Raw genomic sequence first — 60,948 nt, forward strand, 5'->3', positions numbered from 1 at the left:
ATATAGTATTACATACAAATCAAGAAATAATTTAAACCCAAAATCAACAAATAATTTAACAAATCCATCACCTGTGGTGGAATGGTGAAATTACTTTATTCTCTACTACAGTATATTTTATTTTCAATATTTCAATAAACAAATCAACAAATAATTTAAATCCAAAATTTAAGGGTTTACATATACACAAAATTATTAACACAGTACTCCGTATAGCTTGAATATTAAATATAAAATATAAAATATACAAAGGAGTAATGGAGTATAAAATATTAAATAAATTAATATATAAATTTAATTACTTAACTAAAAAGTTACAGTAATTTTTAAGATACATATTTTATAAAATCCCATAAATTAGAAATCATAAAAACTCATGTTTAAAAAATACAATAATAAAAAAGACTAATAACAACAAAATAAAGAAATCAAAGAAAGAACCAATATTGAATAACAGTATTATAGTCCATGTTTAAGCGTGTACTACTATATAATATATAGATGTTGCCTATTTATTGAATAACAGTATCATACTATATGTCTGGGCATTGAAAAATATAATCTTAAATAGTTAAATCTAAATCTAAATACAATAAAGCCCAAACAAAAGGCAAACTGATACTCCCTTTGTTCGCCATTAAAAGTCTCATTTCTTGGCGGCACGGATTTTAAGAAATGTTAAGAAAAGTGAGTGGAAAAAAGGTTAGTGGAATAGGGGTCTCATTTGTATATATTAGTTTTAAATGAAATGGAGTGAAATAATTAAGTTAGGTAAAGGTGAGACCCTATTACCATTTGTGGTAAAAGTAAACCGGGACTCTTATTCACGGACGGACTAAAATGGAAAAACGGGACTCCTATTCGCGGACGGAGGGAGTAATATTTAATATTTTAATTAAACCCTATACAAAATTAGGCCTCCACTTCTCTCTCTCCCAAATCCCCAGAAATCACTTCACCCGCCACAACCACCGCCCTGCCTCTCCGGCGCTCCTTCCACCGCCCTGCTTCGCCGCTCCCTGCTTCACTACAGCTGGCCCGGCTATTTAATACCACTTTCTTCACATCCTCTCGATTCAATTTTCTTATTGTAATATGTTAGTTGTTGTAAATGCTACAGCATAGCAGTATTTATAATTGTTAAACTTCTATAGTAAGCTATTGTCTTTCTATTGGATTGGACAGCCATTTCGCATAATAATGTTTTGATTCTCAGCATAATTTTTTGAGAAGATAAACAGAGTCCTCTATACTACTATCTCTGATGCTTTTCCATTACTTTTTAGCAACATGCCTCGGATATAGAAAACTTTTTTGTAAGAGCATTTCATGTGTTCCACTTCAGTAAAATCATTTGTTTTATTAATAATTTTTAATTTCTAATTCAATATTTTTCGCCCAATAGATATGTTTTCCACCTAAATGCATCATAGTGGCAGTTTAGTGAATATCCACACAAATGCTACTTTAGATAGTTATAGATTCATTTTGCTAAAACTTGTTTGTATTTTGGCTGTATTAGTAGTTGCTTTATTTACACTAAGTGTGTTTTGTTTAGAGTGCCTTCTTTGCATGCAAAGTTACATCAATTAAGCATGAGAAAGAGATATTATCTCCGTTTAAAAAAATAGATAAATTTTATCATATTAGGTCATCTATAAAAAATAGACATGTTTCTAAATAAAAAAAGTATTAGACATTTAAATATTCTCACAATCCATTAACTCTATTTCTCTCTTATTTTTTTCCATATTTATCTTAATTTATCAACTACACATTAAACTCATGTCATACCAAATTATGTCTATTTAACTAGTCTAACTTGGTCAGATCAGTAGCTCACTGTAGGCAATTTACATTTGACCGCTAATATAAATTTTTTCAGCCCAACAGTTTGAATGCATCAGAGCCTAGCCATACTAGCCAGCCCATCGACCACATCAACTACAGCCCATTTACCTCTAACACCACATCAGCAAGTCACAAATTGATATACAAATAATACTACTCCCTCCGTCCGTGAATAAATATCCCATATTTCATCGGCTCAGATTTTAAGAAATTGTTTGACTTTGTAAAGAAAAAGTGGATAGGAAAAGTTAGTGGAACGAGGATCCTACTTTATGTACTCCCTCCATTCAAAGTTACTTGAGTCGTATTCTTTTTTGGGTTGTCCCAAGTTACTCGAGTCATTTTTCTTTTTGGCTAAAAACAAAACATCTAATTACACATACTTTATTCTCTCTTCTACTTTATGTTACTTTATTTAACTCATTAAACACAACTTTCTTAAAATCTCGTGCCGAAAAGAAACGCCTCAAGTAACATGTGACGAATGGAGTATTTAATAAAATGTGAGTGGAATTAGAGGTCCATCTACAAAATATAGTAAAAGTGAAATGAGACATTTATAGGCGGACGGACAAAAAAGAAAAAAAACAGAACATTTAATGGCGGACGAAGGAATATCAAATAATGTAGATTTATACAGTAGGAGGAGTGCTATATTGCTAACTCAATACTTAATTGCTAACTACATTTAAATAATAACCTTTAGATATTCAAATCAAATGTCTAGATCATCAGCTCCAAAATGTCAATACGATCAATAAAAAAGGTCAATATAAAAAAAATATCCCATAACTTTAAAACGCATATAACTTTCTTGATTTAAATTATCTTTTTGCACAACATATATCACATTTTATAAAGATTCTAACGAGATCTCACTTGCATATGTTCGGATGTCAGAATTTGAAAAAATATTTAAAAAATTTCAATTTTTTTCGTATAGCAACAAATGTCAACATAGTATATAAAATATGTAAATATAATACATGTAGAATGACATTCTTAAAGCAATGTGTTAGCATAAGCAGTGTGTTGACATTCTCAAAGCATTGTGTTGATGTTTTTAAAACATTATATTGACATTTTCATCCAAAATCCTAATTTGGTAGTTTTTTTTATCTTTTTCGATTTAATTAATAAAAATAAAATTACACGTAGCAAATTTTAGACCACTAGATTTCTAAAATCCTATGGTCTTAAATTAGTTGTAGTTAGCAACTAGAGAGTGAGTTAGCAATTGATCACTCCTCCATACAGTAGTATTCACTTTTATATAGTAATAAATCATTTATAATTTTAATAAAAAAAATTGTAATATAATAATATTAATATTAGAAACAACTCAAAATTATATTAAATTAAATTGATTTTATGATGATTTGAAAAACATGAAGATATTCGATGTCACCATATACATTGGTCTTTGAATAATAGTGATTACATAAATATATAATGATAGGATCATGTGGAATCTCTCTGTCCCGTTCAATTGATGTATTTATTCAATTCTAATGCACTTCACATTATTATTACTTTTATAATTTTTAAATCCATCATACCATTTATCGATGCGCATAATGATCGGATTGTCCTCAAATATTGTGTTAATAGAAAAAGTTTCCCATTTCTTGTTCACTTAAACTAAATGTACTTCGTAGATCGGAATCAATAGTAATCTAACAAATCTACATGAAACAAAAATTAATTTAACTTGTTATGATCCGTAAAATCAGGGATTAGCACGTTCACTAGAAGATAAAATGGAGAAAAAAAATCAACTATATTCAAGTCAATGGACGCTTTTATTACATTAATCTCATTAATACGGTGTGATCATGATTAGGTATCTTAAATTTGAATATATATCGAATATATTGGTTGTTGTTCACCTTCATATTCAATGCATCAGCTTAACACACTTGACTCGTTTGACGAGAAAAGTTAGATATGAGATGATAATATAAAACAAGATAAGAAATACGATCTTCGTGTAAAGATGTTTAGAGATAAATTTTTTATTGTTGTTTGATAGAAAGGAAATTGTTTACATTTATATAACAGTAGCTTAACTTGGCTAATTGATGAGTTATATAAACAGGGTTAAAGTTATAATTTTTGCAAGATTGTGGCGGGCGGATTTTGAGTTAAGCTCAGATATGATATCCAACATTTAAAAATGTCCACATATAATTCTCTGTCTTGGTATTACTAAATACTAACTGATTAATTACTTGAGACAAAAACTAACATGTCGGGTCACGAGTCTTTTGTGTCATTTTACTTGTTGTATGTTGTGTATATATTGTAACACATACGATATACTCCCTCCGTCCCAATAAATATGAAACGTTTGCTTTTAGGTACAAGATTAAATGCAGTGTTGTTTTGTGAGTTAAAGAAGAGATGGTAAAGTAAGAGAGAGAGAAAAGTAAGATAAAGTTATTTCTATTTTAAGAAATATTTCATTTTTAATGGGACAACCCACAAAGAAAAATGTTTCACTTCTGGTGGGACAGAGGGAGTACAAATTTCCTCATAAATAATTTATCTGTTACTAGGATTACATGTTATATCTACTAAAATTGTTTTACCCAGTGTGACACCTTGTCACAATAGGCAGCACAGCTTTAAGAGTACAATGTAGCAAGAAAAAGCTAAAATACAAATTGAGCGATACTGCAAAGTAAACTTGTGAAAGCTATACTTGAATCCGAAATGTTTCTTCTAAATTAGTATTGTTTTACTTCAAAGTCCTAAACACATGTCACCCTCTTTTAAGGGCCAATGTTGAGTCTGTAACATTCCACCCTCCTTTCAGGGCAATGTCCTCATTGGTCATGGCAGATTATTTGCCTTGTAACCACTCTGTGGTTGCCACTACGAGTCGGCCCCAAACGTACTCGTTGGTTACGGCGAGTTCTTTTCCCGGCAACCACTCCGAGCCATTTTGGGTTTCAATGAAAGAACCAATGGTACAGTGTAATCACGAGAATTTACCCTAAAAGACTAGCCTGTTAGGAGAGAAAGCCAATTCAGTATATATGCCTCACACTTGTTAATTGTTCTCTTAACCAATGTGAGACATTGAGTCCGTGACACTAATTTTGTGCTTACTCATCAAAAAGCCGACCTTTCGTATTCTTTTTCCAAATTGTTCATATTCGTTTTCCATAAAAGTCCTAAAAGATGTTGTCCTTTTTTTTGTTATGAAAAACAACCGATCAAATCGCTTAGCGAATTAGTAGCTCACTTGCATCCAACGGCGGATTTAGGAGAGGGGGAGAGGGGTCGATCGCCTCCTCCATAGTAGGAGTATTTGTTTTCAATATGTATGCTATATAAAATTCAGCCCAATGATTTAGTTATTAGGCTTTCAACTAAGAAGTCTATGACTCACATCAATATGAAATCATTTTTGTACAGTTGAAAGGGTTGTGAGATTTAATATTATTGACGTGATGAAGATGACAAAGAGTTTAGAGTTTGAGAATTATAAGGTTAGTTAAGTTTATTTTGATTAAATTTTAGTTAAGATTCATTAATCTGCTCTTAATTGTTAGTTCCTGACAATGAATTTATTATTAACGAATTAGAAGGGGAACAAGTAAAACATTAATCTTTCAAATAGCGGATCATCAAAATGTATAATACTCCATGTATACGTAAAATCCCTATATAGCTAAAAAAATATTTAGGACTATGTAGGATTACATTTGAGATTACATATTTACGTGTTGTTGGCGTTGTACAACTGTAAACAAAATTATCTGCCGAATATATTGGTTATTCACATGTCACATTTATTGCATCAGGGTGACAAATCACATATTCCATCCGTCCCATTAGAAATGAAACGTTTTCCTTTTTGGTCTGTCCCATTAAAAATGAAACGTTTCTAAAAATGGAAACAATACTTTCTCTACTTTTTCTTGTCTCTTACTTTACTCTCTCTTCATTAACTCACAAAACAACGCTACATAAAATCTCGTGCCGAAAAATAAATGTTGCATATTTAATGGGACGGAGGGAGTATTATATTTACGTGTAACTAATTAATGCAAAATATATTTTACGGTAATTAATTATCATTGACTAATTTCATGTCACATTCATTGCATCATATATGTTGACAAACATACATGTGATGGGGCCTTAAAAGCATCTCCAATGGTAGGCTAGCGACCGGCTAGTCGATTGACGTGGCTAGCCGGTCGGCTAGCCGAACCATTGGAGTAGGCTAGCCGAATTTCGGCGAAAAAACCGGCCAAGGCTAGCCGATTGCGTGTGGCTGGCCGTTGCGCTGGCCACCATTGTGGCGACCCGATCGGCCAGCGACGATTTTTAATTTTTTTTAAAAATTTTTTTAATTCTTTTTTTAAGAAAAAAATTTAATTTTTTTTTTAATTTTTGAAAAACTATATAAACGCGATTTTCTCTATCTCTAAATTTCTGTACAAGAGCAACATCTAGCGATGGACAACAACAACTAGCCCAATACAAAATTAAGACCTAAAACAGAAACATGTCATACCGTCGGGCCGGGGGCCTATCCGCGCCTCCGGACCCCCAGCGAGACCCCCGTTCGGCTAGCGGCAAACTATAACAGATTCAAGGCATACTAACATTTTTTAATGTATTTTTTTAATAAATTAGTTAATGTACTTTTTTTATTTAAATAAAATTAATGAATTTTCCCGTATATGTCTCGTAAATTTAATTCGGTAATTTAATCGTGATTTTAATTTCGTATATGTAGTATATTTTGAATTATTTTTATTGCGGCTGGCCTAAATCTGATATGGCAGGTGAATTTTTAGTGCTGCTGACGTGGCAGGGAGAGAGAGTGGCTGGCCTATTTAGCATTGGAGATGCTCTAAAGGCTACAATTAGGGATGTCAGTGTAGACCGCAATCCGTGGGCTGGCCCGAATAGCCCGCCAAATTTATAGGGTTAGGGTTGAACTTTTATAAACCGAAAGATATCACAACCCGACTAGCCCGTATCCGATTAACCCGCAACCCGTTAGTGCCAGACCCGAAAACCCGATGGGCTGGCCCACAAACCCGATAAAATTTTTATTTTTCCAATTTTTACTCCTAATTCGACACTTCATTGATTGATTTTATAAATGTAGATAACTAAAAAAATTAACTTTCAATTTTATATTAAATATATAAATTATATATTGAATTTTTATTAATATAATAATTGATAAATAAACTAAAAACTTTAAATTCACTAAAAAATTGTTTAAATTTCTAAAATATTCATTAAAATTTAACGAAATATCTCAAATATTGGTATTTGATCATGTTTATGATTGAGTTTAAGCATATATCTCAAATTTATCATTATTAAATATTTTACATTTTATGAATATAACTAATTTTCAGCATTATTTATGGGATTGATCGCATGTTAATCTTATCGGTAGCAACCCGATTAACCCGTTGGGCTAGTCCGAAACCCGAGCTCGAGCTTTTAGGGTTATGGTTGAACTTTTATAACCCGAAAGAAATCACAACCCGACTAGCCCGCACCCGAATAGGGTTGGCCCGAAACCCGGTGGACCAACCCGATTGACATCCCTAGCTACAATCATCTAGAGATAAAATAAATATATACTTTTAAAAAAGAGTCTTGAATGTGATGAGGTGCATATGTAAATGTAAGTATACAATAATTACAATGTAATAATGCTCACAATATAATTACGTACCGAATAAAATAGTTATAAGTGAATTAAGGTTGAGCTTGATGGTAATATTAAGTAATCACTATAGAAGCACCATGATATTTTCATAAAAAATATTTCAATATTTCATTTAGAATTAGTTCCCTCGAATAAATCACTGTGTGACTGGGTACGCATCGGTGTACTATTACATAGATCGATTACATGCGACAGTTTGTGGAGTTCAGGATTTAAAGAGCTAGTGTATATGACTATGTAGTAAAGAAGTATTTATTAGTAATCTGACAAAGTGTAAACTAGGTACAGTTATTAGTAAACAAATCGGGATGATCCTAAAATTAGTGACTAGCACGTTCACAAACGATAAAATGGAATAACAAAACAATTACTATGAAGTCAACGGAGAAACAAAACAATTACGACTGACTAATTCATTACCACATTGTTTATGAATGTGAAATTAATTAAAACTTTTGTAGCCTAGATATAAGTTCTTCAAACATTACATCTTACAAATTTTACGTAACTATTTAATGTCAGCTAATGTAGTTTACAATAATTAATTATTGTTGTCTAATTTAATGTCAAATTGTTGCAATCAAAAAACCCCCAACACTTGATATCATATTGCCTTCCAAACTGTTTGCAACTGATCTTGTTTACCTACTTATAAAAACCTTGTTAAATAAGTTTGATCAAAGTGATGGCTTCTGCTGTTCTCAATTCACTAGCTGAAACAACAGTTCAGATCCTAGATGATGATGAATACCCCCTCTCCGTCAATGGAAAACAGCAGATTCGCAGGCTTCAAGAAAAAATACCTTCCATGGGAAAATTTCTACGCATGTATCAGGGAGATGGCAGCGGGTTGGAAAGAAGAATTAGGGATGCAGCTAATGAAGCAGAAGATGTTATCGAGCATCTGATGCACGAGCATATCCGATCAACTGCTGCTGGACTAGCCACCGATATTCAATATGATTTAGGTGAGATGAATATGGTGATGGATGAATTTGACTCCATTGCTGAAGAGGTGGATGAGCTCATCCAACAAAACAGAGTGAAGCCGCCAACGCCCACAGTTGTAGATAGGATGCTTACACCTGCTGTCGATGGCTTCCCTGTTGGTCTTGAGGAGCAGGTGGACAAATTAAGAGTTTTTCTCTTGGAATACCAAGAATATATTCAAGTCATGGCAATCACGGGGATGGGTGGTATTGGAAAGACAACTCTTGCGAGAGCTGTTTTTGAAGATGAGCAAGTTGTCAACCACTTTCCAGTTCGGGCCTGGATCCATGTGTCTCAGAATTATGAAATCCAGAATGTCTATGAAAAGCTCTTATTTTCCTTGGAGAAACAAGTCGAAAAAGGACTTGTGAATGATTGTGACACAACAGAACATAAAATAAACCAAATCTTGATTAAGAACATGCACCTGATCGTGGTGGATGATCTATGGAGTTATCAAGCTTGGCAAGCCATAAGGAAGGTATTTCCCGTGACAGAAAACGACTTAGGGGATCGGATTCTGATAACCACAAGGGATGAATATGCGGTTCCTTCTCCATCTGATTCGGTGAAGATGGATGTCATGGATGAGAATTTAAGCTGGTGTCTGCTGAAGCAAAAGGTGTTTGGTAGCAGGGAATGTCCATCTGATTTGGAGAAGATCGGAAAGGATATTGCAAAAGCTTGTAAGGGGCTGCCCCTTGCAATTGTGATAGCTGCTCGTATATTGTCTCAAAGAGTTCAGACTCAATCCTCATGGGAGGAACTTGCACAAAACATACGTACACTTATTGTGGAAGACGAGCAGTTTCAAGAGATAATGTTATTGAGTTATACCAACTTGCCTCATTATTTGAGGTCTAGTTTCTTATACATGTGTGGCTTCCCTGACGATTATGAAATTCGAGTCTCCGTGCTTGTCAAGTTATGGATGGCTGAAGGATTTGTGAAAAATCAAAGGGATGCTGAATATATTGTGAATGAGATCGTGAGCAAAAATTTGGCTTCGATCACGACCATCAAGTACAATGGCGATATCAAAAGTTGCAGTGTCCATGATTTGGTAAGTGACTTGTACAAGATCAAGGCAATAGATGAGAATTGCGAGCGACGAATTAGTAATTCTCATCTTGATCTGAGGGAGGTTGCAAGAGCGTATGCCTCGACCATGCGCTCTGTTATAAGTTTCCAACCTAATGAAAGCTCACTACGCGGTTTGAGAAAGTTCAAATTGCTGAGGGTGTTGGATGTGGTGGATACGGATGCCTACTCCCTCCCTGCCTCTGTGTTTGATCTCTTTCACTTGAGGTACCTTGCTTTCGGATGTCCAATGGAGGTTCCATCAGCCATATCCAAACTTCGTTATCTCCGATCTTTGATCATCCGTCCCAGCAAGAGGTCAAAGAAATACAAACACTCAAGGGATGAGGTATATCTACCGTTAGAGATCTGGATGCTGCCACATTTGACGCATCTTGTATCCTTTTTCGATCTCTTGCCAGATCCAGAAGGCGCAGCTTCTTCTTCTGCTCAGGAGAAGCTGCTCACACTTTCTGTGGTGAAGAGGCTGATATGTACAGAAGAGATAATGAAACTGATTTGCAACGTGGAAAAGCTCTCAATCACTTATTTTGGAGACATATATCAACAAGACTATCAGCTCCATAATCTTGTTCTTCTGACACAACTTGAGAAGCTGACATTAGTTGTGAAGAAAGGTTCTCTTCTTCAGTTAAAAGCTAAACCAGTTTTCCCCGAGAAACTAAGAGAGTTAACCTTGAGTGGTTGGCGATTTCCTTGGGAAGATATGAAAGCTATTGCAGCTCTACCCTATCTCCAAGTGCTCAAATTGAGAGATCATGCCTTTCGAGGACATACGTGGAACTCTATAGGAGAGAGCGATGAAGTGTACGGTGAAGAGGATGATGAAGTGTATGGTGAAATACATTTGTGTCAACGATATACATGGAACACCATAGAAGAGAGAGATTTTGTTGGACTGGAATACTTGCTAATTGAGGAATCTGATTTAGAGAAGTGGATTACTAGCAACCGCCACTTCCCATCACTGAGGTACCTAGTTCTCAATAGATGTGGTAAGCTGAGTGAGATTCCAAATGCCATTGGATACAAAGATTTTATTGAAGTAATTGAGGTTGATCGTGCAAACCTATTTCTTTTAAAGTGTGCCCAAGAGATCCAGAAGGAACGTACTAACCAAAATTTGAGAGACCTTGAAGTTCGAGAATTATAAGGTTAGCCAATTAACTTCATTTAGTTCTACTTTTATTAGGCATATAATTTTAGGATGATTGTATTTTTCCGATCCCAAACCAAAGTTTTCATAAAGTTGAGGTTGCAACTACACTTCTTAGAAAGTATCATCCTTTCAATCCCTGATCTACCTCCTCTTTCCTATTTGAGGGTACATAACTGCATTTCTTCAATGTTGAGCCACCTCTTATATTAAGTTGGGATAATTTTAAGGATGAAAGGATATGTTTGGGCTTATAGTTTATTTTAGTTGGCCTCCTTTATACTTTACACTATTGGAGCCTTTGTAATTAATGAAAGTCTTGTTTTAATTCAAGGATGGAATCCAGTGGAGTAATTGTGGGAAATTAATATGGAGTATTATTTCTGTAAAAAACATTACTAATATAAATTTATCATTCACTTCGTTCCATATTATTAAAGTTATTTTGTTATTTTGTACGTTCCATAGTAGTGGAGTTATTTCTTTTTTTAATTAAAGTCAACACATTTCTTCCCACTTACTTTTCTCTCTTACTTTATTCTCTCTTCATCTCTCTATTTTTCATTTCCTATTTTATTCTTCCTTTATCTAATTCACTTAACACATTTTTTCTTTAATCTCATGCCGTAAAGAAATATCTTTACTACTATGGAACGGCGGAAGTACTAATTTATAAATACATTGGTTATCAGTAATCAGTAATTGGGAAGGCTGGACTAAAACCGATTCATTACCATAGATAGATTTACTCTAAAGGATAAGTTCATAATTTTTTAGACCGGTTATCTATTGTGACAGTTTTATAGTATGTTCTAATAGGTACATATTTTTGCACTCATGAGAGACTAATCCTAGCTATGGTCATTTGGGGCATTCTTTCTGGCCGAGTATTATTTATATCGAATTTGTGAGAAAGCTATGCTGCAATTCAACATTTCTTCTTTGAAACAAATTGTTGCAATCCAAAAAACCCCAATACCTGATATCATAGTACTCATCAAAAACCCCGCATTTGATATTCTTCTCCAAATTTTTGCAATTGAAGAGTCATCTTATGAGAGTCATTTTACACCAAAAAATGGAGGGAAGTGTGGGATACCGGCTGAAGATGCAATCAGTTCGACTACTTTTGGGAGTTCATCTTGCTAACTACGATAACAAACATATTCCTTGCTTTAGTTTCTAGTTTTAAAGTAACTATCCTAATGTAACGTTGCGTCCAGAAACTTTAACTTTCTGTCTATTTAATAGTATCTAATTTAGTTCTTGTTTTGCTACAAGTTTTAAAACTCCTTGTCAGATTGTTGAACTTTGATTTCGTTTGGAATGTTTTCAAATCTTAGTTCAGTTTCTTAATTTTATTTGGGATTCTTTAGCTTTTCTAAATATAGTTGCTGTAGTTGATAAATTACTTAGGTGTTTAGCTTGCTTCTAATTGCATCTCATCATGATTTAGTTTGTCCCACAGGAATATGCAATTTCTAATTTTGAAAGGTTTTTTTTTCTCCAATGTTGAAAGGTTTTTTTCTCTCTAATGAGATGAGATTCATTCTCCGCTAACAATACTTTAATTATTTTTTTTCTCTACCCCAATCTTACTTTACCGATTTTAGATAACTTGTGTTGAATTCAAAGTGCATATTCTTTGAAGAAGGAGGGAGTATAATTGTGTTCTTGGCCCACAAATTCAAAACATAAAAGCCCAAATTATTTGCCTATCAAAAACTTCGAAAACTTCAGACGTTAAACTTGAACACAGATCCAGCAAGTAAGGTTGTTGTGCTCCAATCCAAACCTGAATGGTTTCAATTTTTTTCTTCTACTTTTTTATCCGGCATTAAGCAAAATAATACTCCCTCCGTCCCGCTTTAGCAGTCCCATTGACTTTTCTGTCCTCTTTTTGTAAAAATGATAAAAAATAGTTAAAGTGGAGAAATGGTAAAGTAAGAGAGACAATAATGTAGATAAGACTCTTCTCTATATTATGCTCTCTCTTAATTTATCATTTCTCCTCCTTAACTATTTTTTATCATTTTTACAAAAAGAGGGCAGAAAAGTCAATTTGACTGCTAAAGCGGGACGGAGGGAGTAAAACATTATGGACCATAAGGGAGTGATCAATTACTAACTTTCTCAGGTTATTAACTTGTTAACTCATCAATGCAATGTATTAAAAATGTCAGCACGATGACATTAAAATGTCAACACATGATTTTATTGAACTTCAATATAATGTGTTGATATTATGTGTTGACATTTTTAATACACTATATTGATGAATTAGCAGAGTTATCAACTTAAATAGTTAGCAATATAACGTAACCCCATGGACCATATTTGTTCTAGATTATAGTGAATCGACATTATTAATGCTCGCTTATTCATAAATATTATTAGTATTTGTATTAGAGTTAATCAAGTTAATCTCCGTATATTCTTTTCTTATAATTTCAACTTTTTTTTTATGTCAATCATTTTTCTTAAATTTGATTTTTTTTTATATTTGGTATTTGTATCAGTATATAAGAATTCAGCAGTAATTTACTAGCTATAATAATAGTTTTATATTCTCGTACTTGGACCTTTAAATTAATACTAGCATTTTGAATAATGTATAGTATTTATTATTTATGTAACTATGAAAAAAATCATAATACAAATAATGAACCAAAAAATAGAACAACTAAAATCTATTTACAAATTAAAATTAATTAATAAATTCTATCCTAAAATAAATTATCATAAAAAAAATGTAATTGGGACATAAAAATAATCCCGATTATAGAAATGAACTCTAAGAAAATTGAATGTCACAGAAAAAGTTAATATTAGAAGAAGAAAAATAGAACAAAACCCAAATTATGAAACATCAACCATATAATTAAATGCAAACATAAAAATAAAATACATATAAACTAAAGTTATGAAAAGGCTAATCATAATAAAATTGATTAACGAAAAGGTATAATAACTATACTCACGTAACTTTTGTTTTCGGCATAACTTTTAAATCGGAATTTGGAATAGTAGTATAAATGTTTCAATTTGTAACAAAACAGACACATTCAATATTTTTGCACAGTTTCAAGTTTATTACCCATAGAACTTCATTCCATAAGTGATACTCCCATTTGACGAATAGATGTTAGTATTCCCTCCGTTCCATAGTAGTAGGGATATTTCTTTTCGGCACGAAGATTAAGAAAAAGTTGTGTTAGGTGAGTTAAATAAATGAAGATAAAGTAGGAAATGAAAAAGGTAGAGAGATGCAGAGAGAATAAAGTAAGAGAGTAAAGTAGGTGGAAAGAAATGTTTTGACTTTTACCAAAAAAACAAATGACTCTACTACTATGGAACATATCAAAATGGCAAAATGACTCTACTACTATGAAACGGAGGGAGTATATTTTTACCGGTACGAAATCATCTTGTGTTACAATAGAATTAGAAGAGACTTGGATTATTTAAAAATCGAAATCGATTTGACTGTCGAGTCTTCCGTTCTTTGTTCCAATCTCAAGTACCTGAACTCACGAAGTCTCATTTCTGTAGTGGACCAATTTGTTAACATTCCGCCGTGCCATTTTTTAGTAACACGATGAACCGGGCTTTTATTGCAGCCCATGCTACTGAAGAGAATAAATGATCAAACACGAACACTCTAATTTGAATCTTAAAATTTTCTATTATAGATATGGAATACAAGTTGTACCGTTTTATGTAATTAAATTTGATACGTTCTATAGTAGTAAAGTAATTTTCCTTTTTGGTAAAAATCAACACATTTCTTCCCACCTACTTTACTCTCCCTTAATTTATTCTCTCTACATCTCTCTGTCTTTTTCATTTCCTACTTTATTTTTCATTTACTTAACTCACCTAACACAACTTTTTCTTAATCTCTGTGCCGAAAAGAAATGTCTCTACTACTATGGAACGGATGGAGTAATATCAAATAAATTTATGTATTTACTTTGGTATATTATGTTTTCTAATAAATAATTTGTAATTTTAATAAAAATAGTAATATTAATATTAATATTAGAAACAACTCAAAATTATACAAAAAATAAATTAATTTTATGATAATTTGATAAACTTTAAGATATTCGATGCCAGATTATATACAAATATAATGATAGGATCATGTAGAATCTCTCTGTCCCGTTAATTGATGTATTTATTCAATTCTGATGCACTTCATTACTCTTATAATTTTTTAAAATCCATCTTAGTATCTTACCATGTATCGATGCGATTGTCCTCAAATATTGTGTTAATAAATTAAGTTGTCCATTTCTTGTTCACTTAAATATACATTTCTAGATCGGAATCATTATCTACTATTTAGTAGTTTAACAAATTTACATCAAACAAGAATTAATTTAACTTGTTAGTGGTCCTTAAAATCAGGGATTAGCACGTTCACAAAAAGATAAAATGGAGAAAAAAACCCACTATATTCAAGTCAATGAACGCTTAGTTACAACTTACAACTGACTTAATCATAATAACCACTTCATTACATTACAGTACGTACTGATCATGATTAGTTATATTAAATTTTAATATACATCGAATATATTGGTTACTGCTCCCATGTCTTATACTCCCTCCGTCCCGGCTAAGATGACAAATTGCTTAGCCGGCACGAGATTTTAGGAGTTAATAGTTAAAGTGTTTAATTGGAGAGAGAGAAGGTGGGTGGAAGTATTAAAGTAGAGAGATAAAGAAAGATGAATATTTTAATAGGAGTGAGAAAAAGTGATTGAGTATATTAATTGGAGAGAGAAAGTTACCAAAAAAGGAAATGTTTCATCTTAGTTGGGACAGACTAAAAAGGAAAACGTGTCATCTTAAGCGGGACAGAGGGAGTACAATGCAACATGATCATGTTGACTTATTATAAACTTATATTTAATCTGATTAATTACTTAAGAAAAAAACTTGCATGTTGGCCCACGATCTTTTGTGACATTTTACTTGACCTAATAAGTATGCAGTGATATATATTGTCATTTGTCACTAGTATTACAACTTAAGGTGCTAACATTTGTTTTAATGTGACACTTGAAACTGTAACAATAGGCAGTGCAACATTAAGATGCACAGTTTAGCATGAAATAGCTAAATTACAAATCGAGGTATACTGCAAAAGCAAACTTCTGAAAAGCTATACTTTAATCCAAAATGTTTCTTTCGAATTGATAACGTTTCATCAAAGACCCAACACTTTCATATAATTTGCCAAATTGATTCAGTGCTTACTCATCAAACCCAACCTTTCATATTCTTCTTCCAAAAAAAATCCTAAAAGATACGTAGCTGTTGGTCCACTTATCCAAACAAACAGCTCGAAATCTGAAGTGTGTCCCCTTTTTTTTTATCATAGAAAGCAACTGGTCAAATCGCTGGGCGAATTAGTAGATCGCTGGAAGAATTAATTTATTCTGTTGAAGTATAATGACGCATCTATTATGATTAATACTCCAAATCAGTCGAGATATGGCCGAATACCAATATTAGGTTGACCTAATTTATTTATTAACAATACTCTATTATTTTAGTTTAATTGGATAAGTATGCTTTGTATACACATATTAGGACCTTGTAAAATATAAATCGAAACTTGCGAAAGCTATACTGCAAGTCAGCAATTTTCTTTTCAATCAAATTGTTGCAATCAAAAAACCCCGATATCATAAAATCTTCCAAATTGTTTGCAATTGAAATTGTTTACCTACTCACAGAAACCTTGTCAAAATTAGTTGATCTAAGTGATGGCTTATCCTGTTCTCGTTTCACTAGATAAAACAACAGTTCATATCCTAAATCATGATGAATACCCCCTCTCCGTTAATGGAAAACAGCAGATTCGCAGGCTTCAAGAAAGAATACATTCCATGAGAAAAATTCTCGGCATGTACCATGGAGATGGCAGCAGGTTGGAAGGAAGAATTAGGGATGCAGCTAATGAAGCAGATGATGTTATCGAGCATTTGATGCACGAGCATATCCGATCAACCGCTGCTGGACTAGCCACCGATATTCAATATGATTTAGGTGAGCTGAATATGGTGATGGATGAATTTGACTCCATTGCTAAAGAGACGGATGAGCTCATCCAACAAAACAGAGTGAAGCCCACACCTGCTGTCGGTAGGATGCTTCAGTCATCTCCAACGCCCACACCTGCTGTCGATAGCTTCCCTGTTGGTCTTGAGGAGCAGGTGGATAAATTAAGAGTTTTTCTCTTCCAACGCAAGCAAGAACTAAAGTACATCATCCGAATCACTGGGATGGGTGGTATTGGAAAGACAACTCTTGCCAGAGCTATTTTTGAAGATGAGCAAGTTGTCAACTACTTTCCAGTTCGTGCCTGGATCCATGTGTCCCAGAATTATGAAATCCAGAATGTCTATGAAGAGCTCTTATTTTCCTTGGAGAAACAAGTCGGAAAAGGACTTGTGAATGATTGTGACACAACAGAACAAAAAATAGTCCAAATCTTGATTAAGAACAAGTTCCTGATCGTGCTGGATGATCTATGGAGTGATAAAGCTTGGGACAAAATAAGCAAGGTATTTCCCTTCACAAGTAACGACTATGGGAGTCGGACTCTGATAACCACAAGGGATAAAGATGTGCTTTCTGTTTCCAATAATAATGCTCACAAGATGGATGTCATGGATGAGAATTTAAGTTGGTGTCTGCTGAAGCAAAAGGTGTTTGCTAGTAAGGAATGTCCATCTGATTTGGAGAAGGCCGGAAAGGATATTGCAAAAGCTTGTAAGGGGCTGCCCCTTGCAATTGTGATAGCTGCTCGTATATTGTCTCAACGAGTTCAGAGTCAATCCTCATGGGAGGAACTTGCACAAAACATACGTTCACTTATCGTGGAAGACAAGCAGTTTCAAGAGACAATGTTAATGAGTTATACCGACTTGTCTCGTGATTTGAGGTCATGTTTCTTGTACATGTGTGGCTTCCATGACGATTATGAAATTCGAGTCTCCGTGCTTTTCAAGTTATGGATGGCTGAAGGATTTGTGGAATATCAAAGGGAGGTTGAATATATTATGACCGTGTTCGTGAGCAAAAATCTGGCTTCGATCACGGCCATCAAGTGCAATGGTAGAATCAAAAGTTGTAGTGTCCATGATTTGGTAAGTGACTTGTACAAGATAAAGGCGATAGATGAGAATTGTGAGCGACGAATCAGTAATTCTCGTCTTGATCTGAGGGAGGTTGCAAGAGCGTATGCCTCGACCATGCGCTCTGTTATAAGTTTCCAACCAAGTGAAAGCTCACTACGCAGTTTGCGAAAGTTCAAATTGCTGAGGGTGTTGGATGTGGTGGATACGGATGCCTACTCCCTCCCTGCCTCTGTGTTTGATCTCTTTCACTTGAGGTACCTTGCTTTCGGATGTCCAATGGAGGTTCCATCGGCCATTTCCAGACTCCAGAATCTTCGATCTTTGATCATCCGTCCCAGCAAGAGATCAAAGAAATACAAATACTCAAGGGATGAGGTATACCTACCGGTAGAGATCTGGATGCTGCCACATTTGACGCATCTTGTATCCTTTTTCGATCTCTTGCCAATTCCAGAAGGCGGCGCGCCTTCTTCATTTTTTCTGGAGGAGCTGCGCACACTGTCTGTGGTGAAGAAGCTGATATGCACAGAAGAGGTGATGAACCTGATTTGCAACGTGGAAAAGCTCCCAGTCACTTATTTTGGAGACAGATATCAACTAGACTATCAGCTCCACAATCTTGTTCTTCTGACTCAACTTGAGAAGCTGACACTAGTTTTGGAGAAAGGTTCTCTTCCTCAGCGAATAGCTAAACCAATTTTCCCTACGACACTGAAAAAGTTAACCTTGAGTGGTTGGCGATTTTCTTGGGAAGATATGAAAGCTATTGCAGCTCTACCCTATCTACGAGTGCTAAAATTGAGAGATCATGCCTTTCAAGGACGTACGTGGAAAACTATGGACAAGAGTGATGAAGTACAATTGTTTGCTACACTGGAATACTTGCTAATTGAGAAATCTGATTTGGAGAAGTGGATTACTAGCTACCGCCAATTCCCAGCTCTGAAGCGCCTAGTTCTCAATAGTTGTGGTAAGCTGAGTGAGATTCCGAATGCCATTGGATACAAACGTTATCTTGAACTAATTGAGGTTGATAGTAAAAACCTCTCTCTTTTAAAGTGTGTCCGAGAGTTCCAGAAGAAACGTACTAACAAAATTTTCAGTGGCCTTGAAGTTCGAGAATTATGAGGTTAGCCAATTAAGTTCATTTATATCTACTTTTATTAGGCACATAATTTAGGATGATTGTATTTTTAATTTGTTGGCTTTGATGATTTTTCGGATCCCAAATCAAAGTTTTCATTGAGTTAAGGTTTTGCAAAGGTTCGAACCTGCACTTATTAAAAAGCATGATCCTTTCTATATAATTCAGCATCTACTTCCTCTTTCTTATTTGTAGGTGTATATATGTAATTTTCGATAAGTTGTACTCCCTTCATCCCAAGAAAGATGACCTCTTTCTTAGGCGGCACGGGTTTTATGCACTTTTATTATGTGTGTTAGGTGGAGTGAGTAAAGTAAGAGAGAGAGAATAATGTAGAGATAAAGAAGTTTTCATGTATAGTAATGAGTCATCTTGATTTAGACAAATTAAAAAAGAAAGTGGGTCCTCGTTAGTGGGGCAGAGGGAGGGGCAGAGGGAGTACCAATTTTAAGGATAAAGGGATATGTTTGGGCCTCTAATTAATTATAGTTGGGATCCATTTATATTTTGTAATTAAAGAAAGACTTGTTTTAATTGCATGGAATCGAGTGGAGTAATTGTGGGAAATTAATAGATTAATTTTGTATGTCATGTAGTACGTCTTTATACGGAAAAAAACATATTACAAGTATATATTTATTACTAATTTATACCTACATTGGTTATCAGTAATAACTAATTGGAGAGGCTGGACTAAAACCGATTCATTACCACTAGTGGTGGCCACGGTTCGAAAATCGGCGGTTCCGGTTCGGAATCGGCGGTTCCGGTTCGTCAAAATCATGAACCGTAATCGGCCCGGATACCGGTTATCCGGTTCCGGTTTAATCGCCGGTTACCGCCGGTTCCGGTTCCGGTTACTAACCGCCGATTTTTCACCGGTTCCGGGCCGGTTCCGGTTCGATTTTTTTTTTATTTTTTAAATCTTAGAGTTATAACTTTTATTGCAATTCTATAGTAAAATCCAAAGAGAATCGATAACGATAAATAATTGCAATTTTATTGATTTGAAACTTTGAATGTAAATTTCTACAATACAATATTACAATTACAAGTTACAAAATACAACAATACTACAACTATACACTTGAATTTAAAATTTAAATACAAAATTACAATTTAAAAAAAATATATTAAAAGTAAAGTTGAATCAATTAGAAAAAAAAAAGAAATAAAAGGAAAAGGACTTGAGCTCAACTTAAATTTAAAATTTAAGTTGAGGTGCCTACGTATCCTTAATGCTCAATTGCATTGAGGAATCAAAGTCCACGTAGTTCTATTACCTTGCTTACCTTGTTGGTTGGCGGTTGACGACGGTTGGCCTTCATTCTCCACCTTCATCCTCGGTGTCGGTGAAGGTTTCCTCACTCTCTTCACGAGCATCCCAATCTGGTTCTTGCGCTCTCCTTGCAGTTTTTCCCCAATCATCAAGTAACATCACGGCTTCCATATTTCTCGCGGAGAGTTTGCTTCTTCTCACGTCCAAGACACATGCTCCAACACTGAAAGCGGACTCGACGGCTACAGTGGAAGCCGGGACTGCAAAGATCTCCTTAGCCATTGACGCAAGTATGGGATAATCTTTCTCGTGTGTTCCCCACCACTCTAGGACGTCGATTTGGGCGGGTGTCGGACCTGCATCACTAAAAGTATGGTGGCGTCCTTCCAAATAAAAATCTAACTCGCTTACCGATCCCATTGAGGTGGACCTTGAACTTGAGCTTGTGTCGTAGCCGTATAAGTCGGCTAATTGTGATTGAGCATCGGGGTCATCATAAGCAAAACCAAAACCGTCGTATTGCTGCGGTTGAGGAGCATGTTGTGTACGTGGATGAATTTGGTGGGTACGGTTATACTTTTCTTCATATTCGGCAAAGAGAGTACGCAAACTACTTTCAAATTGAGCTTAAACAAGTGATCTATCAGGAATGGTTAGTTCAAAAACTCTCGAGGTTTCATTATCATCAAAAGACAAATTTTGAAGTGGACTAAGATCAATAGAACGCAAATTTTGATAATAGAAATCTAAGATCTTAGTTGTGCCAGCTAATTTCCATTTCGGATCCAAGCACTTAGCAATTAAAAACACAGTTGGAATTTCACTAAAATACTTCAACCATTTTTCATTCATATAAAATAAAACACACATTAACTCACGAGATCTAGCATTTTTCATGCATGTTTTAAAACCAAGTGCTATATACATGCAATGCTCTAACACACGAACAGATGTGCAATAGTAAACACCCGATAATTCAACGGTAGCACTTTTGAAAGCTTTGAACAATTGACATAAACTCATGCTTTGGTCCCAACAATTAGGCGTAAGAACTATATCACCATAGGGATTAGTTCTAAAAAAATCGCACAAAGCATCTCTATGCTCCAAAGTAGAATTGAGGCAATCATATGTAGAGTTCCATCTAGTAGACACATCAATTATAAAAGTTGTATACCTGATGTTCCTGTTACGGCAATATTTTTTCCAAGCCTTGCCAAGCTTGAAATGGATCGCTCTAACTGCATTTCTAATAGGATCAACATGCTTTTGCCATAAAGAAAGCGCATCTTGTACACATAAGTTCAAAATATGACATACACATCTTTGATGAAAATACTTACCATCGATAATCGGAGAGCACGCATCAATCAAGTCGCTAATACTTGCAGTATTAGCAGTTGCATTATCAAAAGCAATAGAAAACACCTTATTGCATAAATGATATTCATTCAAAACTTGAATAATTAAAAAAGCAATTGCATTTGCAGTGTGTGGTGTAGGAAAATCTCTAAAAGCAATTAAAAGTTTGTTCAAAGACCAACTATTGTCCATAAAGTGAACCGTAATTCCCATGTATGCATGCTTTTGGAAAGCGTCAGTCCATACATCAGAGCAAATATTCACTTTGTGTCCCAAGTTACTCAAATATCGTGATAAATCTTTTTTCATTTCATTATATTGGTTTTTGGTAGATCGTTGAATACTAGTTCTAGGTAGTCTTTTTGAGTTCAAATTATAACACTCTTTCATCGAATCTTCATAATCTTGATTATCATAAATACCAAAAGGAAGATGATGCATGGCAGCAAATTTAGCCATAACGTCAGTAGTATGCTTATGATCATATCTTAAAAGAGCGGAGGACGGCGTACCTGTTTGAGACGAACCGGAGGCGGAGCCATGGGCACTCGCACTTTGGAAGTTGAGTTGGGTTTGGCTAGCGGTATGCCCATATAGTTCGGGATGAATCGTCTGCATGTGACGAATGAGAGAGCCATATCCCCCGGACTTCTTGAATTTGTATTTTTTGGTGCAGTAGTTACAATATGCCATAAAAAATACCGGCACTTCATTAGCGGAAGAAACTATTGGGACCTTTTTGAAATGTTTCACAAATATATCAGATTTATATTTAGTTTTTTCTCCGCGGCCGTCTTGTGAAGGGGGGAGCATTTCCTCATTTTCGTGGTCACCACCGTCACTGTCCTCATTATCATCGTTCAGATTAACATTAACATCATCAATATCGTAATCATCGACCGAGATGTAATTATCAGCATCGGATTCGGCGCCAACCGCGCCATGACCACCCAATTGGGATAGTGCAATGGCTGCAGCTGCACGACGATCTTCTTCCATCTACAAATAGTATACGTAGTATGTACGAATTAGAATTTAGAAGATGATGAACATAGAAAAATCATGAACTCAAACTTATTAAGTTATGACTTTATGTATAAAAAAAATAATATGCAAAATATTTTATAACTTACTTGTAAGCGAACAGCCTCAGCATGGGAAACCTCCTCCAAAATTTCTCGACGAGTAGGTCGTCGTGATTTTCTCGGACGGGTAGATTGATCTTCTGCAATTCCTTTGCCCCGTCGATCACGGTCACCACCACCACGAGAAGAAGACATATTTTTTTTTATAGTAATGTAGTTGAACAAGTTGTAAGTTGTAACTAATATGAAGTGCAAATTATGAAAATTGATGAACAACTTAAGTAAACAAGTAGAGAGCAAATTGAGAGAATGAGGTAGAGAATAGAGAATTGGAGATTGAGAGAGAAATCCTTGTTAACACAAAAATGGGGTGAGTAGAAGTGATGAAGAAGGGGGTATTTATAGATAAAAATGGGGGGAAAATCTGATATTAAAAAAAAAAAAAAATTGAAATTCAAAATTTGAAACTGTCGGAAACCGCCGGTTTCTGACCGAAAACCGGCGGTTTCCGACACCTTTTCAGACCCTACGCCTGAACCCTAGACCCTACGCCTGAACCGGCGGGAACCGGCGGTTTTGTGTCAGGAACCGCCGGTTTTCTGACACAAACCGCAGGTTTCCGACACAAACCGGCGGTTAACCGTGCTTTTTCAGACCTACCCCCTGCAACCCTATGAACCTATCGGCGAACGGCTACTTTCCGATTAACCGGAGGTTAACCGGTTAACCGCCGGTTCGGAACCGGCGGTTAACCGCCGGTTCTGGTTGCATATTTCTTGAACCGTAACCGAACCGTAAAAACCGTGTAACCGGATTTCAAACCGGAACCGTCGTCCGGTTCCGAACCGCCGGTTAGAAACCGGCAGTTAACCGGCGGTCCGGTTTGGTTTGGCCATGTCTAATTACCACGAAGAGATTTAGTGTGAAGGATAAGTTCATAAATTTTTAGACTAACTATCTATTGTGGCAGTTTTATAGTACTACCTCTGTCCCTGAAAATTTGATACAGTTTACTATTTCGGTCCGTCCCTAAAAATTTGATACACTTCACTTTTACCATTTTTGGTAGTGGGCCCCATATTCCACTAACTCATTCCTACTCACATTTTATTATAAAACTAATACTTTAAAGTAGGACCCACATCCCACCAACTTTTTCAACTCACTTTCCATTACATTTCTTAAAACCCGTGTCGAGTCAAAGTGTAGCAAATTTTGGGGGATGGAGGTAGTATGTTCTAATAGGTACATATTTTTGCACTCATGACGGACTGATCCTAGCTATGATCAATTGGGGCATTTGTTTTGCATGAGTATTATTTATATCGAACTTGTGAAAGCTATGTTGCAATTCAACATTTCTCCTTTAAAATAAATTGTTGCAATCCAAAAACCCCAACACTTGATATCATAGTACTCATAAAAAACCCCACGTTTGATATTCTTCTCCAAATTGTTGCAATTGATCTTGTTTACTAATCGCGCGTATTTGTTGCACTTTATTTTGGATCATTTTGAGCTTAAATTAGATTTAATATACACTTTTTTGTAAGATTTGGTGTAGAAAATGAAAGAAATAGAAGTGGAGGCATGGGACAGCAATGATAGCTAAATGTGGAGCAAAAGCCAAAGATAAATTGAAAAGATAAATTGAAGGACTAGTTTGCAATTTTCAAAATAAGGAATTATTGAAGAGTCATTTTATGAGGGGTAAACTACCTCTAAAATCGTCAACTTTCACAATAGTTTGGAATTTCCCGTGAACTTTAAAACTTGCGTGAAAAATCATGAACTTTGCCGGGTTGTGCAAATTTCCCGAATGACCCGACCCTGAAATTTTCCGGCATAAATTTATCCTATGTGGCAGCCGGAAACGTGACTAGGCAATCGGAACACAAATCGACGCCGTTTTGTGTTCGTTGAAAAAAAATTCGCTGAGTATAGCAGCTGGTGGTGCGCTGGAGCAGGTGGTGCGTCAGGGCGGCAGCAGGCAGTGGCGCTGGGTAGAACATCACCTAAAACTCCTCTGGCGCCGTTGGAGAGAACATCATCATCCGAACACCACGATTTCACATCCTCTTTTGACTCGGGAAATCGGCACACGAAGGCAAAGTTCATGATTTTTCACGCAACTTTTAAAGTTCACGGGAAATTCCAAACTATTGTGAAAGTTGACGATTTTAGAGGCAGTTTACCCTTTTATGAGAGTCTTGTGACCTAGCTAAAAAAAATGAGAGGGCAAAGAAGGGATTGAGACATTCACGTTGCACAACATTTTACACCAAAAAATGGAGAGAGAAGTGTGGGATACCGGCTAAAGATGCAGTCAGTTCATCTTGCTAACTGCGATAACAACATCTTCCTTACTTTAATTTCTAGTTTTAAAGTTACTATTCTAATGTAACATTGCGTCCAGAAACTTTAACTTTTGTCTAGTTAATATTCTAATGTTGTTCTTATGTTGCTTCAAGTTTTAAAACTCCTTGTCAGATTGTTGAACTTTGATTTTGTTTGGAATGTTTTCAAACCTTAGTTCAGTTTATTAATTTGATTTGGGATTGTTTAGCTTTGATAAATTACTTAGGTGTTTAGCTTGCTTCTAATTTCTCCTGTTGCATCTCATCATGTTTTAGTTTGTTGTTTACGAATTGCTTAGCTTTTGGAGTTCAAAATGCATCTAGTTGTTCTTGAGTCAGGCATGAGTTCATATTATGGTGAAAGTTTCAATTACTTTGTTGCACAAGACACCTTAATGTACTTAGAATGCTTGCTCAAATCTCTGTTTTATTCCTCAGAATTCCAAAATGATCTCAAGCATTTCTTCGTTTCAAGTTGCCATTAGTTTAGGACAGTCCATGCCAAGTCTCTAATTTCAGTCCATTGCTTCACATAAAGCTTTAAAACAATCTTGCGATCATGCTCACTAGGTTAGATTTAGTTTAACCTCTCAGACTCAATTTTTATGTTTAAAGTTCTAGTTTCCCACTTTAGTCTTTAGGTCCATGTTCAAAACTCTAAGGCGTGGTGGCTAACACCCAATGGCGGAGCCAGGATTCTAATCCTGGGGGGCCCAAATTACTGCTAAAATTTGTTGAGTGTTTTTTGTATTAATGACGTGGAAATAGCTCTGGCATAAGTGGTAGTATGTACGAGTAATGGATAATGAGATAAAGAATTAGAGCATGAGTAATAAAATTTAGAAATATAGTAAGTTAGTAATAATATCGAAAAAAAAAATTAAAGAACATATTTTTATAATAAAAAGTGTTATTCAAATTGATTTTACTAATAATATATATCTATGTATTTATGGAATTAATTGATAATTTTCTTCTATTCTAGATTTTTAAAATAAAAATGATATGATTAAAACCGATTTCTAAGTAATATCATGTGAAATATTTATATATCCGTGGAATTGAAGAGATAAGAGTAATTTATATTGTTAAATAATGAAAATCATTTAATTGTAATTAAAAAAAATTATACAAAATTAATAGCTACCGTATAAGATTAAAAGTTACTAGAAAAAATTAACATGAAAAATTCTTTATGGTATAAACTAAAATTATTGGCTATAATATTATAGTAGCATGCAATTACTAGAGAAATTGCCAAAAATGCATAAAAACTAATACAGTAAAATTGCTAGAAATGGGATCGAACTCGGACCAGTTGAAATGGTGCACCTCAGCACCTGGAATTCAAACCAACTCAGCTACTAATTCAATTATTAATATTTTTATACATATATTATATATAGGAATAAGTCGAATGGATGAGGGGCCCAAGGGCCCCTTTGGCCCCACCATGGCTCCGCCACTGCTAACACCAACAACCCCGTGTCATAAAAATGATCTCTAGTATAGGTCCCAGTCTTTGTGGTTCGACCCCGTTCTTGCCGCTTATACTTATATTTGGTTCAAAAGTGGAAATTCATAATCTTGTTGAACTAGGGATACGTGCACATGGCACACGTGCAAAAACCCTTTCTTCATTTACCTACTCACAAAAACCTTGACAAATTAAGTCTGATCTAAGTGATGGCATATGTTGTATACAAGATCCACAATCATGGATACCCCATTTATTTTAATGGAAAATATCTTATATGGTGTTGGATGACATGTGAAACAACAAAACACAAATTACGCCAAATCTTGATGATGAACAAGTACTTGACTGTGCCGGATGATCTAGGGAGTGCGAAAGCTCTGGACGACATAAGCAAGGTATTTCTCAAACAGATCATGGTTTGGAGTATGTATATATTATATACAATTCACATATATATATAGTAGTAGGAGTGCGTTAAAATGACAACACTCTTAAAATGACACTGTGACACCATGTTAGACTGCAATATTATATATGCTAGACTGCAATAGTATAAACGCTAGACAGCAATGTACAACAATCTATAGATTGCAGTCTAACGTATTGGATATTGCAGTTTAGCGTATTGGATATTGCAGACCGCGTCACCTTGCAGTCTAGAGTATTGTATATTGCAGTCTAGAGTATTGGATGTTGCAGTCCGCGTAAATTTACCCTTGCGAATTTTTTATGATTGCCACATGGCAGCTGATTATTCGTTCACGTGTACAAATGATTGACTAGGAATGATAGTATGGTGTTATTTTAAGATGGGTTGTCATTTTAACACATCCCTATAGTAGTATACAGTAACACACACATATACAAATATAAACAAAAATTAAATAAAAAAGACTATAAAAGGCAGGTCTAGGGCGGGTGTCCGCAGAGTAGGGTGCGGGATACCCGAGGGCTTTGACAGATTAGAAACTCTTCCACTGTGCGAGGACTTTGATGACTCTGAAACTCAACCACCATCTGAGGGCTTTGACGGATCTAAAACTCTTCCACCGTGCGAGGACTATGACGACTCTGAAACTGTTGAAGAAACTGCACAATAAGTTTCTTCTGGCTATTCAAACTCAAAGAGGCCCTTGCTCTTACTCCATTTCCCTATAATGAGATTTTTCTGAGGGTATTTCAACTATAAATATGTTTTCTTTACTTTGGTTGATGGAATTGAAGTGAACAGCTGAAGGATAATGAATGTATTTGTAGGTGTAGTTTGGCTTTTGAACGCTTTTTTATCTTTCTCTTCATGGAATTGTATTGTTTACCTCCTTATTTTGGAGACAATTTAATAAAAAATTTAATACTTTAAATAGAGTAGCGATTTAATAGTTTAACAATTTAAAAGATGCTAATATCCAACGACATAGAAATATAAAAGGAAAACAACGTCTCAATGGAAGCATTCGAGAGAAAAGTAGTACTCTCTCCGTTTCCTTACAACTGAGTCACTTTTTTTACACTTATTTTGAAAAAATCATAGTTCTTCCATCCGCTCACAAAAAGAACAATTTAAAGGGAAATAAAAGAACTAATTAAAAGAACAATTTAAAGGTAATAAAAGAAAGGAAAAAAAAATTAAAAGAAAGGGATTCAACTTCCCTTCGTCTCTTCCTCTTAACCGAATATTACGGTAGTCAACTCAAATTTCTCTCTCAAATCTCAATCTTACTCCACCTCCTCTCTATCACCATATTATATGGTTTAGTTAGTTTTATTTGTAAGTATTATATGGTTTAGTTAGTTTTATTTGTAAGAAAATGAAGTATTTCATCTGTTCTATTAAAGCTAAAATATTTTCTTAAAATGGAAGTATCATCATTTATACTCTCTCCATCGTATTATAAGTGAGGCGTTTCTATTCGATCGTTATTTTGCAAAAATGACACTCCCTCCGTCCCAATAACAGTCCTTTTTTGCTATCTCGGTTCATTCCAATAAAAGTCCTATTTCACCTTTAGTATAAATGGCTATGTCTCACATTCCACGTCACATTTTTATTATAAAACTAATATATTTAAGCGAAACTCATATACCACTAACTTATTCAACCTATTTTTCTTTTGCATTTCTTAAACCCATGTTATAACTAAATAGAACTTCTATTGCGGGAACAGAGGAAGTAATAAATAGTTAAAGTGAAAAGAAAGTAAAGTAAATAAGAGAGTAATGTAGATATGATTTTCTTCTATATTATTTTCTCTGTTGCTTTACCTTCTATCTACTTTAACTATTTATTACTCCTGCCCCACAAGAAATAGACAAGGTTTACCATTTTTGGCCGTCCACCAAAATTCGTCTATTTTTAAATATGAAAATTTTAAACATTTAAATACTATTAATAATGTAGAGCTTATCTACTAACACTACTCATCTCTTACTTACCAATCACATTAAAATCTATATCATACACAACTATATTTATTTTTGGTGGACAGAGACTATATCGTCTTTGCAAAATAACTAACGAAATAAAATGTCTCACTCATAGTGGGACAAAGGAGTACTTTTCTTTTTTCTTACTTTATTCTCTTTTTATTAACTTGTGCCAAAAAATAATTATTTCATATTTAATGGGATGGTAGGAATAATATGTTTCTACTACGTGAAGAGTTTAGATAAATCAATACTTATTTAACTAATTTTATGCTACAAATAAAAATTAAATTTTGAGGCGAGTATGAAATGAAACAGTCGTTTTGGTTGATTAGCAAAACAGGCGCTTTCATAAATTATTTGGACTCTGACAAGAAAATGAAAGAAAACAGAAAAGCACATTTGGAGTAATCCAAAGCACCCTCTCTTTCTCCGTCACTCCGATCTCCCCGCTCATTGCATATACAGCCACAATTTTAAAACTTCGAGGTTTCATAGCATTCCTGTTCCTGCTAAATTAATGGACGCGCTTTCGCCGGCTACCATACCGGCGCTGCTCGCTGCGCCGACGACTGCTCGCGCCGATCACGCTCTTCTCTCTTCCGTGTCGTTCGCGAAGCGGAGCCGGATTCGGAGGAGAAAAATTCAGGTGAGAGCAGAGGCGGCGAAGCAGGCGAGCATTGATTTCAGCGATCCGGATTGGAAGTCAAAGTATCAGAGCGATTTCGAGGCGCGCTTCCGCATTCCTCATTTAACTGATGTGATTCCTGACGCCGCCTCATATCCTTCCACTTTCTGCTTGAAAATGAGGTTTGCACGGACTTGAATAATGCCAATATCCTTCTGAATTGATTAATTTGATCGAACTATGCTATTGTGCGTGATTCATAAGCTTGATATCCTGTTACTTGATGGAGTTATGACATTGTTGTATTTTCTCTTGAAATCAAAATTTGGAAATGTGACTTCACTTGAGAGAGTTAATTTAAGTGTCTGTTGCAGGAGTCCTATAAGTTCTGAATTTGCGGAAGGTTATCCTTCGGATGAAGCGTGGCATGGTTATATCAATAACAACGACAGAGTACTGCTTAAGGTATGATGCCACTTCAATTTCTTGTTCCACTGTTCTTCAGTATTACTGCAGCAAATGTCATTTGTTCCGTGATGTACATGTGCCCTCGTAATCGCTTGATTCTTCTGTTTCATTTTTGCCTTTCTGAATATTTGTAATTTGGCACTTCCTTGTTTGCTGGAGTCTTGGGAATTGATTTCCATATTTTGATTATGGAATATGTAAGACTTAAGAGTTTATACTTAGTTATGAATGTTTGAGAGAATAGGAACATAGTATAATTTATTTTTATGGTTATAATAGATTACAAACAACAGGATTTCTGGAAACAAGTGTTATATGTATCAAGGCGTACTTTTTAACTAATGGAACTTCAGTCCATAGAGAAGGATGCAGGAAGGCCATTGATATTATATAATTATATGCATTTTGCATAAATACATTTTTCCTCATACTTGATCGTGCTAAGTATTAGCGTTTGTCTCTGATCAACAGTAGAGCCTCATTGGAAGAGGTTATTTAATAGTGAATGCACTTAACTCTTTAACATCATTTTTCCCATTAATATTCCTTGGACAAAGTATAATTGGTCCTGTAATTGGGAAAATGTAGACATAAAACTTGACAACAATGAAATAGATTGCTCTTAGAAGATTGAGAAAGTTAAACAGAAAAAACCGTAATTTCATGCATTACTCGGCCTTTCTCAATGATGTATAAACTAAACTCTATTAGTTGTAATATTTTCTTTTTGCACAAGCTTGCATAAAAGGATAAATAATATGACCACCTCATATCTCTTGACACGAGAAGCCTACTCCATGCTAAAATTCTGTGTCCAATGTTTCAGGTCATACGTTATTCTTCTCCAACATCTGCAGGTGCTGAGTGTATCGATCCTAATTGTTCCTGGATTGAACAATGGTAAAAATCATATTGCAAGGTTTCAATCTCTGAGGTTGATAAACATTGAGCACCATTAAAATCTACAAAAAATTTCAAGGCCGTTATATTTACATGGAACTGTTACCTTTCCCCCCAGAGAAAGAGAGAGAATTGAAAATGGTCATAGTGTGCTCTGATAATTTGTCTACAGTAAGAGTTCTGTAGTTTTAAATTTTTTCTACTACATGTCAGGGTTCACCGTGCTGGACCCCGAGAAAAAATATACTTCAAGCCAGAGGAGGTAAAAGCAGCAATTGTTACTTGTGGAGGCCTTTGTCCTGGTCTCAATGATGTGATACGACAGGTATATTCTTACATGAATAAGGAGATCATTATGACAGTCTTTGGTATTTTGTTCTTTAATTGCAATTATTAGCTTACAGAACTATCTAAAGAAAACTGGTAATTCTGTCTTTATTGTCCTCCTTTCTTTGGTGAGGTATTGTAGTATCAAATATATGCTTCTCTTAGTTCTTTCCTAGCTGATTTGAATTTGGTATGCTAAAAAACTGGGATCAATTAACTTGATGAATATGGGATGCTAAAAATACTACTAACTCTATCCACAAAAAATAGTCTTGGTTGCCAACGTCATGGTTTTAATGTAAATTTGGTAAAGTACGAGATAGATAGAGAGAAAAAGTGGTTGAAGTGTTGTTAGTGGAAAATGGGATCCAACCTTATTATAGAGGAAAAATTTATTATTAATAGATAGAGACTAATTTTTATGGACCGCCCAACATGGAAAAACAGGACTATATATGTTCTCATAAGCATAATACATCTTTTTTAATTACGAGTTTGTAACTTGAAGGTTTTTTTATGTTGCAGATAGTCATCACCCTTGAGATATATGGCGTGAAACAGATTGTTGGGATCCCTTTCGGTTATCGTGGCTTTTCTGACACAAGTTTAGCTGAGATGCCAGTGAGTATATTTTACAAGGAATCAAGGATATAGTTTATCAGCCAATAATCTCTCTAAGAAAAAGATGCTTTTCTTACTTGATGTGTTATCTTTTGCTTCGTTTCAAGGTTCATTTACATGCTCTGGTTGAGAAAGTTTATTGGCTAATAATGCACACCAACAAGTGCACTGATACAGCTAATGCTGCAGTAGAAATTTGCCACATGAAATCCTGTAAAAAATTCATAAAAAAATACTCCCTCCGTCCTCGATTAAGAGTCACACTTTGACCGAGCACGAGTTTTAAGAAATGTAAAGAAAAGTTGGTTGAAAAAGTTAGTGGAATGTGGACCCATTTTTTTATATTGGTTTTATAATAAAATGTGAGTGAATTGAGTTAGTGGAATGTGGGACCTACTTACTATTTTTGGTAAAAATGAAGTGTGACTCTTAATTGGGGACGGATCGAAATGGAAAAGTGTGACTCTTAATCGGGGACGGAGGGAGTATGTATGATGTAGATGTTACCATCAGATGATCCTCTACTTTTGTTTAGCTTATCTTAGATTGACAACTGAAGCACTATCCACTCCACTTGGTAGCTGAATGAATAATGTAATATCTCTGATACTTTTCCTTGCCGTATTCTCAATAAATGGCATATTTGTATGATATTATTGAATTCTTTCTTATCAAGTTGGATATGTTAGAGTCATGAATGATAACTTTATTCAGAAAATGTGCTGTTATGCATATTTAATATCACTATCATATTTTATCTCACTATATGTGCTGTGGTATGTCACTCAGCTCTCCAGGAAGGTGGTCCAAAATATTCATCTTTCTGGAGGTAGCTTGCTAGGAGTTTCACGTGGAGGACCAACAGTGACTGACATTGTAGAAAGTATGGAGGTAAATTTTAAGTTGCTGCTGATATCTGGTTTCATCATATTTAGTTTTGAAATGCAATATTTGTTTCAATACTAATTCAAGAATTGATGGCAGGAAAGAGGGATAAACATGCTCTTTGTACTGGGTGGAAATGGCACGCATGCTGGTGCTAATGCCATACACGAAGAGGTTTTTGGCTTATTGCTTCTGTATTTTAATTATACCTTGCTGCACATTATTGCATTTTCAGCAACAAAAGTGAGCAACATTATGCATTGCGCCTCTAATTGTTTAATATGTTTTGCTTCCCTCCAGTGCCGTAAAAGAGGTTTGAAGATAGCCGTAGTTGGCGTGCCAAAAACCATTGACAATGATATTCTACTTATGGATAAGACATTTGGTTTTGATACAGCTGTTGAAGAGGCACAAAGAGCAATAAATTCTGCATATATTGAGGTTAAAAGTCATTCTGCTCTTTTATCTTTTCAGTATCTTCATTACAGATTTGATAGTTTGTTCACTTGCTATGCAAACCCATCTTCAAGCTGTGCAATGCTACTCTCATGTTTACTTCCTTATTCAGATGATTCCCACTTTGATTTGACAGGCGCATAGTGCTTATCGTGGCATTGGGATTGTGAAATTGATGGGTCGAAGTAGTGGTTTCATAGCTATGCAGGCATCTCTTGCTAGTGGACAAATTGATATATGCCTGATTCCGGAGGTACCATTTCCGTAAATTTAATGATAGTATTTTGTTATTCTGGTCATTTGCCTGAGTATTGTGTCTTGATCAATCAGGTCAAATTTAATCTGCATGGACCTCATGGTGTTCTAAATCACTTAAAATATTTGCTTGAGAGGAAAGGGTCTGCTGTTGTCTGTGTTGCAGAGGGAGCTGGTCAGGTCAGTCAGATGATGATCCTTTTTAATCTAGATAAAACATATTCACGTTCTCCTGAAAAGACCACACCTATCAGCAGAAATTGACTTTCACAATTGTTTTTCATCATCTTGTAATCCAAGTTACTTTGTGAATTAGACCATGCTTGCTGTGAATGTTAAAATTCAAAACTCATAGATGCTCTTAATTGATGAAAGATTGAAACTTTTTCCGTGTCTGTTTAAGATGGTGCCTGATTGAAAAACTAAACTGTTATTCCTATGTTGCATTCAGGATCTTCTACAGAAAACCAATGCTACAGATGCATCAGGGAACATTGTTCTGGGAGATATTGGTGTTCATATACAACAAGAGGTTGGTACCTTCAACTATAGATACGTTTTATGCTTTTGCTTCACAGAATTTGATAGTTATCCTCTTTAGTTAATTGACCTCTCATTTTCGGGCATGCTTTTAATTTCTTAATGCAGCTTTTCTCTGTGTATGAGTCATTTCCATATATAGCACCTTTTTTCACTCATAATTTACTCTCTCTCACTTAACACACTGAACATCATTTTCTTAAACTCCGTGCCAAAAAGGTTCCGCCTCAACTATGAGGGAATGGAGGAATACAATATAACATAGTTCGCATTACCTTCGTTGTTTGGTTTCATTGGTCAGATATAGCATGACAGTTAACTTTAGATAGGATTTTCGGGCGGCGGCTAAGATAGTGTTTTTATGATGTTGCTAGTATTTGTTCAATAAGATAGTCGTTATGAATAGCATGATAGACAAACGTTGGAATGACAAAAATGATGTTGTTACCAATATATATGAATAATTTTGTATGTGAAAGTCAGATATGTAATTGTTGTTTAAAATTGCTAAATTTGTAGTAATATACTACTCCTTCTGTCCCGACTAAGATTACACATTTCTTATCTTAGTCGGCATTGGAATTTTGGAGTTGTTTTTGTGAATGCAAGTATTAAATGGAGAGAAAAAAAGAGTTAGAATATTTTAATTGGAGAGAGAAAAAGTGGTTGAATGTATTAATTGGAAAGGTAAAGTTGCTTTATTGTTTCCAAAAGAGTAAAGGTCAATTTTGGTCTTAAACATATGACCAAAATACGAATTTGGTCCAAAACATTTACTTTTTTTGAAAAACTGGTCCATAACAAATGAAAATGTCGTCAAAGTAGTCCTTTTTTTTACGGTTCCGGTAAAAAACTAACGGTCAATGCTAATTGCACAGTGGCATGACCATTAGTTTTTTGATGGAACCGTAAAAAAAAAGACCACTCCGACAAGGATTTCATTTGTTATGGACCTGATTTTCAAAAAGTGAATGTTCTAGACCAAATTCGTATTTTGGTCATATGTTTTGGACCAAAATTGACCATTACTCTTTCCAAAATGATATGTGTCATCTTATTTGGAACAAACTAAAAATGAAAGTGTGTCAGCTTAGTGGGACAAAGAGAGTATTATTATGGAAAACTGATTTTATAATTAATTGGCGATTATTTAAGGAAATGTGAAGATTATTTAGTGATTTAGATCAATTAATATTGATTTAGATTAATAATTAGAGATTAAACGAGTTCATCTGCAATCCAGTTCATCTAACTCAGATGAACTGGAAGCTCTTCAGATTTTTCTTCTCTTCTATAAGAAATTAATTGAATATTTCATTAAGTATGAATCAATTTGTATTGATGCTTTGTTGCATTGTCTTTTATGAGATGACTCGGAGACCTTCCACATCGTAATTCTATATCATTGATATTCTTTTTCTCTCTTTCTCTCATCCTTGCCTTCATATTTTAATTATATAACTTTGAGATGGTAAATGCTTTTCTCCTTATCATCTTCTACTAATACCTTACACCTTACAGGTAAAGAAGTTCTTCAAAGAGATGGGACATCCAGCAGATGTCAAATACATTGATCCGACTTACATGATACGTGCATGCCGTGCAAATGCATCAGATGGGATTCTATGCACTGTGCTCGGTCAAAATGCTGTAAGTCATGTGTTTAATTATCTCTTTTCTATGGAAACCAACGTACAATGACCAAACTAATGTCAATACCATTTTCTTCATATTTGAACATATACTAACTTTTAAGGTCTTTCTCTTTCGAGCTTAAGTCTCTATAAATCTCTAGACTTAACTTGATGATTGGACCACATTTTAATGTGGATGTCTTAGCACGTTATGTGTTCTTGAACAACATTGTTTTAGACATGCCTGTGGCAACTGTTTGCTCAAAGTTAGACAAATATCATGGCAGGTTCATGGAGCATTTGCTGGGTACAGCGGCATCACAGTGGGAATATGCAATACACACTACGCATATTTCCCAATTCCGGAAGTGATAGCTCAGCCCAGGGTCCTCGACCCGAACAGCCGTATGTGGCATCGTTGTTTAACCTCAACTGGCCAACCAGATTTCATCTAATTAACTTATTTTCAAGAAGCAAAGACAAGACAATTCATTCTGCAGAGTAGAGAAAAATGGGCTGCCTTTGCCTTGTGGTTTCACCCTATTTATCCCAACAATTTTCAAGTGTACAGCATTCACATTGCCATTAAGCAATAAGATTGCATTTTTTACTTTCAGCTGTGGGAAAGAACTTCAAATTCCTTAGATTGGGATAGTGAAAAATTTGTCACACCACAGAATTTTATCCTTGGAATAAGTATATTCTGATTTTGTATCTCATTCAAATTCTGTCCCCATGAGATGGAATCAAAGTCCAGCTTTGTTTGAGGACTTTATTGAGTTGGAGTTCATACTCAACTTCGGTTTGTTGATTAAAAGATACTACTACTTCAACTACATAACTATAAAATTCTAATCTATTCAAAAGAGCATAACATATTTGTAGGTACATAGACTGTCTTATGTTCTTCTATCATCTGAGCAATCTGCACCTGGAGCAATGAAATTTGATAATTTCAAGTTAGCATGAACAACAAAACCATCAGAGAGAAAAATTAAAAGAAAACAAGTTAATTCAAATCCCAAATTCTAGCCACATATATGAAATATCAAAACAACATTGGAACGACAAAAGTATTGAATGCACAAACAAATTATTCATAACTCCAATATACTAGCATTTTCATCAAGAACAAAGAAAACTACATAAAATACAAGACTAGCAACATAACAACGAGTATAAACTCAACATCAATTTATCACATAAGCATACAATTAACAATTTTTTCAGCAAAAATTCAGAAATTACCAGAATTTTTACACCAATTTAAAAAATCATTCTGAACTCGTGCAATGTCTGAAATTAGTAAAACCAGTGGAAAACTAAAGCTATACTTGTCTATATTGTAAGGTTTAAATTTCAAAATCAAAATCATCACCTTTGAAAGTTTACCCTTGCTTTAGTGCATACTGCCAAAAACAGGAACTCAACAAAACAGTCAGCTTGTAGAATTCATTCCAAAACTCATACAATGTCAGAAACTAGTGAATCCAGTTGCAAATTAAAACTATAATTGTCTATGTTATAAGGTTTAAATTTCAAAATCCAAATCATCACCATTTAGAGGTTATCCATGCTTTAGTGCAAATTGCCAAAAACTAGAACTCAACAAAAGGAGAGTAACCATCTTTGCATATCATACTAAGGCTGCCACAAAGAGAAAATGTGGGAAGATCTCAAAAGCAATCCATGTTATAAATTAATGAAAAGCACAAACCAAGACTGATCAAATAAATATAATTAGTTAATTAAATTTGAAGTACCTGGAATCCAAATGTAAATCAAGAAATTCTCAGTGAGTGCTCAGTAGGTGTCACCTACATATATAAGGAGAATATCCAATAAGAATCAAACTAAACTGCAATAGGTAATCATATGTTGATAAATCATTTGATAAAATACCAAAGAACGTGGCCAAGCAACCATATGACCAACTGCTTGAGACAACTCTTGAAAGTTGTCGTAAGGCCTGATCAATTGCTCTTGAGGTTCAACTACAACTTTGATGTATATTTCACACCAATTTTGTCCTATGGCTTGTCCTCCAACTCTTGTATTTGGATCGATGCTAATAATATATCCTTTAGCAACGATTTTGTTTGTGTGGATACTTCGTAGAGAAACATATGGTTCAACCTCCAAGAAACCAAAATAGATTAATAACCATTTTTAATATGTAATATTTTCAAAATTGTATAAAAATAAAAGCAAAGATACCTTATCAACTTTTCTTGAAGTAGCATTTAGGGAGAGAGACTCAGAAACTCCCACATTTGTCCATTTGTGTACTTGCGAAGCACGAATTCTTTGTTTTGTTTCAAGCATTGCCTCTAGATGAGCAATATTTTTTTTGTACTCCTTTCTTAAACGGTTCGATGTACTCTTAGGAGTTTCATTCGATATATATGAGGGGAACACTTCTTGACCCATCATCCTTACATGTCCCAGTTTATCCTTCCCCTTGATTTGTCCTACACATTCTTCTGTACATCCACCTTCATTTGGAACTCCAACGGAATCATGAACTGAGCCTTGCACATTATCATCGCCCAAAGTATTACGTTGATTTTCACCCCTAGCTGAAAGAATACTAGGAAGTTCCCCATGAGCTATCCAATGGGTGTACCCCGGAATAAATCCATCTACTGTCAAATGTTCAAATGCATCATCTCTAGACATGCATATGCTCATTCCGCAACGTTTGCATGGACATAATATCTTATTATACATACTTGCGTTGCGAAAAGCATAGTCCAAAAAGTATTCAAGTCCATTTTGATATTCCGTTGTTATTCTTGACTTTGTCATCCAACTTCTATCCATATTGTTTCAATAAACTCCACCAAGCCTATATAGATTATCAATTAAATATAGACTTAGTAAATTAGATAATAGATTATAAATACAATAAGAGTACCAAACAAAAATCTGTAAACATTTTTATTTTGTAAAATTAGTTGTTCTATGGTTGATTTCAAGTTAAGGCTCTTGAACGCAAATGTACATTGAACATTAATCGGCATAGAAAACACTTATGCAACAAAAAAAACTACAAAACCATAAATTAATTAGCAGACTAGGTAACCTCTTTTATGATTCAAGACAAGATAAAGATGGATGAAATGCTGACCTAATAAAGAGGACACAAAGAGAGATTGTCTTTCAAACTCAAATGGAGAGGTGTGAAGGATAGAAGCAACAGAAGAGATAAATTAAATTGAGATTTAGCTACTATAAAATAACTATGATGACGAAAACAACGGCGAAGGATAATATTATTGATAGGTGTTTTTTGTTACGGTGATTCTGTTAGGGCTTAATTGATAGTTTAAGTATAAGCAATTAATTAGTTGTATGTGAAGCCCATTATTCAATATACAAATGTAAAAAAAGGCCTACTGTGCAAGTTGAGAATTATACAAAGAATGGGACGTGATACTATTAGATAATTATTGATAAAATAATATTATTGACAAAAATTATAATTTAATGAATAAATTACTAGTCATAATTATTATCAATAAATATGTTATTCCCTACTTAATCATGTACGAGTGATGTTGTAATTTATTACTTCTATAAAATAATACTTCATTCGTCCCACTTTAAAAGTCTCATTTGAATCTGACACGGATTTTAACAAATGTAAAAGAGAGTTACTGAAAAAGATAACAGAATGTTGGTCCTATTTTATATACTCTCTTCATAAAAAAAATCGGCACTTTTGTGAACGGCACAAGTTTTAATGAGAAATTAGTAAAGTAAAAGAGATGAGAAAAAAAAAATTGTTAAAGTAAGAGAGTTGGAGAGAAAAAATAAGTAAAGTATGAGAGAGAAAGTGAGAAAAGTATGAGAGAAAAATTTTACATTTTAAGAAATGTGACTATTTTTAGTGGATATACCAAAATGAAAAAATGCGACTATTTTTCGTAGACGAGGGGAATAATAAAATATGAGGGGAATGAAGTTATTGGATGTGAGGTCTATCATTATAATGGTAAATCGGGACTACTAAAGTGGGAAGGAGATAGTAGTTGTTTGTTAGTACTCCATCCGTGCCATAAAAATATGGACAAGTAATATGGCACGAGAATTAAGATAAAATTGGTAAAGTAAGATGGAAGAGAAGCAGTATATAAGTAGTGTTTAATGGTGTAAGTTGGGTAATAAATGACGGGTGCAAACTTATCCCACATCGGATGAGTGAGAGAACTTGGATTAGTATATAAGTGCTATCCACCCCTAATTAGTTTGAGGTCTTTTGAGAGCCCCAAAAACAAATTCGTGCGGGCTTAAAGTGGACAATATCAAACTAATGTTGCGGTCGACGGTCCTAACAAGTGGTATCAGAGCCCAAGTGGCTATGGGTCGAGCCTGGATGAGCCCCGGTTAGGGTCGGGCCCTGAAGGACTTAGAGTAGAGTGGGGCCCGGGATGACCCAGGGGCCAGGGCTGGAACGACCCATGTTCGAGTGGGGCCCTGGATGACTCTAGTTTGAGTCGGGCCCGTAATGTCTCGATGTATCAACTATGTGTTCCCGATGTGGTCTCGGTTTGAGGGGAGGTTTGTTGGGTGCAAACCTATCCCACATCGAATGAGTGAGGGAAGTTGGATTAGTATATAAGTGCTATCCACCCCTAATTAGTTTGAGGCTTTTTGGGAGTGACCCAAAAACAAATTCGTGCGAGCTTAATCTAAAGTGGATTAATTTGTTGGGTGCAAACTAATCCTTCTATAAATGGAATATACATATTTTTGTGGACAGACGAAAATCGAAAGTGCACATATTTACTGGACGGACGGAGTATTGCTTTTTGAACTAACTTAATTATTTTTTATTTAAAATATGTGCAAACCGCTCTTATGTATATATAAACACTCTTTGTATATAATGATGTGAGGAGTATGATTTGCTCTTGTTCACTGGCGTTAAATACGTAAAATAAAAATGAAGTTAAGATTCAAATATCATAATTGTACTTAGAAATTATAAGAAAAAGTGTTTATGTACCTAATCTTTCTTATGGCATTTACTATAGCATTAGTATGTGATATAAACGAGAAAATCGAGCTTTGATTTTTATGAATTTTGTGAAATTAAAAATTTAATAACATTTTTAAAGTACTAGAATCAAACTAAATATATAAATCGCAACGAACAATACTAAACGTGCGTCAAACGAGAGTGATGCTCAAAAAAGCTTATATAAGGCATGTAGCATATCAATCTTTATAATCAATAGTGTAATCCTTTTTGTATGTAACTCATGTGATTCTTGGTTTTAGTCAATGTTTTTTAGATCTTAATCAATTAAATTGATCAGTTCTAATCGTTTATTTTAATTTTTGAACATTTTATGTTATGTCTGAAAGTGAGGTTATGATTTTCAATGAAATTAAATTTAGATGATCTCCCTAATTCGATAATGTCAGATATAATGGTGTATCACAATTTTAGTCGATAAACCCAAAGTTAAACCCTACTGAATATTCATTTGATATTACCAGCAAACCTAACCCTCTCTCCTTCCAATTCGATCATGAACTCCTCAACTATGAAGCTCTGCACAGCTCGAGGCATCTCCAGCGTTGCTTCGCCCCATCCCAAGCTTCTCACTACCAATCAAATTCAGTCCGTTCACTGCAAAATTCAGTTTCCTTCCCTGCTTAAGCCAACCAGATTCAACTGCGGTCAGTTTACTCGATTCTCAATTTTCCTAATGGATCCTGCTTATCGAAATGTGAATTCTGTCTATTTCAGAACGATTAGGCTCCCTCTCTTTAATTTCGTTATGTATTCCAATATTTTTGTTTTTGTTCTGATTTTGGAGTGGCACTACTCGATTTTTTAGATTGCTGTTCATAAATTCTGAATTATTCACAGTTTACTGTAATTCGATGGTTGGCGTTGCTCAATTCTTTGCCCTATGCGAGTATTTCACCATAGTGTCCTATGAACATTGTATATTCAGTTCAATTTTCTTAATTGATTGAGTTTTTATGAACGTTCTGTTTGTAAGTAACGGTTTCATTTATCAGTTTTGTAAAAAATTGTATTGATTTTGGGGAAAATTGTCTGTTAAAATAGGATTGAGATGCCGTACTAGTTCATCTCTGAGATCAACCACACCTGAGGAGACCTCGGGGAGGACTTCATATGGCACCGATGAACCTGTTCCGGATGGTGATATAACTGTGGAAACAACTGATGTTGGTGAAAATATCGACAATTATGAAACTCAGCAAAATGAAGCACCTCAAGAAGGTTCTTTGGTTGATAATCTGCAGTTTTTGAAGTTCTTGGAGGAATTCGATATTAAGGTGCTTCCTTTTGATCCTGTATGAGTTTAAGTTGTTTGGGATACATAGTATTCATCGAAATTGTGTGTAATGTCCGGATTTTAATGTGATTTCCATTTATTTCGTAACTTCTTGGTAGTTAAAATCCTGTGAAATTGATGTGGTGAGTTTCATATATAATGTGAATGTAGAAGCTAGTAATAAAAACATAACCTTTTGACAACCTATCCACTGAATCTCTTGAATGTATAGTTGTTGCAAGCTGAATATCTTGATGATGAGAACTTGGTTGCTATGATGAGTACTTTCAATTTTTAGAATGCTTGATGAAACATTGGCAATCATGTCAGTGCTGAGCGGTTACCTGAGCAGCCGTTTCTTGTAATTTGCCTATGATTCCCTCATTTTTAACCCTAGAGATGTCTGCATTTGTTGCCCAAACTTGAAAACTCCTATGGGCCTAAATAAGTTATCGTGTGATACTGTTTGAGTCTCATGATTCATATATGTCTTCTGTTGCAGTTGGATTATGAGGACACGTCTTCAATTCTTGTGTTTGGTGGTGGTGGTGCTGTCGCCCTTTGGCTAGCAGCTGCTGTTGTTGGTGCCGTTGATTCTATTCCATTGGTAAGTAATGCCTACTCAGCCCTAACATACTTTTCTATGATGCATGCTGACGAAACCTTTACTAACCAAAATATTTCTGAAATTTGATCAATTTTTAGGTCCCAAAAGTGTTGGAACTTGTTGGGCTTGGCTACACGATCTGGTTCAGCTCTCGCTACCTTATCTTCAAGGTTGGCATCCTAAATTTTTGAATAAATAAATCTTGCATATACCTTTGCTGGTGCCAATCTGAACAGGTCATCTCTATTTTCAGGAGAATAGAGATGAGTTGTTTGCTACCATCGAACAGATTAAGCAACAGGTGCTTGGTTCCAAGGACCTTCTGTAACGGATCCTTCTGTAACAAATAGTAGTATGTTTAGCTAAGTGAGTAACGGATCCTTCTGTAACAAATAGTAGTATGTTTTTTGTTGTGGAAATATTATAATATCGTCATTGCATGTCCTAAATTTTGTTTTGACAAAGCATGTTTTAATCTCCGAGGATACGAGAGTGCATTCTGTTTTAGTGGAATTCTTGAATTTCTGGGCATAAATTTCAAAATTTGTAGCTCTGTTGGAATGGACCCCTTTAGTCTTTATCTCTCAGTAGCGTATGATCATATTCATGGTGTTATATTATAATTAAGCAAGCAATGACCTGTTAAGCTCCAACAATTCAGCTTGTCTTTGCCAGTCATGCTGGTATACAAGTTATGAACTGGAGTATCATTTTTATAGTCATTTTTTCAGCCTTTTTCACTGTCCTTGAAGTGCTTATTGGTAGTAAGATGCTAAGTGGTTCAAATATTCATTGAAGTGGTAAGAGATGTAAAGTGGTGTTGGGTTATCATTTACCACTCCCTTCGTCCCACTTTAGTAATCTCATTTGAGTTTGACACGAGTTTTAAGAAATGTAAATGAAAGTTGGTGAAAAAAAATAGTGGAGTGTGGGTCCTATTTTTATATACTCATTCCATCCAAAAAAAAATGTTCTATTTGTGAACGTCACGAGTTTTAATGAAAAATTGGTAAAGTAAGAGACATGGGAGAAAAAGTAGGTAAAGTAAGAAAGATATGGAGAAAAAGTAGGTAAAGTATGGGAGAGAGGAAAAAAAATAGGTAAAGTATGATAGAGAAATTTACTATTTTTAGAAATGAGACTATTTTTTGTGGACATCCCAAAATGGCAAAATGAGACTATTTTTCATGGACGAGAGAATATTAGTTTTATAATAAAATGTGAGTGAAAAAAAGTCAGTAGAATGTGGGGCTTGTTACTATTTATGGAATATTTTAATTGGGACTCCTAAAGTGAGACATCCAAAAATGGTAAACCGGGATTCCTAAAGTGAGACGGAGGGAGTAATTTATGATGAAAAAGACAATCTATATCAAGAAAAAGTCAAAGACTAAAATAAAAAAAGAAAAAGGAAATGTGATCTAAAAAGAAGAAAAATATATGAATGCTCAAAGCTTAAAATTTAAGGAATTGTTGTGTAATATATAAATGCCTAAGTTTGTGGGTATTGGTACGAAATACTATGATGTAGTTGTGCTTTGAGAATAGAGGGATATGATTTGAGCTTTCTTATCTATATTTATCCCACATGTAATGTACCTAAAGCCGTATTGCAACCAAATATGAAAGACATTTTGATATATGTATTGATGTTACTAATTGTTTCTATTATTTTTGTTGAAAAACTTTATTGATTCAAAATATAGAATAGTCAGACATACAGTACTGATGACTTAGCGACAATCGTTTGAGACATGAGATAGTATGTTATTGGGACTTGGACATTAGAAGTAGAAGGAACATGACTTTTGTTCTAAGTAGTATTCATAGGAGAATACAGAGATTTAAATAAGTAATCTTTTGACTCAAGAGTGGGTTAATTGTGGATACACCGAGATACAAAGAGAGTATAAAATTTGGATATAAATTTAATAGTTAACATATATAACGTTTAAATCAAGATATCAAATTTATATAAAAACTAAATTCAACTTTTGGTTTGAACTTTGAACCAAAGTGAAAAACGGAATTTTGTTATTAAATTTAAACCGATTCGAATCAAAATCTTTTAAAAAATGAATCAAATTAAGGTTCTAGTATTTTATTCACCACCAGCCAATTCACTAGCTCTACTATTCTTTATAAAGGTAGTAGGAGTATTTATAACCCTAATACTGTTTATGGCCCACGAACTTTGGAAAACTACCATTTTAGGTTTGTCTACTAGAATTATTATCATTTGAGGTATTTTTTATTTTTCTTCTAGCGAAAATGCTCTCAAGGCCTTCAAAGGGCAATTTCGACAATTCTGTCGCCGTTGCATCTCTTCATTAGAAACGTCACTTCAGTTTTGCATAGAGTGAAGTACATAAATAATATCTGATCTTTCTGTTTTGCACAAAAATGGTACCTGATATTTATTTTATACTCCATTCGTCCTATAATAGAAGTCACTCTTGTTGTGACATGAGTTTTAAGAAAAGTAAAGAACAGTGGGTTAGAAAAGTTAATGGAATATGAGGTCCACTTTTTATATTAATTTTACAATAAAATATGAGTGAAGTGGATTAATAGAATATGAGACATACTAAGAATTGTAAACATTAGTAGATATAATAGTGCATCATGATTTTATAAGAAAAACTTGTTTGATATAAAATCTCATTATTTATATAATAGCATGCTATGTGTATCATTCTTCTTTATAACATTTGTTTCTTTTTTCTAAAAAAGTCTTAATAATGGGAGAAATAAAGATAAATTAAAAGGTTTCGTCTTCATACGATCATTAGTTTCGAAAACATACCAAATTATTTCGAGCTTGTTATATCAGACTAAAAAAAAAGAAGAAATAAAAATAGAACGAAGAAAAAATAGAAACTTAAGTAGAAAAAAGAAAGAAGAGAAAGGAAGATGAAGAAGAAGAAATAGAAACTTTAGAAGAAAAAAGAAAGAACGGAAGGAAGAAAAAAGATCACATATTTGGTACTCCATTTGTCCCACCATAAAGCGTTTCGTTTTGAAAAAATGATAAATAGTTAAAATAGAGAGAGAGAGTAAAGTACGCGAGATAATAATGTAGAGAAGAGTTTATTTACATTATTATATTTCTTATTTTACTTTCTCTCTTTATTAGTATCATTTTTTCAAAACGAGTGCTTAAAACGAAATATACTACAGTAGACGGAGGGAGTACTATTTAATTTAAATTTCTAAAAGTATCTTCCATGGTTTAAAAATCACTTATTTATAACCTGGGCTTATTTTTGTCATGAGGTACCAAAAACAATATAAAACTTAAACCATCACTTATTTATAACTTGGGCTTATTTTTGTCATGAAGTACCAAAAACAATATAAAACAAAGATCATGTATTATATTTGTGCAAAAATTAAAGATAAAGTACTCCTTATCCTTATGTAATTTACTCTTGTTAAAAACTTTTCAATTGGCTCTTCTCTCACACGATTCACTTCAAACCCAGCGGCAACAAGCTTCAAAATCAAATTCACCTGGCCTTATCTAATCTAATCTTCAACAATAATATCACCAAAATGTATCGGAATAGTGGGAGTGGGAGTGGGAGTGGGAATGGGTCTAAAGGAAAAGGAAAAGGAGAAGTTTGAGACTTCATCATTCTTGACGACGACGACTACGATTGGGCAGTTTGGCCAGCCAATATTAAATCTTTCGACCCGTATCGCGAATATGGTGAGTTAAAAATATGTGCTAATTTTTCAGTTACTACCAATTATTTAGGGATAGTGAAATGCTTTGTTTTATATGTTCAATTTAGAATTGCTTTTGAAGAACTTATGATAGGTGATTTGTGAATTATGATTTGGTTTATATGTTTTGAAATTGGATAGTTATTAATTTGGATTGTCATTCGGAGTGTGATATATATTTTATATGAATTTCAGAATGAAGTTTTATTGAATTTTTGTTCATTAGACTTATCATCTAGTGTAACACAAAAGAAGTTAACCCTTGCGTGTAACAGAGGGCCAACTCGACCTTTTCACCATATGAATGCATTATGTTTCACAAAGAAGAGTACTTAGGTGGGGAGGTTAGATTAATTGATTCGTGCAATGTGAAGCGGTTTAAGCTAAACGAACTGTCATTGATAATGGTAGCTCTTGGTTGTGGTTCAAAGTATGTTTGTGAGTTCTACTATGCTCTGCCGGAGAACAGCTTCAAGTGCGAAGGCTGGCAAGTCAGGCATCCGCTACGGCCCCTTGTTGACGAAGTACACTTTGAGGGTTTCATTTCGTTGCTCCCTAGTGTGTTAAGAGATGTTCATGTTTGTGTTAAGAGAAGTTCATGTGTATTGTATCGAGCTGACAAAGACTAAAGCATATGTGAATGCTAAGAGAGACCAATAAACTTTGCTCGATGAAACTTTGCTAAGAGAGACCAAGAAGTGAACACTATACAATTCTTACACAGTACTAGTACCATTTTAGTTACTAAGTAACTGTTATCATTAGAATTAGTACTCCTATAATATTGTGTGAATTCAACTATCCTTTAGCACTGTACAAATGAACACTACTAATAATATGGATACTATTTTCAATCATTTACATCAAACTCTTGATCATTTTAAAGTATATGTCACACCCAAAAGTAATTTTACTCCAATCATTTATACCAAATTCAAATTTTACACAATATTTAAGCATATTTATCATAGTTTTTTTGCAGTAGCTACAATACATACTCATATTTAATACTATTGTTTTGTAAAAAAAATGCAAAAATGGAATTTGAATTCACAGTGTGATTACAGAAAATTTTTAAATCCAAAATAAAATTCTAGGAGTATGTATTTATTCTTTCGATCTTTTACTCTATATTTATCAAACATTAAAATTCGTGGTGTTTTAACTTGTTGAAGAAGACATTTGTAATACTCCTACTATGTCAGATGTGATGCAATTTTTGTTGTGGGCCCACGCACTGCATAGCTTCAAATTTAAATTGCAAGTTAGGTCAAACATGCTGCTGTCGCCAATTCACAATCCTCCTTTATTTTGAAAAAATTAGTAACCATACCTAATAGTGATCACAGTTCTGAGAAGAAAACAATTATTCCAAACACACTTTTATTATCCGTGGGGCCCATGTAAATAAACTATGCTACTAGTAAGATCACTAATTCAAATTGCACCAGTTAGAATATCAAAAAAGGTTTACTGAAAAAAATAACTTTGACTTTAAAGGAAAATAAATAAATGAACTAAATATAATAGAATGACATGACTAAATTTATGCTCAAATTTTAAATTTTAATGAATCGAGCCCAAGCTTATTAGATTACTCTACTAAGAGACTGACCGTTGCAAAAGATTTAAACTTTCATAAACATTCCCATTAAAAATCGCTTTTCCATTTATTAATAACGTCTTCTTTTTGCCGTTGCTAAAAACAAGATTTTTGAAAATCCCTCAATTTTATCCCCCTTTTTTTGTTTATTAATGAAACTGCTTCATAGAATTTCAAAATTGAGCTGAACCAAAACACAGAGCTTCTTCAACAGTAGACACAGAAACTTGCTCTCTTCAATTCATATTGTAAGTTGGTATTTATGGTGATATTCGGTTTGCATTTGGAAAATGGATTTACCAATTAGTAGTTGCTAATATCCTAATCTGAGTTCAATCTTGAATTTCCTCTCTGGCTGTTGCCTGTTACTTGTCTGACAAAATGCCTTTGTTTTTAAGCAAAATTTTGTTGTTTCTAAAAGTTTTGTATAAATTTGTATGATTGTTAGTTAAATTGTGCAGTTTTTGGGTTATGATTGCATCATTAATCTTGAATTTGGTATGTTTGGATAAGTAGTTTACAGGGAAATGACCAAACACAAGCTTCATTCTGATTCAATGGGGCTGAGGTACCGCGGCAATAGCCTCGGGCTGCCCTCGGTTTCCAAGTTTCGCAGTGGACATATGCCCTCTGTTGGCCGTATGATTGAGAGCCTCTCGGATTCGGACATGGACACCTCTGATTCCGAGGGCGGGGGCTATGGCGCTCGCGACTCCCCCGAGGCATCGCCTCAGGATGATAAATTGGCCGGTGGTGGTGCAAGACAAAATGGTTTTGCCAATGCACCGGGGAATTATTATGATAGAGTCGGGCACCGTGGCTCTGCTTATGATGAGTCGTCTGAATCTGTCGCTAGCTCGGAAGTGAATTCCACGCCGGACACCACTAGTAGCAACAGCGTCTCAGTGGAGAAACGATACAATGCAGGGGCTGATCCGTCTAGCACCAGTGTGCAGCCAAATAGGCAAACCTTGAGACAGGTTTATAGAATCTTGTTTGGTGTTTCGAGTTTATTTGGAAAGATATAAAAGTTTCTTCTAATTTAATTCATAACAATTTCGGATTGAAGCCACAAATGCCTGTATTTTTGAGTTGCTTATAGATTTAATTCATTGAAATTCTATTCAATAAATCGGAAGAATTATAAATTTCCAAAATAAAATACCGCAAATAGAGCCATTGCGACACCCATCAATGGAGTCGTTCCCCACCCGGGAGCTACTATACCATATTCCGAATTCAATGGTTTTAATAAACTCCCTACAGTATTTAAGTGTTCAATTCTGCTTTATTTTGGAAATGATCATTATTTCTCCTGTGATTAATTATGTTATGAATCTTTTTACTATGTGCTTCCTTTAGGGCTCGAACAATGTGAATGAGCAGGATAAGTTCTCTGATGACGATACTCCAAGTGCACCTCCGCTAGCTGGGTCGTTTCAGCATCAAAGTCGAGTTTCTAAAGACCTTCCGGCTGTTAGCGCTGATGATAATCCTTGCTTAGGAACATCTGCAGTCGAGATTGAATCGGACAAGTACAAGGGCTCATTACCAGGTGCTGCAGAAGTTGAAACTTCTAAAGTGCCTGCTAGGTAAATCTTATGCCTTCCACAATTGCATGCGTAGGATATTACATAAAAACTTTCAAGATTTAGAACTAAAAGAGGAACATTTTTCAGGAGTGCAGCTGTATCTTCTCGTCCTTTAAGTGGCCGATATCCTACATTTCATGCAAGGTAATCTTGCTAGTAAATATTGTAATAGGCACGTCCGGATTCTTTATGCCTGGTGAACTTGAAAGATCTTGAAGTTTATAGTTCTCATTTAGCTTCTTTTCGTGATAGCAGATCTTCTAATACTTGTTAATTCATCTAAATCCGATGCAGTGGTCTGGGCAACTGGTATGCTGTTTTATCTTATGATGCATCTGTCCGGCTATGCCTTCACTCGTGGGCGAGGGGCTGTATGGAAGCTCCTCCCTTTTTGGAAAATGAATGTTCGCTGCTGAGGGATGCATTTGGGTGAGATAATCTCCTGATTTTGTTTATAAATTTCTGCTGCATATGCTGATTATATTAGCTTCCAAAGCATATCTTGGTTTCTTTTACACAGAAGTATGATATTTAAAATGTTACATTAAGTTTCCTTGTTAAACTTGCAGGTTGAGAAATATATTATTACAATCAGAGGAAGAGCTGATGAGGAAAGATCCTTCTGAACTTGTGGGTGAAGGCGCTTTTGTAAAGTCTAAGAAAACCATCGGGAAGATTAAAGTTCAAGGTCTATATGTGGTTTTGCAAGAAAATTGTTCTCTGCTTCTTGTGCATGGTGTGTATTTAACTTTACAAACTTTTTCTATTATTTTTCAGTTCGTAAAGTGAAGATGGGGATGGAGCAACCCACTGGTTGCACGTTTACATCTTTAAAGTCTTCATCCATGGTGAAGCTGGAAACGTTTCAGCAAAGGTTATCAAATGTGAAATCGGTTGTGTCATCCGAGACAAGGGCATTGCGGACACAAAATATAACCCCGGTTGTCAATTTAAACGGCTCTTTATTGCATAAAAGAGTTGCACACGTAATTGTTGGGACTCGTAGGTACTTGAGAGAAGTACCCAAGCTCATCAAAATCGGCTTTAATGCTTGGCGTAGAAGTGCTGCAACTTATGAACTGGTACAAGGTATGCAGGTTTCTTACATTCATTCATATATCAACTATGGAGTATTGTTTCTCATCCAATCTAACTTCTACTCGGATTGCAAATCTTATTTTTAATTGCAGAATCATATTCTTGTTTGTTGAGATTAAAAAGTTCGCCCGAAGAGGACGCATTGAGAATGCAACCGGGATCTGGTGAAACTCGTGTCTTGTATGTTTTGTTTCTCACTTTCCGTCTATTTCTTATGTTTGGCAGTTCACGTATGAGTGAATTTTACTGCTCTTGATGTGCAGTTTGCCAGATGGATTTGGAGATGATCTGATAATTGAAGTCCAAGATTCAAAGGGAAAGTATTGTGGACATGCTCTTGTTCAGGTGGCTGACATTGCTGATGAATCGGTACTGTATCTTGACCTCGTGTTTGGTTTGCTGTTGTTTCTGAAACAGATCTGTTTGTGTGTCTGGAGGGGTCAAGTTTTTCTGCTTGCTTTGATGCAGGGGGAGAAGCATCGTCAGTGTATTATATCTCGGGAACCAGAGCATGAACAAGTTGGGAAAATACAGTTACACATCAACTATTCAACCACTGCAGATGAAAATAGTTACAAGGTATATGCAGATGTTTTATGTTTCATGCTTAACGCCTATTTTGTTCAAAATCAAGATTCCATCCTTCGGCAAGAGTAGCATCACTAACTATGTGTTATGTCCAGTGCACATCTGTAGCAGAAACTATCGTTTACGACTGTGTTTTGGAGACTGCGATGAAAGTCCAACAGTTTCAGCAACGAAACTTGTTACTACATGGTTCGTGGAAATGGTTGGTGGATGAATTTGCATCTTATTTTGGCGTTTCCGATGCATATACAAAGCTCAGGTATCATAAATGTGCATTACTGGTTACCTGGAACGGCTATCTATGTTTCGACAACTGTTAAACGATTCTTGCTTTTCTATCGTTTAGATACCTTTCATACGTTATGGATGTCGCCACACCAACAGCAGATTGTCTTGACTTGGTGCACGACTTTCTGCTGCCCGTGGTAATCAAAGGCAAAAGTAAGCACACACTGAGTCACCAAGAGGTAGGTCGTTATGTAGCAAGTTGTCGTTTTGTTATTATTTTTAGTTTGTTGGTTATATCTAGTTGAATGTCTTTACTGTTTTACTCAGGTCCGTCTTCTGGGAGAAGTTTCGGATCAAATTGAGCAGATACTCACTCTGGTCTTCGAGAATTACAAGTCACTTGACGAATCATTGCCGTCGGGTATAAAAGATGTATTCGGACCTGCCACAGGAGTAGCTGCACCTGCGCTTGATCCGGCTTTGAAGCTCTACAAAATGTTGCACGACATTCTTTCACCTGAGGTGCAGTTAAAGCTGTGCAGATATTTCCAGGTGAGAAGGCGCCTGAGCTCAAACTGTCGTCTCTTAACCTTTCCCTTTTGACAATAACTATGATATTTCTCTGCAGAATGCTACGAGAAAAAGGTCAAGGAGGCACTTGTCAGAAACTGATGAGTTCATTTCGACCAATAACGAAAATATTTTATTGGATCCCGTGGCCGTCTCCACAGCATATAAGAAAATGAAAACACTTTGCTTGAATATCCGCAATGAGATCCTAACAGACATTGAACTCCATAAGCAGGATCTTCTTCCTAGGTGAGAATTAGAGGCTAAATGTTTCTAATTTGTGTTTCTTCAAACTATTAATTGATATACTTTTACGTACCTCTCAACTCCTATGCTCACTGCTTCTGGCTTTCTCGGCAGTTTTATAGATCTTCCAAACCTTTCATCATCAATATATAGCACCGAACTCTACAGCAGATTAAAAGAGTTCCTCGTTTCTTGCCCTCCTTCCGGTCCTTCGCCTCCGGTTGCAGAACTTGTGGTAGCTACGGCCGATTTCCAAAGGGATCTTTCTTTGTGGAATATTAGGTAACTGGTTGGTGGTTGATTATGTTGCTTACTGTGAGAGTTTTGATCTCATTTTTGTTACAACTTTCTTGCAGTTATATCAAAGGAGGGGTTGATGCTAAAGAGTTGTTTCATGTGTACATAACCATTTGGATCCAAGATAAACGTCTTGCTTTACTCGATTTATGCAAACTCGACAGGGTAACATTTCTTTTTATTTATTTCATCGTCGGATCTGTCCAGTATTTACAAAGCTGTGCTTTCATTAGGAATTTTGGTGGTGAATCTTGAAATCTCAACTATAACTGAAAACTGATGTGATAATGCAGGCAAAGTCCGCCTCCTTTCCGACAACTCCATTCATCGATGATATCTATGGCCGGATAAAGGAGACCCTGACCGAATATGATGTGATTATCAGTCGCTGGCCAGAATATACTTTTGCTTTGGAAACTGTATAGTGACCGTTCCTACCTTTTTCTCGGGATTGTTTATTGCTTCTCAGTTTTTCTTTCTGTACTTATGTTCGATTGTTTGCTTTGGATAGGCCATAGCGGATGTTGAGAAGATGGTGGTCGAGACCTTGGAGAAGCAGTATGCTGACGTCCTATCTTTATTGAAAGAAAACACGAATAATAAGCGATTTGGTCTCAAATATGTCCAGAAATTCACAAAGGGAAATTCTCCACCTTATGTTGTTACTGCTGAGGTAAAGTGATCTTTGTTTCTTGCATTTTCTTTTATCATTCCAAATAAAACTAACACGTCGTCTCTCAGTTGGGCATCCTTCTGAACTCGATGAAAAGGATGCTGGACAGTCTGCGTCCCCAGATAGAAGCGCAGTTGAAGCAGTGGGGCTCGTGTATGCCTGAAGTCGGGAATATGATCCCCGGAGAGAAACTGAGCGAGATTACAGTAATGATAAGGTCCAAATTCAGAGCTTACGCACAAGCTGTTGTAGATAAGCTCGTTGAAAATGTACGTATTTTCCAGTAACTTGAATATCATCTTGTTTATGAGTGAGCTGCATAACATACAAGAATACAGTAGTGAATGCATTTTATGATCTGATGTGGTTATATACTTGATGAACAGACGAAGCTGCACAATGTGACGAAGCTGAAGAAAATAATTCAAGACGCTAAGGAAAATGTGATAGAGTCTGATTTGAGGCAGAGGATGCAGCCTTTGAAGGAGATGCTGACTAATACAATCAATCAGTTGCACAGCGTGCTTGAAGCTCAAGTGTTTGTGATGGTCTGTCGTGGTTTCTGGGATCGAATGGGACAGGTCGAAATTCTGTCAGATAAGATTATCGAATTTTAATGTTATTGAGTCCACAATCTAACGGGAATCTTGAATGCAGGACGTCTTGAAGTTTCTAGAAGGCAAGAAGGAGAACCGGTCATGTTCCAAAGCCTCGCGAGTCGCAGTAAATGTACGTTGTTTGCAATGCCAAAGCCCTTGTAAAGTGCGTTTCTTTCGAATGAGCTCAGCGTTTACTTGATTCCCTTTTGAAAATCTCAGGTTCTAGACGACGCGTTTGCATCACAGATGCAGCAATTGATGGGCAACGCACTGCTGGAGAAGGACTTGGAGCCCCCGCGGTGCATTCTTGAAGTGCGGTCAATGCTCTGCAAAGATTTGACGAACAACAAGAGAGACAACTACTACTATTAGAGACGAGGGGCTTGAACGTGACTGGATCTGCTCGTTGCACGGCGGATTTGAGGTAACTGGAGAAGTAGGAATAGCAGAGAGCAGAACTTGGTTTGATGAAAAATTAATGTTCAAATTAATTTGAAGAGGGAAAGAAAAAGGCCAATAGCTCATGGCCATCAGCACTATAAACAATACATGTATTCATAAGTCGTGAATTTTTTGTATTCAAAACATGTTTCCTCGTAAATAAAGAATCAAAGAATTGTGATTCCACATTTTCATAACTAACTAATTTCAGAGATCTTTGAATAATTTGCGAACTTGTTCTAAGGTGACGAATAGAACAACGGTGAAAGGGCCCTGCCTCGAAACGGTGGGAATGAATCCTTTGTAAAGCGCCAAAGGCCCCTCTGCCTTAACCATCTTCACAGCGCAGTCCATCGCGCCGCTGTATGGGGCCGCCTTCCCGGCCTCCACCTTCATGTTCATCACCCGCGTCTTCACCACATCCACGGGGTTGGACGCCACGTCGGCGGGAGGCGGCCGTCGGCCTGCATCCGGACCATGGCCACGTCGGCGGGGTTCCCGACGGCGGCGCCGACGCCGCCGGCGATGAGTCCGGCGGCGATTTTTCTGGCGAGGGGGAGGGTGTTGGTGTCGGGATCGGTCCATTTGGTCTTGAGGATTTCGTAGAGGCCCCATTCGGGTGGTGGAGTAGAGGGTCTGGCGGAGGACGGTGGCGGAGACGCCGGAGAAGAGACCCTTGGCGCCGTCGTGCTTGATGATACTAAGACCGACGGAGATGGGGCCCACACGAGGTGGTTGGAGGGCGGATAGAGATTGATGAATGGGGGCGGCGGTGGCGATGGCCTCTCCCTGAAGCTGCATCCTCACCTTTATGAGATCAAGTGGGTGAGTGCTGCATCCGGCTACTATCGAAGCCGCTCCTCCTTCTGCGAATCCCTTCAAACCCATAACTTTAGCTGTTTTTTTATCGATGATGAGGAAGTAATCAATGAAGATTACCCACAAATGAAAATAATTGTATTAGAATTGAGAGGTAAGGTGTAAGAGTAAGGAATATTTAAGGAGATGAGATGGTGAGTGATTGGAGTGAGCATGAGTACGATTTATATAGTCCATGAAATTAGGGAGAGAGAGAAGTTGATACGAAAGAAAGAATTGAAGGTGGCCAACCAACTAATACGCGGCCTATTTAGTGAACTTTTCAAACTTTCTTACCTAGGAAAGGGAGATGGACGTTTGACTTTCTTGACTTATTCTTCTTGAAATTGCATTATTTTGGCCTCAATTTATATTTGACTTCAGTGTTTTGCACATGATTATTGAGTTTTAATTATTATTTTAAAACTCTTTGGTCAACATTATCATCATATCATTATTCATTAACACCAACATGGAAATTGTCCGCGATAGAGGGTTTGACATGCATAAACGAGTAATATACAAATCTTCGATTTTAAATCTAATGAACTGAACTCAATTACAAGACGAAATCAGACTATTGATAATTTTCAATTCATGAACAGTGCAAATATGTGCTATTCAATCAATCTCCTAAACAATTCACTATAACAACATTTTGGTTCATTCATGAACTAAAACGTCTTTATAGTAAATTAAATTTGAATTTTGTAGCTATGCATTTAAGTAGTGTTTGCTCTATATCACTACTCATTATGTATACTATTCCATGAGTCCTATAAATATAATTTCTGTATCCCTCATACACTAGATAGTGTAATCCTCCTCATATATTGAATGCATTAATCCTTTCATAGATACATACATCAACATACATACATAAAGGACACTAAAATTACTAACAATGATACTCCTCCGTTCCACTTTAAGAGTCTCATTTGAGTTCGATACGAGTTTTAAAAAAATATAAAGTAAAGTTGGTGAAACAAGATAGTGAAATTTGATCTCACTTTTATATATTATGTTTATAATAGAATGTGAGTGCAAAAAGGATAGTGGAATGTGGGGCATATTACCATTTATGAAATATTCCAAACCGAACTCCTAAAGTGGGACGGAGGGTGTACTTTTTTAGTACTCTCTCCGTCCCACTAGAAATGAAACATCATCATGAGATTTTATATAGTGTTGTTTTGTAAATTAATAAAGAGAAATAAATAATGGAATTTAGAGAGTATTTCATTGTTCTTCTTCATCCAGCTATAACGCGGCTATTTGGTGAACTTTGCATAGCGGCCCTTTGGCTTTCTTGACTTCTTCTCAAAATTGCATTGTTTGACCTCTATTTTCACTTTGACTTCAATTTTTGTATGATTATTTAATTAAAAATATATAAAAGTTAAAAATAGATCTCTAAAATTCTAAAACAAATTTCCTTTCAGTCTTATACAATATCATTAATAGTTTAATTGAACTTTTAAAATCTAACTTTGGTCTAGTACCTTTACACAAAAAACATACTCCATTTGATCCTACACATCCTACACATTAAGTGTTTTACATTCTAGTTCTCGACAACATATTTTGGTCCATATTTAATTCATTAATCAGATCAAAATACAGTTAATCATTTATTTTTTTTGGAACTATAAATATAGTCTAAAACATATTATCTAAGACCAGAAACTTACACACTTAGCGGAGTATATATTATGACCAAAAGTTTTTTTAGATACATTTACTTAGACAAGTTTCGAAGAAATTGATGTTTAAAGGTAAAAATGAAGAGAGAAAAGTAGTAGAGAGAATAAATAAAAGAGAAAAAGAGAGTAATGTACTAGAGATAATAATGTCTTCCCAAAAAGAGAAGGACTCAACTAACCTGAGATAATCCGAAAAGGAATATGATTCAACTACATTCGGACGGAGTGAGGAGTTTAAAACTTTTTGATCAACATCATCACTATGCATTAAGACCAACAAAGGAGTAGCCTACAAATGCTTGAGATAGCTATAGATGGGTAAATATACAAATCATTTGTTTTGATAGTGAGCATTAACTTAACAACGAGATGAAACTAAAACTATGATAATCTTCAATTCATGAACGGTGCAAATTTGTGCTATTCAATCAATCTCCTTATCAAATCACCTTCGTGGTCATTCACTGAATTTTACTTGTGATTAAAGGATCATGACTAATCTTATTTTTTTTTAGTTGCATTTTATTTAAAAGATCTATATGTGACAATGTATTTTGATTCGTATACATAATAACAATATTAGATAGTATCTCATAATTAACCATTTCACCTTCACCCCTATGAATATTTTAATTCTAGAATTGTCATTTTGTCTTATCCCATATTGTATTTCTAACTAATTGAACGTCACATATATACATTAATTAGTTGGTAAATATAAAATATTGTGTTAAAATGTTGAAGTTGTATCAAGAGACAAGAGGTGAAGCCTAAAAGTGGGTAACCAATATTACACCTTATATTCAACTTCTGAAAGATTATTATGTTATACATGTTGTACAGATTGAAGGAGACACAATTGAGTGAATGTTTATTATTATGCTTACTATTCCAAGATTCGTGTCTGCACATATAATTTGTGTCCCCTCATACATTGGATAGTTCCGTGCCATATTTGAATGAAATAGTTCTTATACATACATACATACATGTAATAATAGACACTAGAATCAAAGTCTTGTGTATACATATAATTTGTGTCCCCTCATACATTGGATCGTATAATTTCATGCCATAATTGAATGAAAGAATACTTACATACGTACATACATGAACACTAGAATCAATATGATTGATACTTTGTAGTATTCCTATTGTTCTTCTAATTCCTAATTAAATCTATGGAATTGTCTTTTTTTAGGAACAAGGAACAACAGTGGATTGATTAAAAGTATTTAATGATACATAAAGGTGTTACGAGATAGAATATGTACTAATATATTGTTTGAGCGACGAACACATGCAACTACCACATCACGTTTTTGTAGTAGTAAATGTTGACATTCCGATATGACGACTAATAAGGCTAATTTCATGCATTGGTTATGGGGTTAAATTCAACGAATTTCTGGGTCTAACACAACTTCTAAGGCAAGTGTGTAGAGGAAATCGCCAGATCTAGGAAGGAAGGAAGAAAATCACCTAGTGAAGGAGTTTGGCGAGAAAGTGAGCAGAAAAGGAAAAAATTCCCACACGGAGGAGATTGCTAGATGGAGGGCAAAGAAGGGAATTCAAGAAGATTCTAGAAGATCACCTCCACGTCTATAAATAAAGAGCACGCAACACACATGGAGAAGGATCTCACTCACTCACAGTTTGCTCTTAGCTCATTTTCACACACTTCTACACACACTTGGGGGATATCGGAAATTCATGGGGTTGGGGTTCGTTTTCTGAGTTGCTGTTGTGTACCACCGTCTCCACGTGAGGCGAAGAAACAATTTACTGCTTTTGTTTTAATTTCTGCTATGAATTTCCCCGACTCTTCGTTGTTCGAAGCTCGGCGTTTACCTCGTTGAATTCTAAATTGTTTAGCTATGGAAGTTTATGATCTGTTTTCATTTTATATTTGCATTGATTGTTGCTTTGCTTTGGATGCTTTTCGCAGTTGATTTGTTTTGTTGAAGTTGGATTGTGTTGGAATTGTAGTTAATCGGTTGGATTTGGTTAGATCGGAGTGATGGAGATGAAATTTGCTATGGTTTGTTGTGGATGGCTTGGATCCGGAGCAGATGAAGCATCCGATGTTAGATCTGTTGAATCCTGCATGGTTATGGGTTTTTTTTAGTTATTGCTTCTAGTATACTTCGTCTAGCTATTGTAGATCTGAGTTTTTTCCGGTGATCTGTGTTTTTTCCGACGTTCAAATCATCATGTTCTGTTTCAATCTGGGTTGTTGCTCTGTTTTATTCGTGCTCATGCTTGAATCAGTTGAAGATATGAAGATGGATGTTAGTTAAATTCATAGCTAGTTATTTGCAGCTTTTCATTCGTGCCTTTGCTGTTATTGGAAATGGTCCCCACGGCCTGTTCTTCATCTGTCTAGTCATTTTAGGAAAGTTATTCACTAGGTCTGATAAATTTCGTCGCTGAAGTGTATCTCTGTTTTCGTCATGCCTGCTTTCGTTATGTTTTCCTTTTCCTAGGTCTAGCTGTTATAATAGATCACTTGCACTTCCCGAGTCTAGTAGTTAAGTTCTCAACCCAAATTTGCGTGGCAGCAGTCAAACCAGTCCAAAATCCTCTTAACTCTCAATTGCGTCCTATCTGTCTATGTGGGTTCGACCCTTACTTCTCTATGCTAGTTATAGTGTAGTGGGTTGATGTATTATTTTCTTTGACAGTAGGCTGAAGGTAAGTCCAACGACCGTGATCTTCTGGTTATTGAGTTCCTAGATCTTGCAGTCTAGTAACTCTCCTTGACCTGAGGATTATGAATTAATTGATATGTAATGTGCTCTCAGTCCCGACCTATCAACGACTCTGTACTCGGACCAGTCGGGCAATGTGTTCATAATGTAGAAGACTAACCCTTGTGCATCTGTGTATATATTAAGGGAATGACGCCCTTAACCTAACGCTTGACGGTATGTTTAAAAATGGCGCATCTCCATCGGGCCGCTGCGGCCTGCCCTTGGTTCTGAACCTGTTCCTGCACACGTAAAAGTCAGCGACCGCAGTGGATTTTGCAGCGGCCGATGGAATTAAAATTTTAATAATTATTTTTTTTATGTGCACGGTGCACGAAAAATAAGGAAAAAATAGGAAATTGCAAAAATCGAAAATAAACAAATAAAGAAAAACACGTTGGGTTGCCTCACAACAAACGCTTTTGTTTTATGCCGTTAGCTCGACGTGAGGTGACCCAACTAAGTGGGTGGACTGACGACCCTTGTCTTGCACACCACAAATGGAACCAACTTGTTGTACACCTTCTTCCACCATTTGCATTTGTACTTTCCACTCGCGATTTTGATGACGTATACTTCGGAGTCTATGAGATGCAAGGGCTTCTTCTTCCTCGTAGTCTTTTCCTGCAAAGGAGTATGTAGAAGCTTAGGCTTATTCTTGCTGCCAACATGAGGTGTAGGAGTAATTATAAAAATAGAAGGTTTAGAAGTATCTTCCCCTTCTAATGGCTTGAAAGGTTTGGACTTGTCACTCATCATGATCATCCTACATTCCTCTTCCCTCTTTGCTCGTTACGCCTCTTCATCCTTGAGCATTGCACTCTTGATGTGGTAAGTGGATTTGCTATGATTGTCACTTGTAGTGATTTCACCTCTACCTATATCAATAAGAGCTTTGCAAGTGGCTAGAAAATTTCTACCAAGAATTAGGGTACTTGTTTGTCTACTTTCATATCAAGAACAAAGAAGTCAGTAGGGAATATGAAATCATCTACCTTTACCAAAACATCCTCAGTTACCCCCACTGTCTTGACTGCAGTATTATCGGCCAGCCTTAAAATCTCCCCGACGTCTTGAGTGGACCGATGTTTAGCTTCTCGTAATACTTCAGTGGCATGATGTTTATACTCGCTCCCAAGTCGCAGAGAGCTTTATCTACCTTACCTTCTCTAATAGAACACCTAATGTTGAACTGGTCGGAGTCCCTTTCCTTCACGACCCTCTCCTTTTGTA

The 60,948-nt window shown here is 35.4% G+C and overlaps 6 protein-coding genes, 1 long non-coding RNA gene, 1 other non-coding gene and 1 pseudogene across 9 annotated transcripts; 7 read left to right on the top strand and 2 right to left on the bottom strand.

Annotated features, from left to right (window-relative positions):
• The first annotated feature begins 8,249 nt into the window (after nucleotides 1–8,249).
• On the top strand, nucleotides 8,250–11,043 carry LOC125210489 (putative late blight resistance protein homolog R1B-14). Its single transcript, XM_048110039.2, has one exon. The coding sequence runs from the start codon at nucleotides 8,250–8,252 to the stop codon at nucleotides 10,806–10,808; it is 2,559 nt and encodes an 852-aa protein (XP_047965996.2). The 3' UTR covers nucleotides 10,809–11,043.
• Nucleotides 11,044–16,487: 5,444 nt separating this feature from the next.
• LOC125210490 (putative late blight resistance protein homolog R1B-14) lies at nucleotides 16,488–19,269 on the top strand. Its single transcript, XM_048110040.2, has one exon. The coding sequence runs from the start codon at nucleotides 16,592–16,594 to the stop codon at nucleotides 19,094–19,096; it is 2,505 nt and encodes an 834-aa protein (XP_047965997.1). The 5' UTR covers nucleotides 16,488–16,591; the 3' UTR covers nucleotides 19,097–19,269.
• A 10,209-nt stretch (nucleotides 19,270–29,478) lies between these two features.
• On the top strand, nucleotides 29,479–36,532 carry LOC125211493 (ATP-dependent 6-phosphofructokinase 5, chloroplastic-like). Its single transcript, XM_048111319.2, has 13 exons — nucleotides 29,479–29,909; nucleotides 30,102–30,192; nucleotides 31,022–31,095; nucleotides 31,309–31,420; nucleotides 31,948–32,043; nucleotides 32,833–32,934; nucleotides 33,028–33,102; nucleotides 33,229–33,369; nucleotides 33,521–33,637; nucleotides 33,715–33,819; nucleotides 34,091–34,171; nucleotides 35,701–35,829; nucleotides 36,101–36,532. Exons 1-13 carry the CDS (start codon nucleotides 29,620–29,622, stop codon nucleotides 36,266–36,268), a joined length of 1,581 nt encoding a protein of 526 aa, XP_047967276.2. The 5' UTR covers nucleotides 29,479–29,619; the 3' UTR covers nucleotides 36,269–36,532.
• Nucleotides 36,493–39,035, bottom strand: LOC125211494 (uncharacterized). The gene is made up of 5 exons (XM_048111321.2): nucleotides 38,944–39,035; nucleotides 38,031–38,661; nucleotides 37,716–37,949; nucleotides 37,577–37,630; nucleotides 36,493–36,744 (listed from the first exon to the last, which is right to left on the bottom strand). The coding sequence occupies exons 2-4, from the start codon at nucleotides 38,634–38,636 to the stop codon at nucleotides 37,595–37,597; spliced, it is 876 nt and encodes a 291-aa protein (XP_047967278.1). The 5' UTR covers nucleotides 38,637–38,661; nucleotides 38,944–39,035; the 3' UTR covers nucleotides 36,493–36,744; nucleotides 37,577–37,594.
• Nucleotides 39,036–41,270: 2,235 nt separating this feature from the next.
• Nucleotides 41,271–43,305, top strand: LOC125215142 (protein CURVATURE THYLAKOID 1B, chloroplastic-like). The gene is made up of 5 exons (XM_048116466.2): nucleotides 41,271–41,504; nucleotides 41,902–42,134; nucleotides 42,636–42,740; nucleotides 42,839–42,910; nucleotides 42,994–43,305. The coding sequence occupies exons 1-5, from the start codon at nucleotides 41,354–41,356 to the stop codon at nucleotides 43,066–43,068; spliced, it is 636 nt and encodes a 211-aa protein (XP_047972423.2). The 5' UTR covers nucleotides 41,271–41,353; the 3' UTR covers nucleotides 43,069–43,305.
• LOC125217261 (small nucleolar RNA snoR128) lies at nucleotides 42,403–42,485 on the top strand. Its single transcript, XR_007175678.1, has one exon. It is a non-coding gene; the product is annotated as a small nucleolar RNA snoR128 (small nucleolar RNA).
• Nucleotides 43,306–46,149: 2,844 nt separating the features above from the next.
• LOC125216725 (uncharacterized) lies at nucleotides 46,150–47,326 on the top strand. The gene is made up of 2 exons (XR_016137427.1): nucleotides 46,150–46,452; nucleotides 46,745–47,326. It is a non-coding gene; the product is annotated as an uncharacterized LOC125216725 (long non-coding RNA).
• A 790-nt stretch (nucleotides 47,327–48,116) lies between these two features.
• Nucleotides 48,117–54,590, top strand: LOC125214638 (uncharacterized). Of its 2 annotated transcripts, XM_048115747.2 has the most exons (22): nucleotides 48,120–48,320; nucleotides 48,589–49,052; nucleotides 49,435–49,664; nucleotides 49,752–49,808; nucleotides 49,959–50,093; nucleotides 50,234–50,352; nucleotides 50,442–50,753; nucleotides 50,855–50,942; nucleotides 51,026–51,131; nucleotides 51,231–51,341; nucleotides 51,446–51,609; nucleotides 51,697–51,817; nucleotides 51,906–52,130; nucleotides 52,207–52,397; nucleotides 52,509–52,676; nucleotides 52,751–52,856; nucleotides 52,985–53,110; nucleotides 53,203–53,364; nucleotides 53,433–53,633; nucleotides 53,751–53,945; nucleotides 54,022–54,093; nucleotides 54,183–54,590. In XM_048115747.2, exons 2-22 carry the CDS (start codon nucleotides 48,600–48,602, stop codon nucleotides 54,333–54,335), a joined length of 3,495 nt encoding a protein of 1,164 aa, XP_047971704.2. In that variant the 5' UTR covers nucleotides 48,120–48,320; nucleotides 48,589–48,599; the 3' UTR covers nucleotides 54,336–54,590. The 2 variants fall into 2 exon arrangements, with proteins under 2 accessions (XP_047971703.2, XP_047971704.2); XM_048115746.2 differs by having other exon boundaries at nucleotides 48,117–48,320; nucleotides 51,026–51,341.
• LOC125214639 (mitochondrial uncoupling protein 5 pseudogene) lies at nucleotides 54,467–55,438 on the bottom strand (annotated as a pseudogene).
• Between the last annotated feature and the right edge of the window lie 5,510 nt (nucleotides 55,439–60,948).

This window comes from Salvia hispanica, chromosome 3 (genome assembly GCF_029641045.1).
Source record: "Salvia hispanica isolate PSC_SH4W2 chromosome 3, Shi_PSC_v1, whole genome shotgun sequence".
NCBI lineage: Eukaryota > Viridiplantae > Streptophyta > Magnoliopsida > Lamiales > Lamiaceae > Salvia > Salvia hispanica.

Excerpts from the sequence above, each read along its gene's own strand:
- LOC125210490 (XM_048110040.2), top strand. The coding sequence starts at position 16,592 with ATGGCTTATCCTGTTCTCGTTTCACTAGATAAAACAACAGTTCATATC.
- LOC125211493 (XM_048111319.2), top strand. The coding sequence starts at position 29,620 with ATGGACGCGCTTTCGCCGGCTACCATACCGGCGCTGCTCGCTGCGCCG. Across the intron at positions 31,421-31,947 it reads TCAATGATGTGATACGACAG|ATAGTCATCACCCTTGAGAT; the intron begins GTATATTCTTAC and ends TTTATGTTGCAG. Across the intron at positions 33,820-34,090 it reads TTGCAGAGGGAGCTGGTCAG|GATCTTCTACAGAAAACCAA; the intron begins GTCAGTCAGATG and ends TGTTGCATTCAG.
- LOC125211494 (XM_048111321.2), bottom strand. The coding sequence starts at position 38,636 with ATGGATAGAAGTTGGATGACAAAGTCAAGAATAACAACGGAATATCAA. Across the intron at positions 37,950-38,030 it reads CTTCAAGAAAAGTTGATAAG|GTTGAACCATATGTTTCTCT; the intron begins GTATCTTTGCTT and ends GGTTTCTTGGAG. Across the intron at positions 37,631-37,715 it reads TTGCTTGGCCACGTTCTTTG|GTGACACCTACTGAGCACTC; the intron begins GTATTTTATCAA and ends TTATATATGTAG.
- LOC125210489 (XM_048110039.2), top strand. The coding sequence starts at position 8,250 with ATGGCTTCTGCTGTTCTCAATTCACTAGCTGAAACAACAGTTCAGATC.
- LOC125214638 (XM_048115746.2), top strand. The coding sequence starts at position 48,600 with ATGACCAAACACAAGCTTCATTCTGATTCAATGGGGCTGAGGTACCGC. Across the intron at positions 50,094-50,233 it reads CTGCTGAGGGATGCATTTGG|GTTGAGAAATATATTATTAC; the intron begins GTGAGATAATCT and ends TTAAACTTGCAG. Across the intron at positions 52,398-52,508 it reads AAGCAGGATCTTCTTCCTAG|TTTTATAGATCTTCCAAACC; the intron begins GTGAGAATTAGA and ends CTTTCTCGGCAG.
- LOC125215142 (XM_048116466.2), top strand. The coding sequence starts at position 41,354 with ATGAACTCCTCAACTATGAAGCTCTGCACAGCTCGAGGCATCTCCAGC. Across the intron at positions 41,505-41,901 it reads GCCAACCAGATTCAACTGCG|GATTGAGATGCCGTACTAGT; the intron begins GTCAGTTTACTC and ends CTGTTAAAATAG. Across the intron at positions 42,135-42,635 it reads TGGAGGAATTCGATATTAAG|TTGGATTATGAGGACACGTC; the intron begins GTGCTTCCTTTT and ends CTTCTGTTGCAG.